The 58,492-nt window shown below is 46.0% G+C and overlaps 6 protein-coding genes, 1 long non-coding RNA gene, 1 other non-coding gene and 1 pseudogene across 12 annotated transcripts in view; 5 read left to right on the forward strand and 4 right to left on the reverse strand.

Annotated features, from left to right (window-relative positions):
• The window catches only part of LOC117840938 (glucan endo-1,3-beta-glucosidase 4), a 5,603-nt gene extending 2,223 nt beyond the window's left edge, over positions 1-3,380 (reverse strand). The window contains exons 1-2 of one of the 2 annotated variants that reach the window (XM_034721485.2): positions 2,953-3,380; positions 705-837 (exon numbers count right to left, since the gene is read on the reverse strand). In XM_034721485.2, the coding sequence (XP_034577376.1) occupies positions 705-768 (64 nt within the window). In that variant the 5' untranslated portion in view covers positions 769-837; positions 2,953-3,380. The remainder of the gene's footprint in view (positions 1-704; positions 838-2,952) is intronic. The other variant, XM_034721484.2, reaches the window with a different exon arrangement.
• A 2,754-nt stretch (positions 3,381-6,134) lies between these two features.
• Positions 6,135-9,276, forward strand: LOC117835578 (serine/arginine-rich SC35-like splicing factor SCL33). 4 transcript variants are annotated; one of them, XM_034714933.2, is made up of 6 exons: positions 6,135-6,282; positions 7,144-7,295; positions 7,847-7,924; positions 8,458-8,622; positions 8,724-8,852; positions 8,942-9,276. In XM_034714933.2, exons 2-6 carry the CDS (start codon positions 7,150-7,152, stop codon positions 9,048-9,050), a joined length of 627 nt encoding a protein of 208 aa, XP_034570824.1. In that variant the 5' UTR covers positions 6,135-6,282; positions 7,144-7,149; the 3' UTR covers positions 9,051-9,276. The 4 variants fall into 4 exon arrangements, with proteins under 4 accessions (XP_034570824.1, XP_034570825.1, XP_034570826.1 ...); XM_034714934.1 differs by having other exon boundaries at positions 6,142-6,282; positions 7,149-7,295; XM_034714935.2 differs by having other exon boundaries at positions 6,238-6,376.
• An 8,487-nt stretch (positions 9,277-17,763) lies between these two features.
• On the reverse strand, positions 17,764-18,366 carry LOC117836324 (uncharacterized). The gene is made up of 2 exons (XR_004636059.2): positions 18,152-18,366; positions 17,764-18,018 (listed from the first exon to the last, which is right to left on the reverse strand). It is a non-coding gene; the product is annotated as an uncharacterized lncRNA (long non-coding RNA).
• A 2,388-nt stretch (positions 18,367-20,754) lies between these two features.
• Positions 20,755-23,802, forward strand: LOC117836323 (IQ domain-containing protein IQM2). The gene is made up of 10 exons (XM_034715727.2): positions 20,755-20,918; positions 21,034-21,470; positions 21,572-21,686; positions 21,781-21,846; positions 21,948-22,036; positions 22,129-22,219; positions 22,305-22,451; positions 22,540-22,632; positions 22,762-22,863; positions 22,958-23,802. The coding sequence occupies exons 2-10, from the start codon at positions 21,076-21,078 to the stop codon at positions 23,534-23,536; spliced, it is 1,677 nt and encodes a 558-aa protein (XP_034571618.1). The 5' UTR covers positions 20,755-20,918; positions 21,034-21,075; the 3' UTR covers positions 23,537-23,802.
• A 1,117-nt stretch (positions 23,803-24,919) lies between these two features.
• LOC140221215 (uncharacterized) lies at positions 24,920-25,618 on the forward strand. Its single transcript, XM_072290531.1, has one exon. The coding sequence runs from the start codon at positions 24,920-24,922 to the stop codon at positions 25,616-25,618; it is 699 nt and encodes a 232-aa protein (XP_072146632.1).
• A 3,394-nt stretch (positions 25,619-29,012) lies between these two features.
• LOC117841210 (U5 spliceosomal RNA) lies at positions 29,013-29,133 on the reverse strand. The gene has a single exon (XR_004637234.1). It is a non-coding gene; the product is annotated as a U5 spliceosomal RNA (small nuclear RNA).
• Positions 29,134-30,896: 1,763 nt separating this feature from the next.
• LOC117841085 (uncharacterized) lies at positions 30,897-34,324 on the reverse strand. Its single transcript, XM_034721657.2, has 5 exons — positions 34,098-34,324; positions 32,694-32,967; positions 31,786-32,022; positions 31,446-31,663; positions 30,897-31,309 (listed from the first exon to the last, which is right to left on the reverse strand). The coding sequence occupies exons 1-5, from the start codon at positions 34,142-34,144 to the stop codon at positions 31,042-31,044; spliced, it is 1,044 nt and encodes a 347-aa protein (XP_034577548.1). The 5' UTR covers positions 34,145-34,324; the 3' UTR covers positions 30,897-31,041.
• A 12,373-nt stretch (positions 34,325-46,697) lies between these two features.
• LOC117840487 (protein COP1 SUPPRESSOR 2) lies at positions 46,698-51,473 on the forward strand. The gene is made up of 6 exons (XM_034720994.2): positions 46,698-46,958; positions 47,042-47,254; positions 47,359-47,473; positions 47,565-47,638; positions 48,257-48,414; positions 50,764-51,473. Exons 1-6 carry the CDS (start codon positions 46,882-46,884, stop codon positions 50,937-50,939), a joined length of 813 nt encoding a protein of 270 aa, XP_034576885.1. The 5' UTR covers positions 46,698-46,881; the 3' UTR covers positions 50,940-51,473.
• A 3,507-nt stretch (positions 51,474-54,980) lies between these two features.
• Positions 54,981-57,588, forward strand: LOC117841062 (UDP-glycosyltransferase 83A1-like; annotated as a pseudogene).
• The last annotated feature ends 904 nt before the right edge of the window (positions 57,589-58,492 follow it).

A 58,492-nucleotide genomic window follows, 5' to 3' on the forward strand; every position in this document is an offset into this window, starting at 1 on the left:
TTATTATCCAAACATTGACTAATTAGGCTCAAAAGATTCGTCTCTCAAAGTACAACAAAACTGTGCAATTAGTTTTTGATTTCGTCTACATTTAGTACTACATGCATGTACCGCAAGTTTGATGTGACGGGGAATCTTCTTTTTGCATAGTACCAAAGTTGGAATTGTGGGAAACTAATCAAGGCCCAAAGAGGCTAATTGACTGTAGCTCAGAGCAGAGAGATGTTTCAGTATTGTGTCAGTGGAGCGTTTCAGAACAGGCTGCTGGTGACATACTGAAATGTGTGAAGCAGCATCATTGGTTTTCATTAGACAAAAAAGAGAGAGAGGCAAAAGAGTATTAGCATCATTCACTTTCTCAAGCATGAGGAGATAACTCTGATAAACTTTGGGTACGGCACATGTGTCGTGGACGCTTTTGTTGATTCAAGATAAGGCATGAAAATGGTGCAAAAGCACAGGGCATATCCTAGCCTTTGCAGTTGCAGCTTATGAAAAAGGTCCCATCGCAATCCTCTGCATTTGTAGGATGCAATACATGGCCATGCATTTCTGGTGAAGTAAAGAATCTTAGCGGCAGAAAAGAAAGCCCTTTTAGGGGGACGACAGAAAAAGAAAAGCGACTAAGCGAGGAAGGAACCCGGTGCCACCGGAGAATTACGGAAAAGCCGTCAAAACCTGCACGGGATGACAGCAACACGTACCTGATGCGCTGCAGAGAAGGAAGGCGAGCCAGAAGACGCATCCCTGCCATCGTTTCTGCAACATCCTCGGACGCCAAGATGTGCTGGTGTGGGGCCTTCTGCTACCAACTCCTCGTAGAACTGAAATTTTCACCTGACAATTTCTCAGAATTTCATGCAGAAATTAGAGGTAACACTACTGATATTTATGTTCTGATAGGGTTAGTTAGACATTCATGTCAATCTCAGAAAAACCTCCTTCCAAAAAAATTCTCAGCATTATGTCAAGATCACAAGACAGGTTGATTAGTTCGGGATGCTTCGGGGCACCATGCCACAGCAACCCATGGATATCAATAAACGAGAATGATCTCGACACTAGCTTTTTGAATTGAATTATTGATCCATGCCAATTTAAATTGTATAGGTGATTTTGACTACATAATTTCTAGATCCATAATTTTATTATGTACTTAGAAGATGGAATTAGCGATATTTTTTTTATAAACTCCCCAGGCGGGTGGCTAATTTCAGAAATGGCGATTTTTGATACAATGCAAACGGTGACACATCTGATATATATACAATATGCCTCGGAATAGCCGCGTCCATAGCCTTCTTCATTATGCTTGGAGAAGAACCCACCAAGCGTATAGCATTCCCTCACCCTAGAATTGTATGGTGTAGCGAAAAATATATATAAAAAATTCCAGAAACAACATATAATTTTGGATGGGGAGGTATTGGGAACCAAAACTTTCATCACAGCTTTTACAACATTTTGATCAGCAAGAGATTTGAATGTCCTTGTTGCATCTCCATTGGAATTAGAATGTGTTAAGGCAATACAAGATCCTTGTGTATTCTTCTTTGAAAGCATGCCTAATTGCTTATTGTTTCACTCCCTATATCCTCAAATATAGGATATTTAAGTTTGTTAATCAAACTATTCTAAATTCGTCCAAATTTGTAGAGAATAGTATTAACATCTAATACGCCAAATAAGTAAATTATAAAAATACATTTCATAATGGATCTAATTTATACTCATTTGACATATTATAAATACTATTACTCTTTTTCTGTGGTCCGACTTAAGAGTAATTTGAACAAACCAAAATGTCTTATATTAGAGTGACCTCAACGACCATACATGACATCTACTATGTCTTTGGTTAGTACCATACAAGAGGTTTATAACAAGAAAAACAATGCAGTAATTCCTTGCATAATCCTAAGAAGCTTCCATATTGCAGTTGTTAACACAGCTGGAAAGACAATTGGTATGGTATTGTTAACGACTAGCTAGTGACACGCACACTCAATGAAACTAGCACACGTCAAGATAATAGCCAGGTTGGTAGGAGTCTAGGAGATGCTTCCAGTCGAGGAAGAGGCCGAGACCTGAGAGGTCGAAGAACCAAGCCAACAGTGCCGTGCAGGCGTGTAGCCCCTACGGTTGCGACGTCACAAGCAAAAGAAGGAAAAATAAATTGAGCTGCGATGCACGCGTGTCAGGCGAAACCGGACTGGAAACCTCGCCTGGCCACGAACCTCGCCCCAAGTGTCAACAGGTTGTGGGCGGGAGCAACGAGTACATGCCGACACCGCCGGCCTGGAGTGTGGACCGATGCCTCCGATTATCAAGAAGATGGATGGTGAAGTAAACCACCTAATCAGTCAGTAGCAGCAGGTGACTAAACCTACGGAAGAAGACAGGGGGTAAAGCCATATATGGGAATTTGCCGGTATGTTGAAATTCAGCCGATCACTTGCACTTTCCCAAAATTGCAACTTACAAGTACCTTTTCCCTAACATTTGCAGTTTGCCGCTTTGGATACCTTTTGGTCGGGTGGGGGAAGGGAGGTGGAGGAAACGAAATGAAAGCATCGAGGTAGTAGCAGAAGGTGCAGGTGAACAGAAACAGAGGACGTATCTGTGTTCCTGAGTCCTGACCGGAGCTAACTGCATGCAGCGGTATCCAGCGAGGGGAGACTGGCATGCATGCCCAGGAAGAGCATCGCAATCGCAGAGGGGCATGGCGCAGAAAGAAACAGTACAGGCCCCGAGCCCGAATCGCATGGACAGAGTCACGGAGAAAGCCGTTACTAGCAGCGAGTATACAGATGAACCGGAAGGTGGGAAGTAACAAGCACAAGAAAGAAAAGAGAAGAGGAGCCTAGAAAGAAACAGCTGATCAGCAAAGAACGAAGCCGGCCTCCGATCGATCAGCAAAGAAGAGAAGAGGAGCAGGCAGTCCGAGCGCACCTGGAGCTGAAGCTTGACGGCCTCCGATCGATCGAGGTCGCAGGCCGAGGTTTCCTTTGCTTCTCCCGGACGAAACCCCTGCCTCGATCGGAATGCCTGGTGGAGCTGGAGCCTTCCTCTGATCTCAGCAGTTCCCAACACCAGCAGAGGAGGCCGGCCGTGCGTGTGTGCGAGGGAGGGAAGGTCAGAGGTGTAACCAAGCTGGCTGGCCGGCTGGATTTATACGCACAGCGCCAAAAGCGCACGAGCAGGGAGCGCGATTAGGACGCTAATGACGTGCGCTAAGCGACGCCACAGCGCCGAGTGACACGGCGGTTTAGGATAAGCGAAGTGGAGATGGAGAGAGAGGCGGTGAGGGAAGCGGCTGATGATCTCTCTCTCTCTGCGTACACACGGACACCCGGCGGTGGGGTGACGGTAGCTAGGAGCGAGACAAACGAATCGGGGCTTTGCTTTCTCTTCCTGCGATGTGTCCGCCCGTGCAGCGGTGCCGTGGCGCTGTGCTCGTGTGAGGTGTGTAACCACGGTCGCGACGTTTGCGGCGGCCGGATGAATTGCGACAGGCAGGAGTCGTGGCCCAAAATCCTTTTCCTTGATGAGGTGCCAAACTACTCTTTGAGGCAGTAAGATGTGCAGTAAAAATGTCCGGTTCATTTCTTTATGGACTCCAAAGGGAGAAGCAAGCAAGAGATAACTGGGTACCAACGAAAACTCAAGCCGAGGACTTGGAGGGACAAAAGGCACTATTGCTGGTGCAACTTCGAGCTGAAAGTACACCAGGGAATGAGGAAAAAAGTTGATCCCATCCCCATGCGGTCCAGTCAAACCAAGAATAGCCGACCGGCCGGCCGGCCGGCCAGCCACCGCACCGGGCGACTTCTAGGCATCCTCGGCGGCCGTTCCGAGCAGGTGACCCGACCCGACCCATCCGCGCATCGCATCGGCTCCCATTCTTCCTACCAAACGTGATCCGCTCTCGGCATCCTCATCGCCCCCATGCTCTTCTTTCCTTGCTTCTTTCGCTCTCGGCCTGATGAGGCTTATCGCCGCCTGCTCTGCTTTTCGTGCTCCAAAGCAAGACGACCATGGCCAATCCGGGCTCGCTCTTCTCGCAATCAGCTGACGCGGCGACGCTAACCACAGATGCTAATCGCAGCGCGCCGGCTTTATTTATGATCATAAGTTCGCTGCTTTCCGCTAACATCTACAGCCTAGTTGCGCGAGAAAGAATACAATTTTTTCCTACCTGCCTTTGGGACAGATAAGCCTCAACCTCAAGTCCGACGACGGGAGTGCTTTGCTGCGTCCTGCCTTTTGATTGCTGACGAGATTCTCACATGCCCAGATACACTCCATCTATCGGCCGTTCCTTTTAATCAACCTTTTTTGCGTCGTCGTAGAAAGGATAAATTGCAGGATAATTTGCATAGCGTCCCTACACATAAATAGAGTACATAGATTTTTGGAGTAAGATGCTTCCCAGTTTCCACACACATACGACGATTGTAGATGGAATGCTCGAACATGCCGACGAGCACGGGGTGGTAATCTTTCATGGTCCTCATGTTTTTTCACAATCCTGCTTAGTCCTCTCTATTTTTAGTTCAAAATTATATAATATTATGGCCCGATCCTTATTGAGCCCCATCCTTAAATTTCCTAGACTAAATTAGAGAGCCCTTTACCACCCTACGCCATATTTTTTTTATACTAAGCACGCCGCATTGGTATGATGTTATCAACATCAAAGGAGAGGAAGCACCAGAGAGGTTGATCTGAAGACTAGTGTCGATGGATCGACAGACTAGGGCGAGACAACCCGTTCTTTGATCAGGAAAAGAAAGAACATTCGTGCAGAACACCAATTACCAGTAGCTCTATTCGTCCACACATACATGATACATCCTCGGCGAAACTTGAATACGAATAGCCCCTGCGAATAGTGCCGTTCGAGGTAGAGTGAGAGGCATCATCGGCGGGCGGGGTGCCCTGCCGCTGGCACCCCATGGCACGGCGGAGCGGGCCGGAAGCTGTCGACACCAACCACAGCAGCAACGCATCACGATAGGGCAAAGGCGGAGCCTAACGGCGGTGAACAGATTATTCATGGGTGAGTGTTCGTGTGTGTATATTAGCGTTTACATCTCTGCGGCGTGTTTTGTAAAAAAAAAAATTAGACTCAGCTTGTGGGAAAAATAAAAGTGTGCACCATGAAGCAGAACATAGCATAATCTATCAACCTTACCTTTTAATGTTGAGCGGATACTCCTACTAGTACTGCTACGTGGAACCCATCGAGTCGCACTCAGGAGTCATGGACACGAACACACGTAAGAACATTATCGTGCCAAACCAAAAGTCATCGAGGCCTTCGTCGCGCTGCATTGCATCACGCATGTTCGGTTCGGGGAGCCTTTGGGGATGATCGAGATGCTTGCGATCAAAGGAAACTTTTGCGCCGCCGAGATCAGGATCTGAGGAGGAAATAAACTTTGTTGGCAGCTCCCATGCTCACGCACATGTCCTGTACTACTCCTAGTTAACACTCTATCCGTGCCTGACACTTTGCCGCTGCCGATTGTTGCTCGACCTTGGCCGGTGACAAATGGCAGTCTGGTATCCGGCAACAGGGTTTCTCTGGAGCCTGCCTGCGCTGCTGTGCCTCTCTTTTGGCAAACTTTATGGACAAGTGTAACGAGTTTTTGTCTTCTCGCTTGGATACCAGACACTTTTTCTTTGCTCCTTTTTTTTTTATGCGGGAATCCACGATACCAAACTTAAAGGGAAAACAATGATATGAAAGGGGAGAAAGTATATGAAATATACCACGCTTCTTTCGCGAGGAAATGCGCAGATTTTTTTTTTTGGCAAGGAAAATATATGGAACTTAGCGTCAGGAAAAAGAAGAAACAAACAAGATACTTCTTTGTTAGTAAACAGGTTAAATTTGAGATGGAACTTGACACCTGAGTGAGAGGAAAAAAATAGAGAGTTCTTTCAGTGGGGTCTGAAATCTGATGGCAAAAGGAAAAGGGTTAAAGGGGGATCCGAAAAAATAGAGGAAGAAATCAAATTCAGAAACCTGGATCCTTTTGGGCCTAGACGTCATTCATGATCGATCTACAAGTCGAGCCCAACCAACAAGTAAGGGCTTCAAAAGCCCAACAACCCCGCCTCTCCCGGCCCGAATCCAACTCCATCTCGCCTTTCCCTTAAAAACCACACGGCCTCGCCCACCCCCGCGCCCCCCTCCTCTCTCGTTCCCCACGGTCGCGTTCGGACTTCGGAAGCTTCTCGAGACCGCCTCCGCCCCTCGAGCCCTAGAAAAAGGTACTGCTCCAATCCGAGAGGCGATATCGCGGCTCTTGATTTCTGATAGAACCCTAGTTTCCTCGAGGTGTCTCATCCGATTTGCTCCGCCGAGGTGAGCGTTATGGGAATCTGACGCAATGATTTGGCGTCGTTTTACCCATCGATTTGCTCGTATTTTTTTTTCTTTCGAGGAACCCTAGTTCGTTGTCGCTTTGCCGTACGCATCGATCTGTCGCCTTGATTAAGGTCGTGTCTAGGCCACGATTTTACAAGTGGCGAACGGATTTAGAGCAGGTTTTGTTGTTTGGGATGCGCCAGTCTTGGGGCTGGGGGAGGGCCAATTTGGATTTGGTTGCTAGGGGGGATGAGGGTGTGATGAAGAATGGGATGCACGCGCGTATAATTGCTGGGTAGAAGTGGGAGAAAGAAATACAGCACAACCTTGTTTTCTTGGACCGTCTGATAAACTGCTTCCACCCACAAAACATCCAGGACACTGTTTGCTGTTTTCTCGTTATGTTTATGAATTGTGATACTGGATAAATTCATGGTAGATGATGTGTGGACGTGCAGTGCATAAAAAACAAAGCTTTCTAGCAAAGGATATGGCCACACTATTATATACACCAGTAGTTAGGCTTTTACCTTGTATGCTGAAAGATCGCTACTTGTCCAATCCAATTTGTTGTTTTGTCTTGCCTATTCTCCAATTCAAGTGATGAATTAACTTTCGTGCCCGTTTGGGTATATTTCTTTTCAGCGCAACTTCCATATTCTTTAAGTTTGATGGGGTTTGACATGTAAATGCATGACAGTTATGAAACATGGTTGGTATTGTGTTGCTTGCAATGGGCTCATACTTTTGTCTTCTGTTGTTAGATCAGCATGGGAAGAGGCTACGATTACAGTCCCTCACCTCCAAGAGGTTACAGGAGAAGAGCTCGCAGTCCAAGTCCTCGTGGTCGTTATGGGGGCCGTGCTAGGGACCTCCCAACTAGTCTTCTAGTAAGGAATCTTCGCCGGGATTGCAGGTAAGATCCTCCCTGCTCGACCAACAATGGCATAATTTTTTTCTGTTGTATTATAACTTCGTGTGCCAATACGATGTTAATGTCAGTCTTGAAATGACACAAGTAGTTTACTCTAAAATCAGAATTTGTTTGAGAGAATAGAATTGACACATGTGGCACTGAAGTATTCATGTTGGGCTCTGCTTAGGCATTGTAGTATCTTCATTTTTGCAACTGAAAAAATCGTGTAGATCATTGTCTTTGTCATACTAGTCTGAAGGAATGCATTGAACAGAACTGATAAAAGAAAACATCAATATATGGGGGTCTATCTACTGTGCTCCCAACCTGTCTAGTGAACATCTGAACTGTTGTAGAGAAATTTCAAATGCATTTTGCTCTGCAATTTGTCTTAAATATGTCCCTTCCATGTCCATAATTTTTACAAATATTTTGGTTGTGGACTCCCTTCTCAAAAATGTTTATGAGTCAATTCATTATTAATATACCAACAGGAATGTCATATTCTTCTATGGTACACCTATTTAACGTGGTGTCTATTACAAATGCAGGCCTGATGACCTCCGTAGACCATTTGGAAAATTTGGTCGTGTTAAAGATGTATATCTTCCAAGGGATTACTACACTGGGTAAGGCACCTTATCTCAATTAATGTGAATGTGCATCTCCTGGTGGATGCCCATGTGCAATTCGGAAGTCTCTCCCTGTGCTGTATAGTACAATAAGTATATTTGCACCACAGAAGGCTTTTGATGGATGCCATCTGTTTTTATAGATTAAACCTGTTCTTATCAAATGGTTTTGTTTATGCTCTGTTTTTCATTGGTTTATATTCAATTGCTTTGCCACCCCCTGAGATTAACAGTGAAAGTAACTTTTTGGAAGACGCAAGTCTTAAGAGTACTATTGAAGAAAAAGGAAGAAATAGAGGTTTAAGAGATATGCAAGTTATGAAGAGTTTCAAGTCTGTCTCTAAACTCAGAGTGCAAGGTCAGCAGCCTAGTGCCTGCTTTACCGTTGAAATTGATTTGTGCATCCATTGAAATTGATTTATGCGTATCAACGTCGTTGGGAGGAAGAGTAAAACAATTCCTTGGTTTGGTGAACTTTCTGAAGCATTCCCTTTTCTTCAGAAAATACTAATGTTTGTTTTGTGTTTCAGGGATCCTCGAGGATTTGGATTCATCCAATATTTTGATCCTGATGATGCTGCTGATGCAAAATACCATATGGATGGGCAGATGTTTCTTGGAAGGGAAATTACTGTTGTTTTCGCAGAGGAGAACAGAAAGAAGCCCACTGAGATGAGAGCAAGGGAAAGAGTCAGGTAGCATACGTCCCTTTTCATCTGTTCTTTGACTGTAAGCACTATCTATCTCCCTTGTTGTTTATAGGAGGCAAAAACTAAATAATTCATAACCTGTGCAGTGGCAGAGGCCGTTCTTATGATCGGAGGTTGCGCTCAAGGTCACCTGGCTACTCTGGCTCTCCAAGAGGTAGATCACGGTCCCGGAGCAGAAGCTACTCACCAGCACCTAAGCCAAAGCACCATTCAAGGTACGAATTGCAGTCACCTTCTTATGCTGCCAATTTCGTGCTTTTGACGTTCTATAATTGATCAATTAATGTATTTACCATGTTAGCAGATCCCCGTCTCGATCTTTGTCGCGCTCACCAGTGGGCAGCAGATCAAGGAGCGCGAGCCCTGCTGTTAGGTCTCCTCGCAGGGAGAGGTCTCTTTCTGTGAGCCAATGAAATTGGCTCAGTAGTACTACTTGCATGGTGCAGTTGCTGTTACACTGAACGGAACCGTATATGATCCTGGTGCTTTTGGTCACCCTACTCTAGGAGTGTTTAAGAAAGACATGTATGGTTTATTCGAAGACCTCTGTTTTGAGAACGAATGTACCTGTTTACCGGGTGCAGATTTGGAGTGATTTATGACCCTAATATGGCTCAATGCATTGTTTTTCGATTGCTAGTGTCACTGGATCAGGTGAGCTTCTCTCTGATGAGAGTGTTTATCCGCAGTTCTTTACTGCTTTTGTCAAGGCAAAAGTGGCATTTTCTTCTGAATTATAACTAACAAGTGTTCCAAAAAAATGTCAGCTGCTATGTGGCTATTGGCTGGATGAATGAAGTTTACAAATCCATGTTGCTTGTTAGCACGCTAGCTGATATGTGTGATTGTAACCCTCTGCTGTAGCTGCCTTGTCCTTTTCCCCTGGGTCAGCTCCTGCTCCGTATATTTTGCGTCCGTATGACGCGTTGTACTAGTCTTCACTTGGATGGAGCTGCTACTTGGGTACAGTAGTTGGGTCCATGTAAAAGGCCCATTATACGGTTTTTATGCTCTTCTAGTTCTCTCTTTACATGTAAAAAGGAAAAAGAAAAGCTAAGCAACGATTGGCCGCACCAATGCGTAAGCGAGCGACCTCCGCGGCCTGCAGCCTGGCAGCAGGCCCATGGGCATCTTTTTAATTTTTACTTTTTAAAAATACGATAACTTTACCATTTTCAATTCCGTTTGCACCACCATGTGTGTTATGATTAGATCTATAAAACAAGATCTGCTGCATATATTTTGAATTTTTTAGAAACTAGCAACTTATATTGAGTGTACAATAGCTACTTATATATTATATATTATATGTATGGCAACTTATGTGTAAATCTCTCACAAAATATATAGATAAATTGCTAAAAATATTTTTACCCTCCTTTATGTTGTTTACTGCAATGGGTGCTCTGCGTGGCTCCCCTAAACGAGGATGTGACATTTATCTCTACGAAGTATCTGCGTAGTAAACACATTATGTCTACATAAGTTGTCGCTAGACATACTATATAATATTGTTTGTTATAGAGTTGTTACACGATCTTTATATAAATTGATATATTTGTCTCTGTATAATAAATTCGCTACTAGACCAATAGATATATAACATAAGTTGCTACATAGTCATTGTATAAACTTGCTATATTACCTCTACTTAAACCATCACAATGTATCTATAGTTGTATATTAATCTGTACATAAGTTACTACACAATCAATATAACTTGACAGCCATGTAAAATATTTTTAAAATATATCAATATGGATCTTATTTTGTAGATTTTATTGCAAGGAACATAATAGTGCAAACAGATTTAGAAATGGATCCTTGAAGGAGTAATGACCATTTAAAAGGAACATAAACATTTTTTATTGCTGATGTCACCATGAAAGTGACGTGCACTGACCTCTTTCCATAAATAAGGGCAAGCAAATGACAGGCTCCCGAGTAAATTAGAAAAAAAAGAAAAAAAATAATGAGTCACTGGAGGCTACTACGTGGAATAGAGGTCGCGCGCTGGCCCCGTCGCGCGTTAACCTCGTCCATGTGAAAAACTCAAACCTTTCGCATTGCATGCAGCAGCATCGTTGGTGGTGCACGCGGCGAGGCCGAGTAGGAGACGAGGATTGGACGCGCTCCACCGCGCGGAGAGCAGCAGCGCTCACAGCTTGTGCGCTTCAGTGAAACGCGCATCAGCATCAGGAAGAGGTAAACTAAACCGTAAGGTGACCTCCATCCAGCTGGGTCAGGGTGAGGTCGCAAGGTCAATCAACAAGTGCTCCGGTGACTAGACGAGGATCAGCACTAGACTAGCAATTAGCAAATGACGCTGCGCTGGACTGGAATTTGGCCGTCCCGTTCAGACTCCCAAACTAAACTTTGCATTTGACCTGCTCCGGCCGTGTACTACTAAGCACGAAGCCTAGGCTTGCCTCGTTCGGTCGGTCTCGTGAGGTCAACAGGCAAACGGTTCTTTTCTCCCTATATGACCGTAGCTACGTTTCGTTGGTTGGTTTCTGGAGTAGAATGCAAGGCGCTGTGCGGTCGTTGCACTTTATTGCGTGGAAGGAGCGTGTTGACTGATGTGAATTGGCTCGCAGGAGGGCCATGCATGTTCCCTCCGCTCCGATCCTTGTTGTTACCTCCGGTTAATCAGGTAACTGGGGCATTAGCGTCATAGCGTGCGTCGCCTTCCGATCGTAGGTCTGATGGGTACTTCGATCAGCAGACGCATGCGGCCCAAAGCCCAAATAAAGCGTTCCTCGGCAGAGGTTCGGTCAGGTAAACGCCAAGACTGCGAGAGGCTGCGAGCATCGGCAGCTGCAGGTAAATCCGCAACCACTGACTCCAGCGACTCTGCAACAAATTGGCACTAGTTTTAATTGACTAATTCCTGCTACATGTATACTTATGGGTCTCGGCTTGCTCCAACGTCACGCGCAAGTTACCGGCCCAAGGACCTGGTACGTACGTTCCTCTCAACTTCACCGCTGGCCCTATCAGCTTTGGGGTCAATCCGATCAGTGGTGTTATGAAATCGCTACATGTACAGTACAGTTCATTATGCAAAAACCGCAGACACTCAGACCACACGGCCACACGCAGCGCACACGTACGGCGTCTGTCCACCGAAGCAGAGGTTGTCCTCACACCGACCGAGCCTGCTCATCTGAATTACGGTGCTCGTCCTCATCGAAACGACGACGACGACTCTTGCTGCTACAGGGGAAGCAAAATGGCGGTGTATTGAGGACAATTAGCAAGCGTGCGTAATCCCTGACGGTGCAATCATGTCGCTAGCTATGCATCCTGTAGACCTGTACTGATCAAATCAGATGGAAACCAAACGACATGCGGTTGACGCAGACTGGATAACGAGACTGCCAGCGAGCAGAGTACGCAGGGCATTTGGATCAAACCCCATTAACAAATCCAGTCCGCGCCTCGGCTTCACCAACTCTCTTCGCGTTCATTCCACTTTGTTTTCCTACGCGCGTGGTGTGGGCCTGGGGGGGTGGTCTCAAAATGCCGAGATGAGGTAGTGGAGAGGGAAGACGACGACGAGCTCCACGTACGCCGTCGCCTCACCGATCGATCGATCGCTTCCTCTTGCTCGATCTGCCTGTCTCCGTCTCGCTTGTCGATCCATGGCCGCCGGCCTCGGCAGGTGGGGGCGCCGGCCCACCGGCAGCTTCCGCGAACCCATCCGGCCGGCGTACACGTAGGACTACGTGCGTGCGAGCGCACCGTACCCCGTACGTACGTACGGCCTGTTGGATCGGATCAGACCACGCCGCGTCTCTCATTCTGTCAACGTGATTGGAAATCTCGTGCACCAGGTGATCTCGGCTGTCAGACCGTCAGGGTGAGAAGAGCAGCAGCAATGCATGGCAGGACAGCAGAGTGCACGGTCACGGATGGGAGTGGGTGGCGTGGTGTACGGGTGGAGGCACAGGGTCCTCATTTGCGGCCGCCGCCGCTCCGGCGTCACCTGCCCGCGACCGGTGACGGCCGGGCCAGAGCTCGAGAGTCGAGACCCCCCACTAGCTAGCTACTAGGTACGTACTAGTAGGCACCGCTCCGCTGTACCTGTATGTTGGGCCACTACACAGTGAACAGAAACAGATTGGGTTGCGTTCAACGTGACGCGCAAGTGATGCCGGTTGGACACGCGAGGGTGACTATGCATGGGTGTAAGGCGTGTGATGGACCGTGTACCGGTTCGTGCATCGTTTGAGAATTCTGCTGCAGAAACAAACACTACTCCACAACCTTCATCACCGCGGACTCCAAACTTATCATCACCGTCGGTTTCAGATCCGTCATCTAGAAGGCGGCGGTGATGGAAATAGGCATCACCGCCGGATCAAGAACCGGCGTATTACAAAAAATAAAAAAAATCCCAGCCCGGCCCCGCATCCCGCCGGCCGCGCCACTGTCGTGCCTCGTCCGCGCCGGGCGCCCCTCCCCCGCGACCTGCCAGCCACCCCTTCTTCCCGATCGGACGGCGCTCCTTCTCGCCGGATCTCTGAGGCGCCGGCGGGATGCGGTCGGGAGAGGGACAATGGAGGGGCGTCCCGAGTGAGAGGAAGGGAGGGAGAGGGAGAGGGATCTGGATCTAGATCTACGCCTGCCGTCGTGACCTCGCCGCATCGCGACCACCATGCCTCGCCCCGTGCTGCCCGTGCTGACCGTCGGCCGCTACCCCACTCGCCATCACGCTGTGGCCGCGCACAGCCCACAACTGTGACCTCGCTCACCATCGCACCGCAGCCTCCCGCTACAAGGGCTGCCTCCACACCTCATCCCACCGCCGCTCCTCTGTCGCTGTGAGCATCTCTCAGAGGGGCTAGCGAAGGGGGGAGGTAAGGCACAGCAAGGGGGAGCGGAGGGATCCAGCTGGATCTGGCCGGCGCCGGTGCAGGGAGCGGAGGGACCTGGCCGGATCTGGACGACGCCAGCGCAGGGGAGAGATCGAAGGAGAGAGAAGAAATCGAGGGAGTGGGAGGGGGAGAGGGAAGGACGAAGGGGAGAGGAAGGAGGCTAGGAGTGTGGAGGAGAGATAGGGCCAGCGGAGGGGGAAGGGTTATCCGGACGCGAGCTCGTGGTTAACTTCGGCTCATAATTTTTTCAGATCCGGATGCAGCCCCTTCACCGTCGGGTTGTGATTGAGACCGTCGGTGAAAGGTTTCACCGCCGGTTCCTAGTTGAAACCGACGGTGATATAAACTTTTACCGCCAGTTTTAATATTCTTTGCTCCGCTCATCCAATAACCGGTGGTGATAGGTCGATGGTGAAGGCTATTTCTGTGTGGTGAAAATCCTGTTGTGGATGCTGAGTTTAATCGGCCATCGAGGCGATCCATCGATCGGCGACTCCCGTTGATTCAGGAGCTAGGACGCGGGAAAAATTTTAACGGACTGCATGACGACAAGGAGCTAGCTGGATCAGCCGTTGGCCAAGCTGACGGCCACGGCACCCATTTCCTTTTAATCAATCATGTACTAACCAGTAGCACATGCATGCAAACATGCATCTGCACTAATAATCAAATGAAGTCAAATCAAACCAAACGCCATGCATGCAGTTGGTGCGCAGGGGATAACGATGAGCCTGTAGCTAGCTGTGGAGCGAGGTAGCTAGAGATCATCTGAACCGAATCCATGTCGCCGTCGCCAACCTTTTCCCTCTTTCTTCTGTGCCGCGTTCGTTCCACTTTAATTTGATCATCCGATCCGCGGGTCAAAATCAAAAGGTTGGTCGATAGGTAGAGCCGTAGAGGGGATACGAGGGACGGCGACGACGACGACACCGATCCATCCATCGCTTTCCCGGGTCCGGCCTGTGTCCCCACATCGTCTTCCTTGTCCGCGGCCACCGGCCTCGCCGCGATGCTAGGTACGCGTGGGGCGCCCCGCTGCTGCCACGACATGACGGATTGGATCACAGGGGCATGCGTACGGCGAGCTCGCATACGTGTGTCCGCGTACGGCCGCTCCATCAGACCGGGTCAGCTTTAGATTTGCCGTACTATTTTACTAGGATTCTCTACCTCTCTGCAGGTTAAGTTATTACATGATCAGATTTAGATCGGCTAGGACCAGCAGTCCAGCCAGGTGAGTGGATCGAGAGTCGCTGATGGATCATCGGACGACGCGCACGCGTTTGCACAGAGCTAGCGGCTCCATGTCGCGAGTGGCCACGTACCACCAACCGATCCGGCTCCATGTCCGCCGGTCGGCCGGTCTCTAGCTAGCACACGCACCTCTCTTCGCCGTCACCAATCCCCTCCCTGCTGGCTGACCGCGTCGTCGCCGTGGCCCCTGGGAACTCCTGGCACTGCGCTGGCCAAAAACTCAAGCCACTTTCTTGCTTCTTTTTTCTTCTCTTAAGAAAAAAATAATTATAAGTCCATTTTACAACCTGAACGTACAGTAGACTCTGGGTGCTTGACCCCCACACAAAGTATCGAGCGATCTACTCTCCACCCGCCCAACTTCTCACGATGGACCAAATCAATTCTTCTAACAACATTTGCCTTTCTTTTTTTCTTTCCTTTTGCTCCTTCTAACACGGACCTTATGTTACAACATTATTTCACAATTTAGTGCATTTTACATTACTTTAATCCTCGTGCCATATATAAGAAATTAATAAGGTATTTTCTAGTATATATAGGTCATTATGACATGTACCATTCCACGAAAATTGAACGCAGCATACAACTCGTACAAGGGCAAACGAAAAAAGAAGATATTTTTTTTGTTATGGGGCGATTCAATATCATTTGAATGGTTTATGATAGTAAATTGAGTCAATGCTTTGTGTAAAGGTCAAATGAACAAAACCTGTTTTCTGAGTACTAAAATACTCTTTTTACCTTTTTTTTCTTTTGAAATTAAAGTGCACACTTTTGGCCAAAATTTAGTTGACCAATATGAAATTAATAACAGTGTCATCATATCAGCCATCAAATATACCTAAAATGTACTCTCTCTTTCTCTCTGTCCCAATTTATAAGTTGTTTTTGGCTTTTTCTAAGTGCACCTACATATATATTATGTCTAGATACGTATGATATACTATAAATCTTGAAAAGTTACAATGACCTATAATTTGAAACGGCGAGAGTGCGTGCCTATCTATAACTATCTGCTCATACATTTGTGAAAAGAGCCACCGCGACAGCATAACTTTGAACAGGGAATTCGATCAAAATCAGTTGCATCAGAAACATTTATTTTCTTATACATCCAGAAATTAATCTAATCTAGGCTATCATGTTGCTATCCTCCCGATCTTTACCATCATTATTTGTGATTAAAGTGCAGCTTTTTAGCAGATACTCCTCTTCTCTAGCAGGCAACGAAAGAGGCGCACCATTTCCGGTCTAAAGTTCATTCATACATATGCTATTGCATATACAAGCAGTACCCTCACCGGCACCGTTAGCAACGACGAACGTCTACAAAACGAATACGTGCACTTTGTGGACTCAATCATGGTCCATTTAGTTTGTGCTCCTTTTTTCTTTTTTAAAAAAGAAGAAGATGTGAGCATATCACAGATTTAAGCTCCTTAATCTTCAATTACTCGGCGATTAGTCCAACTTTATGCAGATTTTGTGAGATATAAAAATCAGTACTTTGGGTTCGTATTCTAAAGTGTTTGAATGGTAAGAGAGACTTTAGAGACATTCTTTACTTTTAGAAACCTGACTATGGCCTGTATATATGTTGCCAAAACTGCTGAACAACGCGCTGATGAAATTACAGTAAGTTTCTGAAGTACCGAGTGGTCTCTGAATGCCAGCGCTGCTTTCATCCACTTCAAGTCTTCCGTATCATGACAACCACTGCATTTTTGCGTAATATAAAGCAACTTATCCAGCGGAATCGGTCGGATAGGGGATCTTCCCTGTGTGGTTCCCCGTCCTGAATTCGGAGCCTGAGCTAGTGGCCGCCGCCGCCAGCCACCGGAAAGCTGCATCCAAAAGCGTGCACCGCCGTACGGCCCCGGGTATATAAGCTGACAAAATTCCATGTCGGAGCCCACAAATGCGGCTGTTCTCGCCGTGATCCGGACAGCTTAGATTTGCCACCCTCGATCATGTGCGTTCGCACCGACGTGTACTGCTGCATCTAGGCCCATTCGAGATCATTAACAATAATCCTACCAACTTTTTGTACCAACTCGATCTTACCGGAGAAAAGATTAGTGAAGCTTCCATGGAAGGTTCTCACAATCTCACGCAACCAGGTTCTTCTTCCTTGGACTCGACCGATCGTCTCGTCCTGCTCTGCATCTAGCTGTGCGATCGAGTGCACGTACGCAGCGGTTTCTCGCCAAGCACCAGCCACACCGTGACGACCCATCGTTTAGACCGACTAATGATATGTGATGCTCGTATAGGAGTAGCTACCAAACTGATGGCACAGATGCACGGTTAGCGTCAGAAACACCCTGGCGTCCCCCGATTTGATAATTGCGTCCATCGATTAGCTAGGGTACCATGATGCGTGCTCCTAATGAGAGCGCTTAGTGGATCATGTCATTATGCTATGGGGGGCAAGATTTCGGTTCTCTTCTTTTCTTTGGGTTCCTTGCATGGCATCTTGTTGTGGCATTATGCATTCATGTGTGCATAACTCTGTGTGTATGTCTGTGGTTTTGGTGATGGGTTTCGGCGCTTTGCTGTTGTGTGGCTACGCGCTCTGCCCACCAGCATTTCGCGTGGAGGGTTCAACGTGTAAGCGGTTTTTTGTTTATGTGTGTGTCTACATATTCCAATTCCTTCTGTCTTGTGCTTGTTTTGGTTCAAGGAACATCAATATAATTGAGATACGGAGCCCTTTCTTCTGCGAATTAAACAAAAACCCGTTGGGACTGATGCCTTATATTATTTTTATCCTGACGTTTAATACTCTTTCGGTCCAATGTAGGTTGTTTTGATTTTTTAATAAGATTTTTGTGTTTGTACCTCACTTTGAAATGCAATTGTAATTTTACCCTTCTTTTTCAACTTTGTGATTTTGCCTCACTATTTGAAATCGAAGCTCAAGTTTACACCTGGTAGTGGTACTTCACGGTGTCAAATAAGTAAGAAAAAGACAAAACATGCCCTAACAAATTTATTCTTATTTTTATTAGAGCTTTGTACTTAAGCTTGTGACATGTTTTTTCGAATAAAGAATTATAACAAATTTTGATACAAATTTGAAATTTCTTGTAATTTGAACAAAAGTATACATTAAAAAAATTCTGGGCACAAAAATCTAAAGGAAAAGGAAAGCAGTCATTCTATGGATCCTGTGGGTTGTAGGGAGCAAAGGCAACAAGCAGTTCTTGTCCTGATCCAAAATATCGATGAGAACAAATTAATCCTGCAATATCCAAAGAACAAATCAATTTCCAATGCAAAGAACACACCACAGCAACATGGAGAGAAAGGAAAACGCGAGCGGGAGGAGACCCTGCTCCTGCTATGAAGCACCCGGCGGATTCAGCGGCAAGTACCTCGGCGCATCATCACCTGCATGGCCCCGCGCTTGCCTCGATCGTCGCCTCCCCACTCCCTGAGCCGGCAAGTCGCTGCTCCTGCTCGCGTGCCGCTCCGCCGATGCTCCTCGCTCCCTGTCCGCACAGAGGCGCGAGAAGGAGGCCGCTGCGCCTGACCCCTACGCCGGTCTCTCCCTGCTGCCGCCCTCGATTTCCACTACTGAGGGTTCGCATCATGCGGATGGGGATTGGGGAGTGATTGGATAAGTGGAGGGGTAGTTTGGTATTTTGCCTATTTTTTAAATATTTTCTCTTTTGATTTATTCATTTAATCTGGTTCCATCTAACGGACATCCAAAGTAGAGGTAAATGGCAGCTTCGATTCGAAAAGGTAAAAGCAAAATCATAAAGTTAGAAAAGGAGGGGCAAAATCACCATTGAACTTCAGAAAGTGGGCAAAAACACATTTGTCCCTTTCTAGATATATAGATATTGCTATGCACCTAAATATAGGATTATATCTAGATACATATTATCTAGAAAATCAAAACGACCTACATTTCAAAATGAAAACTTATTGGTCCCATCTTCAAATAATTGAGCACAAATTCATAGCTGACAAAACCCTGCCCTACAAATCGAACTCGACTGGAGCCCTGAAATTGCTACAACACACGCTCAACTCAAGTATTACACACTAACCATGCTATAAGACGTGATTGACGACCTGATTATGAAGATCAACCTCTATACAAGCAAAAACTGAATACATAGGAATGATGATAAACACTAACAATATGAAATTAGATAAAAAGAAATAACTCAGAAAAATTATAAAGAGGTTCTCAAATTTCAAATGGTCCTGTTCGCATCCTCACTTCAGTGTGCGTTTCTCACTGTGGTGCGTGCAGTGGACTACCCGTTCAAGGAACCACGTGTAGGTCCACGAAGAGAGACAGTTGTTGCACACCCGGTGCGCGCGGGTGCACGTGTAAGAAAGTGGTCGCTCAATTGGGGGGCGTCGCTAGCTCCTGCCTCGCCAGATTCAGGTAGGCAAGGTGGTTTCTTTTTGGGTTGTACTTGTACATTCATGGAAAGCTGCACGCGTATCTACCAGCTCAATTTCTTGCGAATGAAAATCGAAGGACAGGAGACCGTCCATTTACTTTCTCCGTTTTTTTTCCTCACGAAACTACAGAGTCTTAGCTCATGAAATATTCCACGCAAGCTCACCTCACCGTCCAAATTTCCCGACAGATTCGTGGACCAAATCCCGTCTCGACACGACAAATGGACACAACGGACCGACCGGTCGAGGTCAGAATTCCAGCAAAAAACAAAGAGCGGCTGTAACTATCAGGCCAAGTCTTTCGAAAAAGAAATGACGTACGAGACGGAATGCCGTCGACGGACGAATCGCTGACGTGCTTTTTTCACCTTATATTTTTTCGAGTCAAATACGGTGACGTGTCTAATAAAGTGTAGTTTCAACGGTGACGTGGCAAGAGGAGCATACGAAGACAGTAACGAAAACATCGTAGACATGGTGTGTCGTGTAGACAGATCATATACTGACATACATCCAGGGTTTTTTTTGCAAAGTAAGTTACGTGTACAACAACCGAAGAGAGCGCCGTAGTATAATTCTGTTATTTACCTGGGACAGTAGTCAATTGCTCGTTGGCACGATTATTTAGCGGATTTCACCGCGTCGTAGGTAAACGTACAGTTCATGCTGGGGACAATGCACAAAGTACGAACAAAGCGGACAGGAAATTGCTGTACCGTCAAACCGACCATCAGTTTTCAAAATTAGAATAAACCTGGCTGTTCCCTCTCTCGTACGTCGGCATCTCCTCCCTCGACCCCTTTTCGTCATCGTAAATTCGTAACGGACTTTCAGTAACGTCCCCAGTGAATAACCATTTAACCAAAGCCTAACTGGCTAGCTAGTTCATGGAAACTGCAATGCTCGTTTTGGCGTCAGGTAACCCTCAACTTGCATCATCGGGCTCTGGTAAATTGGTGAGGAATCGACCAGGGGCGATCCAAAATATTGGAAAGGGATTGTTCCTAGGAAACCTGCCAAATTCTGATCTATTCACGGTTTTACGGACGCTTTGGTTATGGTAACCTTGTTGAGATAACAAAGTCAGATTCCTCACAAGCATCACGACATTTACCATACGCATGAACCCGAGTTAGAACCATCGTCGTCCACGGCCAGCAAATTCCAGTGCTTAAAAATGCCAGCGCCCGTGCCCCGAGGCCGAGGGAGAAGAGAGAGCACGCGGGGGAGAAGACAGCGCCGCGCCACCAGCAACTGCGGCGTGCCGTCGCTGGTTTTGATACACGGTTGCCGGCCAGCCTAGCGCCTCTCCCCACACCGCCCCTGCGCGATTCCGAGTGAGACGAGACATCTGACTCACTCGCATCCCCCGGAACACGTGGAACCGCCACAAAACTAATCGATCGCCCCTGTCTGTACTTGCCTCGGGTTCTTCCTGCCTGCCCCCGCCCGACCCCGCCCGGCCGGAAAGTCCACACCGCCAGCCAGCCGCCCTCCCTCCCCCCAGCTCAGCTGGTCAGCAGCTGCTCCCCGCCCTCTATATAACGGCGCCCTTGTCTCACACTAACCTCCCCGGATAATCAGCCACCATCAGTGCCCAGCGGCCTTCTGTTCGCCAAGGGAGACGAAGGCAGAACCAGAGGAAACCAACAAGCACAACAAACCCAACAGAGGAATCGGTTGAGAGGAGGACAAGGAGACAGGCAGCTACCTTAGGTTTGCCTCTTGCATTTTTCCTTTCTTCTTCCTGCGCTCGCACATGTTCTTGCTTCGCGGTTGCTCTTTTTTCGGCGTCTGAATCGGATTGCTGGGCGTGGTCTCTTTGCATTAGGTAGTACAAGGGGAAGGAAAGATCCAGGAGGAAGCCGTCGCGATGGGCGTCCTCTTCTCGTGCCCCGCCGACGACTACGACCCGCTCGACATGGAGGAAGCGCCGCCGGCGGGCACCTCCGGCGGTGGCGCCGTCCTCAAGGCGCTGGGCTCCGGCAAGCTGCACATCGAGGGCTCGCTCAGCTTCAAGCGGGCGCAGGCCGCCTCGGGCGCCCTGCACGTGGAGACCGAGATCTCCATCAGGGCCGGCGACGCCGCCGCGCCCGCGCCGGAGCCCGCCGGGCCGCTGCCGAGGGAGGTCGCCAGGGCGAGGTTCACCGAGCCGGCCGTCGAGAGCCCCAAGCACGAGGCCGCGGCGCTCAGGCTTCAGAAGGTGTACAAGAGCTTCCGCACGCGCCGGCAGCTCGCCGACTGCGCCGTCCTCGTCGAGCAGAGCTGGTGCGTGTGGCTCCGGCCGTTGTTCTTGGGACGCCTCGGTTCGCAGCAGCATTTGCGCGTCGGTGGTGCTGATTTGGTTTTATTTTTCTGTGATTGGACAGGTGGAAGCTGCTGGATTTCGCGCTGCTCAAGCGCAGCTCCGTGTCCTTCTTCGACATCGAGAAGCAGGAGACCGCCATGTCCAAGTGGTCAAGAGCAAGAACCCGAGCTGCCAAGGTACAAATTTGGCTGTTTCCCTTTTCTGGATGGTTTTGTCAGCTCATTGTTCTGAGATGGGTGGACTGGACTAAAACTGTTGTGCCTGTTTCAGGTTGGAAAGGGATTGCTCAAGGATGACAAGGCTCAGAAGCTCGCTTTGCAGCACTGGCTCGAAGCGGTGAGTGTCGACTGAACATTCTTCTGATTCTTCAGGCCTTACTGATGTTCCGACAAACGATAAGCTAATGTTCATCTCATACTGAAACTGTTAATGCACAGATTGACCCACGGCACCGCTACGGTCATAACCTTCACTACTACTACGATTGCTGGCTCCAATGCGAAAGCAAGCAGCCTTTCTTCTACTGGTTAGTAATCAGTTTGCTTATGACTCAGATTTCATAAATTATAACAACTGAAAAATGAAATCTGAGCTGATGAACCTGGTCTGCTTATCCAGGCTTGATATCGGAGAAGGCAGAGAGATCAACCTTGAAGGCAAGTGCCCAAGATCAAAGCTTCTGAGCCAGTGCATCAAGTACCTTGGTCCAGTAAGTATTCAACAGAACACAGACCAAGTGACAAATTATGAGTAGAACATACGGTGGCTAATATACCATTCATACATTTGTGCAGAAAGAAAGAGAGGACTATGAAGTCGTAATCGAGGACGGCAAGTTCTTATACAAGAAGAGCGGCCGAATCCTTGACACATCTTGCGGACCACGGGATGCAAAGTGGATCTTTGTTCTAAGCACATCTAAGATCTTGTATGTTGGCCAGGTGAATATTCATATACCCACATATTGGAAAAACGTCTTAGAATTTTCAGTTCCCCGTGTAACATTATCCTGCAATGTCATATGTGCAGAAGAGAAAGGGTGTATTTCAACATTCTAGCTTTCTTGCCGGAGGGGCTACTTCCGCTGCTGGGCGATTGGTTGTTGAGAATGGAACCTTGAAGGTACTGCACCTATCAATCTGCTTCCTTTATATTCACTACAAGTAGTAGTACTGTTTCCAAAAAAAAATCATGTAAATGTTCAGTTCATTAGATGGCACGCTGATGCAATCTGCTATGTTTGTGTGGCAGGCTATTTGGCCTCACAGTGGGCACTACCGCCCGACCGAGGAGAACTTCCAGGAGTTCCAGAGCTTCCTCAAGGACAACATGGTCGATCTAACTGAGGTTAAGGTACGCACATCATGTTCATTCAGAAGCACAGAACGAAAAATCTCAATGTCTCCACAGAATTGCAGTCTTAAATTCCTTTGCAAACTCTCTGCAGATGAGCCCAGCAGAGGAGGATGAGGAGTTCTGGGGCAGTCTCAGAAGAGTCACTTCAGAGAGCGAAAAAACTCGAGACCAAACGGCTGCACCTGAAGAGACCGGCCCTTGCCAGACGCTACCTGAAGCTGTCAACAACGGCAGCACGGAGATCGAGAAATGCGAAGAAGAAACTGCGATGGCACGGCCCGATTCATCAGAAGATGATCAGGAGGCGGCCGAAGAGCAGGCGCCCGTGCCGCGGGAGAAGATCCTGGAGCGGATCAACTCCAAGAAGGAGATGAAATCCTACCAGCTGGGCAAGCAGCTGTCCTTCAAGTGGACGACGGGTGCCGGGCCCCGGATCGGGTGCGTGCGCGACTACCCGTCGGAGCTCCAGGTGCAGGCGCTGGAGCAGGTGAACCTCTCGCCGAGGTGCGGCAGCACCGCCGCCGCGTCCCGGTTCGCCTCTCCGCTGAGGCGAAGCTTCAACCAGCCAGCGGCGGCGGCGCCGAGGGGGTGCGACGCGTCCACGCCGAGGGGGGCGTCCCGGTCGCCTCTGCAGCACGGAACACCTGCAGTGGAAGCTGCAGCTGACTGATGCAAGCAGCTCTGCACTTTTGCAGGTGCAAGCTGAAATTTCTTGAAGACTAGATGGATGAAGATGTGTATAGTAGGGGTTAGAAGAAATGAAAGAACAGGCATACTGCTTGTGCAGATGCCTTAGGGCAAGTAGTAGTATACATACATATACACATTGTTCATCAAAGGATGTGATACTGGTAGTTAACCACAAACAGTTCATACAAATTCTTTCATTCTTTACATGAATAAAAAACCATTAGTGAAACAAGCATGGTTTGACAATTAGAAAACTTTGTCTTTCAGAAACAATCAGAAAACTATGAAAACAAATGTCTGAAAGCAGCTGAAATCAGACGAACCTAATCAAACTACTGGAGCCTGCAGTTGCACCTGAAAGTTATCTTGAACATTGTTGAGGTTGTCAAACTACTGGAGCCTGCAGTTGCAGCTGAAAGTTATCTTGAACATTGTTGAGGTTGTAGATGTGTACAGTAGGGGTTAGGGAAACAAAGGAATATGTTGAAATATGCAATGCATACTTGGAACATTCTAAAAGATTGTGAAAATCTTAAGAGACTAACTGGATAAGATTATGGTAAGGTAAGAAAGTTCTAAAAAATTGGAGAGAATACATGAGCTATAGTTGCCATGCTTCATGGTGAAGTGTAGAATACTTTAAAACTAGATATTTTAGTATGGTAGAAATATAAGAAATTGGATAAGGATGAGGAGAATTCTAGAGTTAGGATATTTTGTATGGAAGAGTGTGGAAGTTGTTACATGGCAACACCATAATGATCATGAGCACCTATAAATAGATGTGCTCCCTTCCCTCCTAGCATACTATGGCATAGAGTGGCATGTGAGCCATAGGTGAAGAGATAGCAAGGTTGCCATGTAGTGTAGTGGTGTCATGGTAGTGTAGCCACATAAAGAGTGTAAGAGTGAGTGTTGTATAAAGTTGTGAGTAGGTGAATAAAAAATTTGAGTTCGCTTGTAGAGATTTGATCTCCCGTGTTGGTGTCGGTGTGAAGGTCTCCTCAGAGTAGTCTGGGTATAAGATCCACAGAAGAAGTGGTCTCAGACCACCTTGGTACCACTTCTAGGGAGTCGGTGTCAAGGTTTGGACGCCGATTTCTCAATAATTGGTATCAAAGCCAAGTTGGTCAGGGACCGTTATTGGAAGGAGTTTTGTGGTGAGTGCGGAGCACTCATAGTGGTCGGTGCAGTTGTTGGTAGGTGCAGGGTGCTTACATTGCTCGGTGTGGCACTGGGAGGCGCTAAGGGGAGACTCTGCCGGAGATCACAATTCGAGACTGTGAAGAAATGCTGATCCGGGACCAAGCGTAGGTGATGCTGGGTGTCAGTTGAGATGGCAGATCTCTTGAGCGCAGGAGGCATGAGGAGGCTCAATAGCCACAACTATGGCTATTGGCAGACCTACATAAAGTCCTACTTGATGGGTCAGGACCTATGGGAGGTCGTAGCAGGCACCGAAAAAACTCCTCCACCGAAGGAGAATGCGGAAGCCTTGCGAAAGTGGCGAATCAAGGCAGGCAAGGCTATGTTCATATTGAAGACGACGATCGAGGAAGATCTGGTAGAGCACATTAGAGACGCGGAGACACCAAATGAGGCTTGGGAGACATTGGCGAAGCTATTCTCGAAGAAGAATGTGGCACGATTCCAGCTCCTAGAGAAAGAGCTTGCAGGTATCTCACAAGAAACTCCGAGCATTAACAAGTACTTTACTAAGGTGAAGAATATCTGCCGGGAGTTATCTCAGCTTGACCCGGAGGAGAAGGTCAACGAAGCTCGAATGAGAAGGATCATCATCAATGGCCTAAGCCCTGAGTACAGTGGGTTTATAGCTGCAGTGAGTGGATGGCCAGTGCAACTGTTCTTGGTGGAGTTGGAGAACTTATTGGCTAATCAGGAGGCATTAGCCAAGCAGATGGGAAACATCACTTTGGAAGAGAAGGATGAAGAGGAGGCGCTCTTCTCTTCATCAGAAAGAAGGGTCCACCAAGAGGTCAAGGAGAGGCGAAGGAGTGGACAAGAGGTGATAGGAGTTGCCCAAAGAAGAGCAGCTATTTAGGGGGAGCTCAACAAGAAAGCAGTGACAAAAATGACAAGAGTTGGTCAAGAATGAGAGGAGAAGAAAAGGTGAGTGCTTCAAATGTAGCAAGAAAGGATATCTTGCACGGGACTGCTGGAGTCTATGGAGGTACTAAGAAGGAAACGTGGCTACAACAAAAGAAGTTGTCCTGAGTGGGTGGTAAGCAAAGAAGAGTGGGATGCTGAGGCAGTAGCCACAATTGAAGATGGTTGGAGCTCACTTCATGGAAGACTTGACAGAAGGTGAAACTCCATCAAATAGCATTGAAGAAGAAGAAGAGTGGGATGTAAAAGGTGGCTTCACCATGGAGGTGAGAGATCCAGATACTTCAGAAGGATTCATAGTATTTGGATATGATAATGATGAAGATTGGGAGGTTCTAAGCGACGAAGAGGAAGATATTAAAGATGAAAAGATAGAGTCTAGTCTTCATGATGATGAGGAGCCACAAGAGCATGGTGAAGATAGACATGGAGCATTGGTGATCCATGAATATTTTGAGGAGCATGATAAGATGAAATTTTTTTCGGAAGGACGTAGTTGTGAAGATCTCAGGTATGACAATATTTCACCGGCTAAAGTTATTTTGCCTTCGTACAAGGAAACATCTAGAGGATAGACAACTAGAAGGGTGAAGAAGAAAGAAGAGATGCATGGATGCATCAAGTCTGTGGGGAACCTCCAACTGAAGACAGATGCATATAAGTTGAAGGAAGAGAAGATCATGTCACGAGGGCAAGTGAAGAAGAAGATTCGTAATGGTAGAGCGTAGAAGATCCAAGGGCAGCGACACGTAATGGTTCGACCGTCCAAGATAAGATGACATTGAGGGGGAGTGTTGAAATATGCAATGCATATTTGGAACATTCTAGAAGATTGTGGAGATCTTAAGAGACTAACTTTGCCATGTATAAGGATAAGATCATGACAAGGTAGGAAGGTTCTAAAAAATTGGAGAGAATGCATGAGCCATAGTTGCCATGCTTCATGGTGAAGTGTAGAATACTCTAAAATTAGATATTTTGCATGGTAGAAATATAAGAAACTGGATAACGATGAGGAGGGTTCTAGAGTTAGGATATTTTATATGGAAGAGTATGGAAGTTGCTACATGACAACACCACAATGATCATAAGCACCTATAAATAGATGTGCTCCCCTCCCTCCTAGCCATACCATAGCATATAGTGGCATGTGAGCCATAGGTGAAGAGATGACAAGGTTGTCATGTAGTATAGTGGTGTTATGGTAGAGTAGCCACATAAAGAGTGTAAGAGTGAGTGCTGTATCAAGTTGTGAGTAGGTGAATAAAAGATTTGAGTCCCGTATAGAGAGTTGGTTTCCTGTGTTGGTGTTGGTGTGAAGGTCTCCTTAGAGTAGTGGTGTGAAGGTCTCCTCAGAGTAGTGTAGGTATAAGGTTTATAGAAGAAGTGATGTCACACCACTTTGGTGCCACTTCTGGAGAGTTGGTGTCAAGGTTTGGGCGCTGATTTCTCGACAGAACATACTTCTGCAGATTTCGCATGTAAGTATACACATTGTTCATCAGAGGATGTGATGATGTTAACACGATAATAGTAAAAGCAGCTCATACGAATCTTTTAATTTGCTCCATGCATCTAAAAATAGTACTAGCATTTAGTTTCACTTGTCTTCCGGTGACACTGAAGTTCTCAAAAAATTAGAAAAACGTATCAAATTGAATCGGACATACCTACAAGAAGATTTCTTGTGAATAGTTGGAGGCCTTCTCTGAGGAACACTGAAGGTTTGTTTGGAACGGAGGAATGCAAAACAAAGGAATGGTGGCAAACATAGGAAATGATTGTGGCCAAAGTGAGAAAACAGAGAAATGGAAAACACAGGAAAAGAAAAAACACAGGAAGTGGTGTTTGGAACAAAAGAACGAAAGTATAGGATTAGAAAATACATTAACTAAACAAAACAAAATGTACCAGCATAATACAATCGAAAAAAGAAGAATGACAGGTTGGCCAAAAGAAAATGACCAGCTCTTTTTTCTCTCTCCATCTCTCGATCTCTTCAAACTCTAATCCACAGCACAATAGTTGAGCATGCGGCTAAATGGTTGAACAGGCAAAAGCTAAAGAAGTGCCGGCCGCTACTAGTCACTTGGGTGGGCCCAAAGAGATGAAAGGCCTATTAATTAATTAAGATCAAGTACAGCATTAGTGTTTCCAAGCAATGGTAAGAACGTTTGTTAAGCGTGAGCACCAACGATTCCCTTTGCTCGGACCTTTTTTTTTTCCTACGAAAGTACAGGCAAACCTACTGTTCCTTTGGAATCTTGCTCGGCGTTTCCTGCGTTCCAAACGCCATCTGATGTCAGCGAAACCAAGGAAAGCCATTCCTCCAAAATTCCTTTGCAAAAACTGCATTCGGGGCCTGAAAGTGCAGGCTGCAAAGCGCTTGCAGACTTGAACCAGGTTTTGCAGCAGTTCGAAATTCGAGAGCTAAACACTGAACTGGAGAGAAACGATTTATTTACAAATAATTATATATAGTAAATTATTTATATATTTATAAATAATAACTGCGAAAAATTCAATTAAATTGTTGGGACCCTTCTCACAAAGAGAGGTAGCCCTCCAATAATTGGAGTATGCTGCTTATTGCAGCAGGCACACGGTATTCTTTAGCTCGATCGCTGGGACAGCAAGCTACCAGCTGCATACTGTAGTGATCACACGACTATCTGATTGATTGATATATACAGCAACATGGCTGCCTCATTCTGTCTTTCTGAAAGCAGCAGATCTTCCCCTGCCAGTTGACACCCGTCTTGCATCTTTGGATTCAGGTACCGCTCGCGTTTTGCAGCTCTGGAGCACTCAATGCCTGCAGGCTTGTGCACGGCTGGGAAAATGGTGACTGTCCAGTGCAGGACACTAACCTGAAAATATTGAGCTCTCCTGTGTTCGGAACATAGAGCATATATTTGTGTTCATATTTAGTCAATCAATTTGTACGGAGCAGAAGAGAGTCAGGTCTAACCAATTTAAGAGTCACCTACGTTCAAATTTGCAGAGATCCCAGTCTTGTACAGCAACAAAACAATGCTGTGCTGGAAGCACCAAATCTCAGCTGCTTGTGCAAGGGAAGTGGTCTTTTCAGCATAGCTTATTGTCCCTGACATTGCTGGATTGGACTAAAGATTCCTCAAATTCTAGACGAACTGAAGTTGAGCCATTGCGGATCTTCCAACCGTGCAATGCACTAATATCCATACTGATATTGTTTGATCAACAGGTTTGTATTTTTGTCTTGATTTCAAAGCACCTTCCTTGTACAACATCTAAACCTTTCCTTGTACCACAACATCTTTTCTTGAAATTTATCTTGATTTGCTGGGATCCTTCTCACAAGAAGATGGATCCCTCCAAAAATAGGCGTATGCTGCTTATTGCAGCGGGCACACGGTATTCTTTAGTAAAAGGCGAAAGAATAGTTCGCTCTGTGCCCACTGCGCAGCTGCGTGCTCTACCACGGGCGCTCCTGGCCCTCGTAAATAGCAGCGCTCCGTGCCGCCGTTTGCTCCAACAAGCAGTTCGGGACGGAAACCAACCACCCGCTCTGTGCGCTATCTCTGCTACAAATAACAAATCTGACGCTGTGGGTTTCCTGCGGCCCAGACACATTTGACGTCCAGTGGACCGCGGCCAGGCGGCCCGCTTGTTTCCCCAGCCCTCTGCAGGCATGCCGCGGCCGGCCGGCTGCAGCGTATCATTTTCCAGCGAAAGTTCAAGCGACTGCGGCCTTGCGGGAAGTTCTATGGTGCGTCTGCGGACACGGATTCAAGTCCCCAAATACCAAGCATCGTTGAATGGACCCAATAAGTTTTCTGTTGAAACGTACGAGTAAATTCCTTCTATACCATCAGAAGCTATACTTATCCCGTTCGTGCCATTGTGTATACCATTGAAAATTACACAATGCCATCAATTTTAACTTTACAACCCGTATGCCATTGCCGTCACTTTTACCGTCACGGCGTTAAAACTTTAACGCCCTTGCCATCGCCCCCAACATAAATCGATTGAGGGAAGCTAAGCTCTCTGCACCGGGCCCTCCCCGCTCATGCCGACCGCGCCGCCCCTCTCCTCGGCGCCGCCACTTCTTGCCTTTAGAGGACGTCGTGGGCAGGCTCGAGCTCCACGAAGGACCAGTCGACCGGCGGAGTTTCGCGGCGAGGGCGCCGAGCTGAGCCACAGCCAGCCGTGATCCGCGCCATGGCACTGAGCTGGAGCGCTGCGAGGGTGTTCGCGCACGCGCACGTGCACGCGTCGCCGCCAGCATTGCAGCTTTATTGTGGGAGACGGGTTGCGGGGGGGCGTGCTGGATCCGGCTTCCTGCAGCGGCGGCTACGGCGCCGCCGCGCGCCGGCTGCCACACTTCTGCGATGGGATGGATTTGGACCCTGCGTCCACGGGTTATTAGAACAAGAAACGGCAAGAACAGGAAAACAGAGCACGCCGCAGCTAGTAGAAAGGATCTACTGCTACCAACACGGACAAGATCGACGCAGACGAAAATTCAAGCCGAGCTCCTATCAGAAACCAACAGGGGCAATGAAACTACACGGAAACTACTATCCTACCCCTAAAGAACAAGAAACCGAAGCGATGCTAAAAATTCGACAGAGACTCGAAAAGGGAGAGGAGAGGAGCCTGGGATCTCAGATAGCTTTGGTTGTGAGACGGCGTCGTCCCCCTGATCGCTCGTTGGATTCGCTGGCGGCGACGGAGGACGATGAGATCGGGAGCTGAGAGCCCGAAAGGAGAGAGAACGGCACAGTCGGAGCCTCGGAGGGATTTCTTTAACGACGTAACGATAAAAGTGACGGTCGTGGCACTCACGGGATGGAACCAATGGCACTGGAGGTGTGCTCTGATTTTGGATGGCACACCAGGGATGCGTATAGCCTTCAATGGCATAAAAAGGAATTTTCTCAAAACGGATCAAAACGGATCATATGGCATGTGCAAACTGTATCAGAAGTTACAAAGTGCACAATGTTTCAGATGCCCGCAGACCGCAGTGGTAGACTAGTTGCAAGGCCGTGCTTATGGAGGCCTCTGGACTCTACAGAAATCTCCACGTGGAGTCTACACGCCAGCAACAGCATTCTGGTTACACCATCGCTGAGAGCGGCAGCGCTCAGTCACAATTCAGTATTCAGTACTATTGCACCCCCGGATTCAGTTCAAGTATGGCCGCGCAGACAAAGCACACGAAATGAATCGAGTAAACCACGTCAGCTGGGTGTATTATACTATTATTTAACCTGCTGTTGTAGCCTATCTACCCGGCGCAACCCTACACCTAACAGCCTCCCCTCAGGCAATCTTTGTATCTACTCTCCCGGTGAATGAAATACACCGTCATACAACATCTAGTTCTACAGAGCATGAACCAGAGAGCTCCTGATGGTGTTTCAGACGTGCACCCGAGCCGGCAGGGCTCGGAACTTCTTCTTTACAGATACCTTCTGAACTTTTTATGTTGTTCAGAGCTCTCTTGGCGTAGACCGTGAAGGCGACTGTGAGGACGATGGCGATGATGAAGGAGATGACGTTGTATGTTATCTCCACCGGCGTCATTTTGTAGTTGCCATACTTCATGTCAGCCAATGTACGGATTAACCGTCCGCTGCACCAAAATGTAGCTAAGATAAGCAAATAAAAAAGTACTTCCTACTCTTAATAATAAACCCTGCATCTAGGAGGAAAAATCATGCTAAGGTAATTGGAATAGTAATCTGCAATGTAGATTGATCAAGCCTAACCTGTATATGTAGATGAATGCCTCTGGTACCATTCCAGCAATTGAACCACATAGATAAGGGTTGAACTTAATTTCTGTCACAGTGACAGCATAATTAAAAATTGTATATGGGAATGGTGAGATCCTGAATAGCGCAACAACTCGAAACTGCTGGAACCAATTCCCTTCACCAGCAAGTTTTATTAGTGCTATCTGCTGAGGCCATTTCGTTAACCATACCTGCATTTTTGTAGAAAGGAAAAAATAGAAGCAGAAAAAAAAACCGAATTAGGGAACAGTCCTATAAAAAGAAAAGATCTAACTCTTAAATTAAAAATCAGAACATATGGCTGAGAAATTACATGTAGACGTTCGCGGAACAATGAGCCAATCCAATACGGTACCACCATGCCAATAGTAGTCCCGACCATTATAATCAAGAAACCCCAACCATAACCAAAGATCATTCCTGCTAACCACATAGAAGGACCAGAAGGAACTAAAATAACTGGAAAGAGAGCCAAAGATGCAACAAGAACAACAGCCAATACTGGACGCCCAAAAGCACTTGCTTCCCACTGCATGATTGGCAAAAGAACCTACAACAAACAAATAAAAACCACAAATTATATTTCACTTAAATTACATCATATCTGTGTGTCAAGTGCATAGCTTACAAAATGCTAAGAGTGTACTAGGATGTTTTTCACTTGTAGTACATGTCAGCAACTTGTTAGGACATAAATTTTGCATGATACTGTGACCAATGGGCCATGAGAGCATGTGTTTATCAATGAGTGACAGTTTCTGAATTACAAGGTTTAGGGCATATACTGATGTTACATCTCTTTGTTTTTATTCAAAACAGTATGGAAGATATTTCAGACATTTTGCATCTTGTTCATTATGATAGAATCATGATCATCTGGGGTGTCTAGGAAGCATAAGAGACATATATCCATGTAGATTTGAACTCTAGGGACCAAATTGATCGAGCATGCCAGCGTGGATCATACCAAATTTGTAATTATTCTTTAAGAGCTTGCCAAGTTGCCAGCAAGCAGATTTCAATTTATCTCTGAAACCTAATTGTTATTGTCTTAGCATTTAAGAAAGAGAAACCATAGTAACATCTGAAGGATCTGATTCATCTATCCGCTATATAGATGACAGGACCTTTCAGGTTATCTGCTATATAGATGACAGGACTTTTCAGGTTAGAGAAAAAAGAGTGCCTGCAATAGTTGTGAGAAAGAGTATCAGTGTTCACCTTCTCAAAGGCAAAGGGGACTCCCCATTTCACAAAGACGTAACCCACTATTATAAGAAGGAAGCAGCCAAGCAGAACTTTCATCCACCAAATGAAGGATCTTGACCTTGGTTGCTCAGGTAAAATTGTCGCACTGACATCAGATGTTGCATGTTGAGCTCGTGTAACCAGCCTCGCATATTCATCGTCCTTTGTGTTTTGCTCAGAATGGTCAACTGCTGCGCACGACGCCCCAGCTGAAGAACTTGGCATGTCTGTCACCATATCTTCGCCTCTGTTCATGAACCAAAGGCAACATTATGAAAATTAGTAACATGTCAAATAAGGCGTTGGAATACTTGTGCTACCAGACTAGTAGCATGTAGCATCTATCCAAGAAGCAAAACTAAGAAACCTGATATGGTACACATGATATGTAATGCACCTTGAAATCTACACCAGTATCACAATATTCACAGGTTCACAATTTTCTTAGACAATGCCAAAAGGAGGGAATGTGCTCTTTGGAAGTCAAAGGTGTATACTCTAAGAAAAACAAATACCCAGTACACTATCTGCATTCAGGTCCTCTTTATTTCAACTCACATTTAAGTATTTAACGCACATGGTGAAAAAAAGTTGAATTAACCATGTGGAAATTTCCAACTATGTGTTCTCTACATCCCAACTACATCACTGCGAACATTTGCATCTAGCAAATAGTGAACGCATCCAGCTGTTCTTGTTCATCAGTTCATCCACAGCAGTCTGAAACTAACCACCAGCTGGTGCAGTGCAACAGCCAGTGGTTCAATCGAGATATTCCGGGCGAGACCTTAAAAGAAAAAAATCAGATATGGTTGGAACATCGCTCTGTAGTTATCATAATTATGTTCCCCCAATTCGACCAAGTTTTGACTTCAACATTTTAAATTAGATCCACGCGTGGCACGTGCGCGGGTGACACCCGTGCTGACCACACGGCGCCGCGTGCCACAAACGCTCGGCGGCTCGGATGGCTGGTCGGCGGCGGCCGCCGTTGCTCCCAAGGCACCACCCACCACCATTCTTGGAAACGGAAACGACCCAGGGCGCGCAGACCAAGCGAAAGGGACATTGCCGACCAAGCGGAAGCAACAAGCTACAATATCGTCTTCCTTCCGCTTCCGCAGCGCAATCTGTAGCTGGTGATGCTAACCACTGTACGAAGCATGGCGTAAACACCGAGTTTGGGACGGATTAAACCTCCCAAGTGAGTTCTAAGAAAATCCCAAGCGAAATTTCGAGCTACACCTAAACCCCCAACTCTAAAACAACAGGAAATACCAAGCCTACCGCCCAAGCAAAATCTCCAGGGGAGAAAAAGAAAAAAGGAAAGGGTAATTTGAAGCTGACGAAGAAACGGCCTCAGCCCCGCGCGCGTACCTGGCCATCTCCCCCGCGTCGATGCTGAGCGGGAGGACGCGCGCCATGGAGGAGCAGAGATCGATCGGGAGGAGAGCCCACGGACGGAGATCAAAGCATTTGGAGCGGCGTCTCGGCTCCTTCCCCCCTTTCTTCCCTTGCTTCTGGAAGCTTTTTGCAGGCTGCAGCGGAGGGAGGGAGGGAGAGAGAGGAAGAACAAAAGCAAAAGCACACGGAAAACCAAAAGGGGGAGCAAAGGACGCTGCGGCGCGTAGAGAATGCGGAAATGACCGGAATGCCCCAATCCTTAATGGCATCTCGCCGTCTCGGAGCTTCCCGTGAAGAATTGGACGGAACTGCCCCTGCCCGCGGCCGCGGCGGACGGGAATATTCGCCGGCGCGCGGGCGTCTCTGACGCGCAGGGCCCACTCGGGGCGGAGGTCTCGGTGCCGCCGCTTTCGCTCTGCTCGGCCGGGTTCGTGGTCGTCGGATGTCGCGTGCAACGGCAGAGGAGCCGACGCGTGGATCTCAAAGCTCGTTGTCAGCCGCCCGGACGCTGTCGCGTGGGCCCGCGCCTTGTTGGGTCCAGGGTCCAGCGAGCCAGGCGGCCAGCAGCATCGAGTAGTTGATCTGACGAAGTTTGTTACCACTTGGTAGTTGTGTGTTCGTTGGTGGGTAGCTACCTCTGCTTTGCTTGCTTCAGAGGGAAGCAAGTAATCTGCGGACGTGTCTTGTGGTCGGTCAAACACTCGAGATGGATGCGGTTTCGACGAATTGCAACGATTCTTATCCGTGTTTGAAACTGAGAATTGGAAGTTCCAGAAGAGTAGAAAGTTCAGCCGAGCATTCTTTTCCAGGCAGGGTGCGGGCTGTATTTGACTCCATCTCCGTGTTGTCAAGCTGGTTATTTTCTTCCGAGAACGTCGTCACGCCTGACTGTGGCGTAGTACAGGCCTACTGGTGTCGATTGACAATTGGCATTTTGACTTTGGCAAGGATGGAGGGGTTTGAGTGTAACAGCATCTCCAAGAGAATAGCTATCCCACTCTTTAAGTTAAAATTTAGCAAGTTTGTTGGAAAAGTATGCTCTAATAGAGTTGCTATCCAGATGGCTATTCCATCCGGTTTGTCAAATACTCACCCACACTCTCAAAACTTGGCAAGTGGGTTTGGTTTGCCAAATGTAGGTCCCACACCCAAAATGGAGAGTGCAAAATGGAGTCTGTTGTAGTGTGAAATAGAGATACTGTTGGAGTGGACGGAGAGTGTAGATTTTGGAGATGAATCTAGCTATTGGAATTTGGAGGGGGGGGGCAATGGCTAGCTATTGGAATGAGCAACTCAATTTGATTAGAGAGTCAAATGGAGAGCCAAAAATGAAGAGTAACACGGGAGCATTTGTGGATACGCGCCGCTAGGTAGAAGGAGATAACATGTGGGCAAAAAGGGGAGAGAGAGGATGCGGAAGGAAGACACAGTGGAAGATAGTAGAGGTGCTAACATGTGAGCTCCATCATTACGTGGCGTCCACGTCAGTAAAATCACCACCAAAATAGCTCGATAGTCCAATATTAACGGTTTTGATAAATGGTCCAAAATTTTTGTTTTCGGAGTTTCATGCTTGAAACCAAAATGATCGATAATTGGATGGTAAAAAATGTACTTCACTCAAAACCTAAGAGTGAATTTCATTGTGGGTTTTTTAACTATTCTGAAGTCCATCAAGATCCATCAACTTTTAAAACAGTCATTTATGTCACGATCTAATTAAAGTCAGGCGGTGGATGTCCCAACGCTTTCACAATCATCAAAGGTGTCTCCACGAACCTACGGTGCCAAGTAAATTTGTTTGTTCTTCCACATCTGATATATTCAAAGATGTAAATTGTGAACAATATGTATGTGTAACATCTCAATTTTTCTTTGCATTTAAAAATATGGACCCAAATTTTTTTTTCTAAAAGTGTATACATAGAGACTCAAACCCTAGAGCCCTGCATTTGAATTATTGCATTAATAAATAATTTTCATAATCAATGTGCATCTGTTTGAGCTAACTATTCCTCCTACTCCAAGTTTATTCTAAACCATAGCCTGTACTTCAAATCCTACTCAAATTTGAAACCTAGTTAAAATTTGAACTTAAACTTCAATCTCAAATAAATAAAAAGGGACAAACACCTCTACTAGGCTGACAACCCCAAATTAGCCCACCTCCTCACCTAGCCTAGCTCGCCATCTCTCCCTCACACCCGCAACTGCCCAGCCCAACCAGGCCGGTTTGCTCGCTCGCTCAACCCAGCCCACCTGTGCAATGACATCACCCTGACGTCATCGTCTTCCACCTCCGCCTCCCATCCATCCCCCTTAGCCGTGCACGCCGCCGCCGCACTTGCTCCGCTAGCCCGACCTTCCAGCCATTCCCCCTGCCGCCTCTGGAGCGTGCCACCTCCACCCACGCCTCTGCCATCCCTTGTGCATGTCGAAGCATTCCCTCCTGCACGGGAACCCACTCCCCACTGGCACCCGCACGTGCCCCGGTGCACGCCACCATGGCACCCTCCTGCTTGATCTCCTTCTTCCCGACTGGGTACACCTCCCGGACAAGCACGCCACACGTGCCAGCATGAGGCGCATTTATTGCGCCCCTTATCTTCACCAGAGCAACTCCTCTCACCTCTCCTCGTCCTCATCCACTCCCGCCACGCGTCGCCAAGCCGCTGCCGCACCATGCCACCTGTCCCTAGCCGGATAAGCTCGGAGAGTTCCCTAAGCCTCGTCGGCAGCCCCCGCCGGGCTATAAATAGCCCACCCCATGCTCCCTTTTCTCCTCGCCCCTCCCCTCTCCACCTCTCTTGACTTTGTCAGAATAGGACCACGCCGCGCCTCTTCCACCCGCCACTACGCTCTATCCCCTAGAGCCGGGCCGGGTCGAAGACGAGGAGCTCTGCACGGTGTTAGCCTCACTCTCCGCATTGTAGCGTCGCTCCCTGTCGGTCGCTCTTCGCTAACCCGCCGCCGCCGCTGACCCCACTGCTTCTCGCCGCCAGCCAACTCTAGGCACCTTGCTACCCACTGAACCAACCCAGGTAGGACCGTTATGCTGTCCCCGCCACTACCTACCCTCCTCACCCCCTCTAATCCTCTTGCTATCCGACCGCTGCGCCGCAGGGACTTCGGCAAGCCGCTGGCACTACTTTCAGCCGGCTGCAACCCTATCTAACTACCCCACCCTGTACGGCTTGCACCCCCAAGCACCCCCGCACTCTTGCCTTGACCCCAAACCTTGCATAGGTCCCGCCCCCAATTTGCTCCGCCGCCGCTCAAGCTCCGACGAGCGCTAGGCTCGCCGCCGGTCACTACCCCCACCCACATCACCTCCTCGTAGGTCCGCCGAGTCCACCTGCACCTCTAGTGCTAGTTCTTGGCCTGGCATGAAGGTCACCTTGCCCAGAGCAGCACGCTACAGTGAGCTCCCCTGCTCTCACGGCACTCCGGCGACCCAAACCCAACAGCGCCGCCCCTTTCTCCCCATCCCTGCACCTAGTCCACATACACCGCACGCACCCCCCCCTCCGTTCCACACGCATGAGCCCATGACTCACCCCATAGCAGCCCACGCTGGGCCTGCTCCTTTCCCTTTCTCCCCATGGACATGGTGCATGTAGACCATAGACACCTGGCTCCTCGGTCCATGTCGCCGCACCAACAGTGCACAACACAGTTCATCTACGTGGACCCTGCCCTCGAGCCCACCTGTCTGTCCCTCTCTCCTCCCCCCCTCCCGTTTCTCCTACGACCACCCGTGTTCATGCACTCCAAATTTTACCTCACTATGATAAAAATTCCCAAAAATCACTCAAAAGTTCCTCAAAAATACTAGAGTCCATTTCAAACCTAACCATATCTTATTTGTCCAAATCTCACATCCATAACCTCTATAATTAAATCCTCCTCCTTTCATTAATGAAAACCCCTATATTTTATGTGGCCAAAATAGGAAAACCATCCCAAATTAATTCTAGAAAGTTCTAGGAAATTCTCTAAGCCTTCCAAACCCCAATTCTACTCTGTTAACCCATGTTTGATGTATTGCTATAATTTTTTTATTGATTGCTTATGTATAACTACAATGATGTAGAAAATGACGAGACTAGGAATGAGTTCGACGACCCGGATTATGAAGAAGAAGCTTTGAACGACCCGGACTTCGAGGAAGGCAAGTTCCACAAATCATCATCATCTTTTGATCCCAAGTTTATTAATAAAATAAACCAATATAATAACTGGTTTACTTTATAAGCTTTGCACATTTCCTCTACTTATTGCCAAGCTTAATAATTTTGAGCCCTCCTTGATATCATGAACCCAATATACAATAGGTCATATCATGATTCGCAAAATCCTAAGGAAGAGAGTGAGTACTTTTAAAATGGCATAAAAACAACTAAAGTGAGTCTAGCAACCAATTAGGGTTGGACCCGTGAGTAAGAGAATAGCCTCAACAGAGGGCCCTATCCTAAAAGCTTACTCTGGTCATATGAGGACCGGCTCATGGGAAAGTCTTTCTAGTGGACAGTACAACTGCACGTGCCAAAAAGGTACATCCTTCGGGAGTACCTAAACATGTGAGGTCTTGATTCACACCCCACCAACTGAACCTAATAAACCATCCCAAGGGGCCATGGTGGGCAACAGATAGACTGGAGTAGGACCTTCGCATAGTCCCAGGTCTGGTCGGCACGGGTCACGAGTTGAGATCCATAGGACCTGTTGACATTGTATGTCAAATCATGATGCATCTTTTCCCAGGATAGAGTCCACGAGTGGACATAGTGTGACCCCTGTTAGACTCCAGCCGTATCTATGCACGGAGTTAGGGAATGTTGTCTAGGAATAGACACAAGTGGGTACGGGTCTCGTAGGTCAGTACCACCTCCGTACAAGGTATGGGCTGATCGAACATGCGGGTAAAGTGTACACCTGTGCGCAGAGTTATAAAACTATTTGATTAGCCGAGGCTCTCGATCAAGAGCTCACATAGTTAAAGCTCCCATTGATTAGTCATAACCTGCTTTATAAAAAGAAAGAGAGACTCAGGCTTTGTCCTGAAATGTGTCTAGAAATAAGGCAAAAGCCGGCTTAGGTAATCCCTAATGGATCTTGATGCTCTTAAAATTTGGGGACTGGTAGGGAGGTAGATTTCCCTCCAGGATCAACAACTTATAAATATCTGCATTGCATTCTTTTCAAATGTTACAACCATGTACACTATGCATAAAACTAGCTTACAGGCAAACTAGCAGCTATTCCTAGAATCCTGCATGAAATAATACAACAAATGTGGGATTTGCTGAGTACCCATTGTATGGTGCTCACCCTTGCTTCCCCTTCCTTTCTTTCTTCAAAGAAAGAAGTTGCTAGTGAAGAAGGTGAGAATCTTTAGGATCTGCCATAGGAGCCAAGCCGCCTGTAGGCTTGGGACTGCTACGTAGGACTCCGCTGTATAATTAAGGTTGAGGCTACAGACACTCTTGTATCATTTAGTAGTGTGCTTTCTCTTTTACAACCTTATGTAAATTATCAATAAAAGATGTACGAAGTATGGATGTGATACTTCTTGTGTGAAATGTTCGTATCATCTACTGATCCAGGGAATGATACGAATGACATTCGGGGTCCATTTTTAGGGGTAGCCCCCACATATGTTTGTGAAAAAATGTCAATCCAAGTAGTATTTTTTGTGGGCATGATGTTATGATTTCATCAATGTAATATACTATGTACTAAATAATATATTGTTATCTATTTGATCATGATGTAAGCCCGTATCAACATACGTGAATAGACCTGGTTCTACATATATGTTCTTTTTACCCCCATCAATGAGTAGGAGACGATGAGCATTACATAGTAGTAGATATGATAATAGATAGTAATTTTAAATTCTTGATTCCTTATATGACCTAATAACGTATCAGACTTGAATACATAGCATAATACGTGAATCTATTCTTTTTACTAAAACCATTTCCGTCTGCATTTCATTTACTACTACTTTATTAGTGCTCATGCATATTATATTAATTTTTTATTTTGTAGAAACATGAAATTGCATTTGCACTAACAAATAATATTCTAATTGAAAAATGATACATAAAAGAAAATAAGTATATACAAATAACTGAGTTTGTTAGTTTAAATATTGATAATTTTCTTGCATGAACATTATTGTCGCCTCATTTTTTATTCAATATGCATATGATTATGTAGCCATTTATTATTAAATACATGAAACTTTGGAATGGTTCATAAATTCAAATAAAATTTACAAATATTGGTCATCTAAATTATTTTTGACTTGGTATTTACCATTATATTCTAACTACCATGTCAATTGCATGAGGGTATACACAATTCAAGTAGTAGTTGGTTGCTGAACTTATATTTTTGGAGCAAACAATCTCAAAATGTCAAAGAAGCAACTAAATAATCATGAAGGATGAGTTGAAAAACAAACGATAATAACAATTTTTTGTTTTAGTGCCGCCTTCAGTTATTTTGGATGTTTGTATGTAGATCTTGCTTGAGCTAGGTCATTGATTCCAAAAGTTTGCAAGTTGCTTTATAATTGTTTGAGTCATTGGTTGGTTTCAAATTACTAGTTTTTTTTTACATTTATGTGTGTGCATTTGCATTCCTGTGTCTCTTCTGCAATGTTTTCATTAGTTACTTTGTTTAAGGGCCTTTTTAGCAGAGAAGAGCCAAATCGAACTAAAATATCTCTTTAGTAGAGAATGATTGGATTACTCTAAATATCTTTTATGTATGACCATTCTCTACTTAAAAGATATTTGAATCAATTTTCCTCGTCATATAGCAATCTCTGATCAAAGAGAACAATACCTATTTTAGAATATTTCTAAATGTTTTCTTGCTTTGGACTAACGAAATAATCATATTTCTACCTAAGTATAATCTTTTTGTCAGTAAGGATTGCACCGGAGTACCTTATACTTCTAATGTGCTATAAGACCATTGAGCTTTTTTCTTATTTGGTAAATTCAATGCGTTCTATTTTATGATTTTTTAAATAATACTTTTTATTTAAAAATATAGAAATAGTTGGTAAATCTTAAAAAAAATGTAGAGTTTAGATGTCAATTATCCAACTGATACTCGAGTTGATATAGTCACCTTTTGGATAATGGATACCATCGCGGCATCGCCGATCTCAATCCACTTGCCAAGGCATGTGTTCGATGGACATATGTAAAAAAAGTCACCTCATTTCATATGACATCGGGTGAAGATGTTTTCTGTATGACAACTGTAGCTCTCAACGTGATATACAGATTAGGTATAAAAAGTTTTAAATATCTAGAATATTAAATCTCATTTTTTATCATCTAACGGGTTTTTAGATAAAAAATTTCATATTAATGTTGTACACTCCTTAAATATTTATAGAATAAATCATCTTTGTTATCATATGAAAAAGGTGTAGTTTCATTACAACCACATTAAAGTCGGCTTCTAATGGACCGACGTGCTTCTTCTAATCTTGCAATTTAACAAACCTGAGTGTTGTTTTGGTGACTTTGTACTAAAATAATACACGTGCCACTGTCCGTAATAGGACTACACCTAGGGATGCAAATTACAAATATTTGGGTCATTAGGTCGACCTAAAATTAAAATAATACACGTGCCACTATCCAGAATAGGACTACACCTAGGGATGCAAGTTACAAATATTTTGGGTCATTAGGTCAACCTAAAATGTTATCTGTTGGACTTGCATTTTGGGTCATTAGGATATTGCACATGACAAAAATATGGAGTTTCAGCTAGTCCATAGCTGAGACCACAATTCAAACGTATCCTTCTCTTGAGCTGAATGACCTCCAGCAAGTCTTCGTCACGGCATCGAGTTCCATGGAATTCTCAGCTGCACACAGCCGCGTAGAGTTCACTCTACAGTTTCTGATCCATGGGTTGAGGCCCTCTACGGACCTGCACTATCGTGCCACACCACCCCAACAAGCCACCCAATTCCCGGTTATGTTGCAGCAGACAATTTGGGCGCACCCCAAGAGCACGGATGAGTCAACATGGCTGTTCAGGCTCTTGACACAGCACTGCCAGTCGCCGAAGACACCAACTAGCATCCTCAATTTACACCGCATATGCCTTTATATATCTATGGAAATGGGAGTGCACAAAAGTCCACCGGTAATGGTAAATCCGTGACTGCTGCAATAAGGAAGAGTATGGCGCGGTAGCTGGCGTGTTTTATGTAGTAGTCATCATGCGATATTTCTTCGGATGTCCAAACTCATCCGAAGGTGACCAGTTTCTTGCTATTTTAATCGGTAGCAAGCTGCATGTACGCTACACACAAGATACGATTGACATGTCCAAGCTGCATGTACGCTACACACAGTTTTCGTGGAAACTAAAGACTACACTCCAAACAACAGTTTTATTTGCTAATGTTCCGACGATAGGCTTGTGACTAACGGCAGGTGAGGATCATCGGGCTCCTTTGAACGGACATCCCTAACAAGAGTTTTATCTCCTAATGTTCCAACAATAGGCCTGTGACTAATGTCGATGCTTAGGCCGGAACTAGTTTGTGTGCCATATCTAGAAATCTGCTGACACCAAAAGGAATGACACCCGAACGAATGCCCATATAATGTATCACTTTATGTGGTAGTTGCGTTTGGTTGTGGTATGAATTGAAATATTGTTATTGAAAAATGAGCCACGCCAATAACTGGAACACTTACTATCTCGTATTTGATAATTGTGAAGGTTAAAATAAACATCTTTTGACAAAAAAATTTCTAGAGTCAGCATGACACCGAACTAGATGATTTCGGGGGTGTTTGGATAGCAGGTGCTAAATTTTAGCACCTGTCACATCGGATGTTTGGACACTAATTAGGAGTATTAAACATAGTCTATTTACAAAACTAATTGCACAACCCCTAGGCTAAATCGCGAGACGAATCTATTAAGCCTAATTAATCCATCATTAGCGAATGGTTACTGTAGCACCACATTATCAAATCATGGACTAATTAGGCTTAATAGATTCATCTCGCGATTTAGCCTAGGGGTTGTGCAATTAGTTTTGTAATTAGGCTATGTTTAATACTCCTAATTAGTGTCCAAACATCCGATGTGACATGTGCTAAAATTTAGCACATGCCTCCCAAACACCCCCTTCCTTGTTGTTGCGTTGATGTAGCCAACAGCGTTATCACGCGGGACAACAAATTAATTTAGTCATGTCGTGTGATATGAGCCTTGCCTATGAACCAGTTGCTTTAGTCGGCCATGATCCTTATCTTTGTACTCCAAAGAAACAAATCTCCTAACTACCTGGCTAATGTTGAACAGTTAAACCACACATCTCTGTTTCAAGATATCAGGTGGTTATTACAGGGCACCATACCAGAACTGGCCCAAGTACTTGTGCAATCCTGCCAGCAGGAAAACACGCGTAGCCCCAACAAGGCACCCAATTCTTCGTGACTCCACATATGACAGTTTCAGGTGGTGGATCCTCTAACGAATTAGACGATATGTGGAACAAGACTACCGGTCACGGCCGACATCGACTAGCATCCTGTTGCATCCCACACCCATATGATCCAAGCATGGTGCCGAGCATGATCATCTAATAATAACTTGATGGATTGATTTCCTTCGCAACCAAAGTCCTCAATTTAAATGGCTCCATGATTAGGTCTATTGTGTAAAATAGAGAAGTGAGCCACATTGACTATGTATCATATCGTGCGATGCATTTGAAAGCTAGTGGATGCCTTTATATAAGCACAATAGTTGACAATGCGAAGGAACAACGGTAGTAAATGGATCACTTCATGTCATTAATTTCTTTGTGGTGCTGTCAAAGTCCTCTAAAGGTGACCTTTTCTAGCTATTTTAGTTAAAATTTGAGTGCAAATGTTCTCATTTTTTTTTCCAGAACAGCTTGTTTTTAGCTTCCGAGCAAGATGGGGGGTCTAGGAAAGGGAATTTCTAGGTCCCGCACATAATCTTTCAACATTGGGTACGCTTTTTTCTTAATAAGTTATGAACCTCAGCTTTGTACTCCAAATAAATATTTCTTGAGACTACTGGACAAATCCATCATTTTAATGCGACATTTATTTGTTTGGACAAATATGATAGTTACTTTGTACTGCACGACAACCAAGCTGATCATGTTTATCACCAAAATGCTCTACTGATGTCCCCAAGGCCCATGATACAACCCACCGAAATCATAGCTACATGGATTTTCGAGTGGGTGTCTTTCATTGTAGGGCTACTGCTACTGAGGTAGTAAGGATTCAGGATTACAGAATATGTAAGACGTGTATAGGGTAGGATTTGCACAACAGTGAGTAACGTGGATAGCTTCTGTTTGGTGTCTAACTAATGTAAGCATGATGGCATATGAACACGTAAATTTGATTTTTCCAATTAAGATCAGTATTATGTTTCATTATCTTCCAAAGGGAATTAAACATATGCAAGGAACACCCAGGCACTTCTAAAGAGTGCAAAAATCGAGAAAAAGTCATCTGCTAGTGCAATCTCCGTATCTGTTGACGCTCGCTATTGACACACTTTTACCCCTACTTATCTTCAATAATGATATGAATTTAATACCTAAACTATTGATTACACCTAATAAATTGGTCGTTTTCACATGTGCAACATATTTTGGAGGATGTTCTGTTTTTGTAGGGAATTGGACCTAAAAGTATATTTTTGGATAAAGCATTGAACAAGTATCGAACTAGACAAAGACGGAGGCCAACGGGCTCAGGAAGGGCCTAGGCCGATCGGCCTAGAGGAGCCCAGGCCGATCGGTCTAGGGTCTTCTGGAGCCTTCCGACGCTCACCTTTGGCAAGCAATCCTCCGAGATGACTTAAAGCCTAAGTTTGTGAAGATATAACAAGGATCAATTCGGGATCAAAGATGAATAAAAAAAGATCAAGCGGAGATTTGGAAAGTCATTGAAGATCAATCTCATCCCGAAGCAACCAACGTGCCAGGCCCACGTGCAAGTGAAAATAAGACTTTAAAGCACCCGAGAAGACTTGGGGACGAAGCAGGATATGAGAGGGCAAAAGTAAGGCCCAAGTCGATCGGCCTGGGGGTTTCCTCGCCCCTTCGCCTTCCAATTTTTGCCACGCGCTCTCTGGACTATAAATACAACGAAAATCCACCGAGCCCCATATCCAAGACGACATACTCGACGTGAAGCAACAGAAAAGCGGAAAGAGCTCGAGGGACACCTCTCCGGAGAGCCGAGGGCCGTGCAATTGTTGGAGGCTAGCGTATGCGAACCTTTGCCTGCGTGATTACCCTGCGAGGAAAATCACGCTGGAGTTCTGGAGCTAGGAGTCATCAAGATCAAGGTAGGATCCCGGTGGTGATCTTGTGATGTATAATCATTAATGGTGAAGTAATAGATGTGTTCATGTTCTTAGCGATCTAAGTATCTCCTTTGATGGTTTTATGCTTTTATCAGGTTTGTTTGCTTTTCAATCTATGAATCGATGATATATTGCTTAGGGTGTTCTTGTGATCGTGGTGACCAGATTTGCATGCCTGATTTACCGATGAGTATGACATGTTCTCATGACCATGTGCTTAACCTGCTTACGCTGATAGAGGTGATCGTGATGGGATTTTTCTTGTGTGTGGGGGGGAGGGGCGGTTTTGGAATCCGAACCAGAGGTGTAAATTTAAATATGCTTATTACTAAGATCATATCTGCGTTGATTTCCTATCCATGCTCAGAATTACAATATATACATAGTCTAGGTTGTTCTAGATTGGTTATTTTTGCTCTATCTGTTATCTGTTTGTATATATTTAGTAGATTGGATTTGAATCTCTCATAAACATCAAGTTAATATTAACAATGCTAGTTGAAATACCTGGATTGATAAACCTTAGAGGAATACTTTGAGGGAAGAGCTACAGCTGATCCCTACGCTTGCGGTTTATAACTTGGCATGCTAACAGCCGTCAACAGTATCATCCAAACTTGGTGCCGAGCATTGATGCATAATGGGATAATAATTTGATGGATTGTTTTCTTTCATAAGCAAAGACCTTAATCGGCTTCTATTGTGTAAAATGCAGCAGTGAAATTGTATCGTGTCGTGGCATGTGAAAGCTTTTATATTAGCTGGATGCGCATTCTGCAGCTGCCTTTATATATGCAGATAAGTATGGCATGACAGTCCACCGGTAGCTTACCACAATTAACCCATGGATAAGTGACCACATTAAGCCGTATTTTTTTATCCAAATATTTTGGGTCATTAGGATATTTCAAGCTGGCGAACTGTACAACAGATAATATGTTCGGCTACATATTTGTGGTCTCAGCTATAATGTGTTGGCTAATAATGTGGTCATACACCTATGGACTTGCTGGAACTCCATATTATCTGTTGTACTTCGCCAACTTGAAATTGAAATGAAACATGCTTTCAAATCACGTGGTAGGAACGGCGGGCCCCATATGTCAGCAGCCGAACGGGCCCGCATCGCAGTTAACTGAAGCCGGCTCACGCTCACGGCCTCACCTGGCCGTCGGAGTGCAGACCTTTGCCTGAACCTGAAAATCTCGTTTCAAACCGTCCAATCCCCAAATCTGCCCTCCCAACCCACAGAACTCGCCGCCGGCGACACCTCCGGCGATCTCCCCCCTCTTCCCTTCTTTCCGCCTCAAACCCCTCCCGAGCCCAACACCGCCCGACCATGCAGCGAAAGAACTTCCGCAAGCGGAGCTTCGAGCCGGACGCCGACGACCGCTCCGACGACGAGGACACCCGCCGGTACCACCTCCCCCTATCCCCCTCCTCTCTCTTGCTTCGCCAGGCCTTCTCCCTGATGCCTCCCTCCCTTCCTCCCCTCGCAGCGTCGTCCTGGAGGAGATCAAGTACATGCAGAAGCTCCGGGAGAGGAAGCTGGGCATCCCCGCCGACCCCGCCGCCGCCTCCACCAACGGGTCCTCCGCCCGCGGACTGGTGGGTGGAGGGGGAGCGGCTATCGGCGAGGCCGAGAAGGAGGACCTCGTCCTCCAGGACACCTTCGCGCAGGAGACCGCCGTCACCATCGAGGACCCCAACATGTACTTTGCTGTGCCTATATATCTGATTCCTCATGTTGTTAGTGTGATGCTCCATGTAGGCGCAGCAATTGACACGGACATGTGTTTGTTGGTTCAAATTGAAGGCTGAGGTATGTGGAGACCGAGCTGGCGAAGAAGAGGGGTAAGACAGTTGATGTGGGACACAAGGAAGAGATGGACCATGTGGACGAGCTCTACACCGTGCCAGACCACCTCAAGGTATGCTTGTGGCTCAACCGCAGTCCTCAACCTGTGATTGCTCATGGTCCTCTGGACTGCAATGATGGTACCGTCATATTGTTGCTTGCAGGTGAAGAAGAAGAACTCGGAGGAGAGCTCGACACAGTGGACTACGGGCATTGCTGAAGTTCAGCTGCCTATTGAGTGCGTTCTTGCATCATTCTGTCTTTTCTTGTTTAGAGTAAAGCCTTGCTATAATTGAGCTTAATACTCTTTTATAATTAGGAAGTCAGAATAGATGAGTATACATGAAAATTGATGCTATCTATCTGTATAAATTGGGTATAGATCACCCAAAGATCCCAACATCATTGTCCATTGCACTATTTGTTTTTGATTGACAAAAAATCTGGTTCACACTTTAACTTCATGTTCCCGAGTTGCAGAGAACAATCCTAACTTACGCTGCCTTTGATTATTTGGCTGGAAATCCTTCCACATTATCACACAACAGTTTCAAGTTTGTGTGTGGAAGGAAATTATCTAATGACCCAGTTTATGATTATCAGCCATAACTTGATTGATAGATACAAAAACTTGATTTCAGTATGGTTACAGATTCATTCACCATGAATTGACTGATATTTAAACTGCGCTACAATAATGTATTAAAAGATTAGGACCAATAATGCAATCTAGAGAGAGCTTCTTCCCTGTCTTCTCTCAATATTTTGGTCTATGGTTTAGTCTAGTCTTTCTTTTTAAAGGTAGATGCACAGTCACATCACTTCCATGTTATCATTGTTCTTTTTATCTTCGCAGGTACAAATTAAGAAACATTGAAGAAACTGAGGCAGCTAAAAAGATGCTGCAAGAGAAAAGACTTGCGGCTAAACCAAAATCAGATTCAAATATTCCATCAAGTTACAGTGCTGATTATTTCCATCGTGGCAAAGAATATGATGAGAAATTGCGGAGAGGTTTGTTACATGTCCCTTTTCAAGCATATATGAGAAGTTGCATAGTACCTGTATAACATAGTTTATGTAACTTAATTTGATTTATGAAGGAAACTATGCAATTTTTCACAATTGTTTTAATACGAGCTATGACAGCTTTAAAAAAAAGCATATTATAACAAAGCAAACACAAACAGTCCCTAAGTCAGCAAATAAAAGTCTCTTCCATCTGTATTTTTGGGAGGAATCGTTTTGAGATCCAATTGTTCTTTTGAAGTCACATGTTCCATCAAGGGAGTGCAATTAGTGCCCTGTTGATTTTTTGTGAGCCGTCCTAAGGTTTCACAACTGCATAAACATTTGAAGAGATACATTACATTTACCATTCTAACACTCACTGAAATAAATCCACTGTACTGGCAGGAAAAATATCTGATGATTCAAACTCTTATTTATTATATTTCATTATTATATGTCTAGCGTGCCTCTAGTCCTTATTTTTTCCTTGTAGAAGAATCCGATAGAATACTCCACGCTCCTGTATCTATTTATTCCTGCAAACCCACTAAAAAAGAGGTGATACATGAAAAAAAAAAGAAAAGACATCTTGTGCTAGTCACAAAATTTGAGGAAAAAAATAGAGAACTTTTCAGAAAGAAAGATCCACACTAAAGACGGATAAGCTTTGTGTCAAACTAGAGCCTAGAACTTTGCAATCAACATGTGCCCATGACCCCTTTCAAAATATCATTAACCATGATTCATCTAAGACCTGTCTTCTCATTCAAGGTTGTTCCCTTTCGTTTTGGTAAAAACTCCAGTTCACTCTCCTGAAGTTTTTTGGCAGTCCAGATAACTTCCCCCCTGTCTTGAGCACCCAAACTATAAAAATCACTTCACACATTCCGTATTGACATTTTGTTTGTATCAGTCATCTTTATACAAGCTGTGGTTTAGGTTGAAATTTTGCGGGATGATATATGGCATTGTACACTAAGAAAATATTTATGAAGTTATTATATATCTATTTTAAACGTTTGGAGCACCTAAAACAGATATGCAAATAGTCATAAGAAATAGCGAAATATTTGGGTACGCTTTCATCTAATTTCAACCTGATGCACAAAAGTGTACAAACAAAAAAGACAAATTCCATTAGGGAGTTAAGTGAGATTAAAATACTTGAGGGGATTATCCGAAAACCAAATAAATCTTGTTACATTGTTCTTGCATTTTTATGTATGTAGCAACATCTAAGATTATTGCATTTTAATCTATCATGTGGTATTGTTATAGATATTACTTATGTAGCTACAAGATCTTTTTATCCACTAAATAGAAACCCTTTTCAAGCTAGTGAACATGATGTTGCAATGTTATCTGGCATACTTAAAAGTTAAGATTGATATACACAAGAAATGTTTGTACACTGTGCTGCCAGCCTGGTCGGTGGGCATCTGGGGAGAAGGGAAGAGTTATGGGAGGCAGGGTAGCAGATTTCTTGCTGCTGTTTGAATTCTAACAGTAACTTGTGCTAATATATACAGGGCCGACGGAGCTGAACTTACTAATTCGATCCCAATAAGATATCAATCTTTTTTTTTTGCGGGAATAAGATATCAACCTGATTAAATAAATAACAATATGTCCTCTCATTCAACTTGAAGTCTCTTTACTTATATCCCAGGTTGTCTAAGCCCTTGCGACTGATCTGTTTGTCTCAGTGTGGTCTTGTGTTGCCCATGGACACAGAAGTCGGCTTTGCAATCCAGTTAAACATGTTCAGTACACCAAACTATATATATATATCAGTATATGATTCTTGTCTGGAGAATCTGAAGATTGCAGCTTCCTCTTGCTGCCCTCTGACTGCACCAAAATATGTCTGCCATTTTACGTCTCTGGTTGGTTTGATGTCATCTGTTCTATCAAGTGCCAGAATAACTTTGCCATCGATTTCTGCTACTGCTAGTGCCAAGTTCAGAGCAACCCTTTGTGCCCTATTGCTAGCTTTCTGTAAAATGATAGTGCCTGTGTATGTTTTGTATTTTTCAAAAAAAGAGTCACTAGATGGATGAACTAGGCAATCTTTTCTTTTAATGAGAACTTGGTGCGTTATGATGCTTAATCAACCAATAGGAGTATTCAGGTCAATATAAGGTTAGGGATATGGATGTTGACTGTTGAGTGTTAGATATATGAAGAAATGATAATAACGAGTGGACCATTCTGCTGCAGCAAATTCATGCAATAAGCAACAATAGTGACACCATTTCTGACTCTGGCATTTAAGGGTCTCTAAGTATGTCATATCATGTGCATCTTCGTTGTTCTCATTTAAGTGTGCTAAATTTATTATTGATCATGCAGAGAATCCTGGGCTGTACAAAGATAAAGATTCTCGGCCTAATGAAAGTGCAGGAGGTAAAGCAACAGATACTAAAAATACAGCTGGTGCCGGTGCAGGACGGAGAGAGGCTGCTAGTGATGATATCATGCTTGAGCGATTCCGCAGGCGAGAAAAAATTCGTGTCATGCGAAGGTAGCCAGAGCTGTCAGATTGCTACCGTTGCCTTTGAAGATCAAATATGTGATCACATGAAGACCTCAGTATTCCTGTCCTTTTTAGCGAGAATTTTACTGTAAAGCTGCATCCTTGGTTCTTGGCTACTTTTGCAGCTACTAAGGGCAAGGAGCAGATTAAATCCTTATCGCAGAGGTGATTTGGGGCAATAGATTTGGGGGAGAGTTATCACAAACTCATGTCGGCTCGGAGGCTCAGATGTCTCAGGGGCCTTGCAGTGGTTGAAGACATAGGAGCTGTAACTTGCTGGGATCGTGGCAAGCTCCATATTCATCTGCTCAGGAAGAAACAAGGTGTGCCCTCTGTGACAAATATAAATGAGCTGCTGCGACATATTGTGCAAAGGCCAAAGGTAGCAGGATTTCATTTGGTATGGAGTCCATGCCAAAGCCAACAATTTGTTCTTTCTAGCTTGGAATACCCTGTTTCTGTGAGTTGCTCAAAGTCTCTGCTGCAGTTGATGTGTGCACAGAGTAATTAAGCATTTGACGATCTACTCGTAATCCTAAAGCTAGCTAGAGCCTACTAGCAAGGCCACTACACATCCCCGTTTCTAAGAGAAGATGTGAAACTAATTAAAAAGAATTTAACCCTTTTTCTACAGTTTCCAGTCGCTTTCAATCACTACTTAGTTGACCTGAAACATAAAAGGAACATACTCCGTACAGTGCAACTTCTTAACATACTCCTGGCCGCAAACAGAAGAAGAGAGGCAACCCCATGAAAGAAATAGCTATTGACCGAGGAGTTCACAAAAAATGAGACGTGGACATAAACAAGCAAATGGTACTAGAGGCTTATTAGACTCGCTTTATAGACCACTGCAATGGGATGTTAGCAGAAGTAGAACGAGCCCCAAACTCCCAGATATCCCAAGAACTGCGGGATCCTGTAGCAGTAGCTCTACCGCAGCGGAAGCCGCGCAAAGCCTTCCCAAAGCTGATCTCTGGCCGCATCACGCTCTCCCTGTACATCAGCAGAGCGGCGCAGCACCAGTTGACGCTCACCTTGCGCCACATCTTGCTCCGGATGCTGTACGCCATGATCCCATCTTCCAGCTGCACGAATATCTCCTCGTCCTCGTGGACGCCCTCCACGACCTCCACGGCGGCGGCCGCCGCGAACATCCTCGGCGACACTCGAATGCCATCCACCCGGACCGTCTCCCTGAGCCTCCAGCTTCCGGTGTCCGAGTAGTCATCCAGTACCCACACACCTCCAGGGCCACGGGCGGCTGCTTGGTGAGGGCCAGGACGCAGAGCTTGCCGCCGGGCACGACGCGCGACCGTGCCGTCGTCGGGTCCAGCCCCGGGCGCTCCGGTGCCGCCATGATCCGGAACTTCTCCCGCGCCGTGTCGAACACCAGCAGCGCCGCCTTTCCGGAACCCAGCTGCACCGGCCAGTGCAAGTTGCCACGCAATCTGACAGAACGATCCCCCTCACTCTTCATGGAGGAGATGTTCTTTGACATGGGAAGGGGAACCTCCCGCCAGCCGGTGCCGTCACCAACGGCCAGGATCCGGGCCGTGGTCGGGGACACCAGGTCGGGATCACCGGGCACGGCCATGTCGGAGGAGTGGAGGAGGTGGAAGCGCCCGGTCACCGGATGCGCGTAGCCGCCGATGATCCGGCCTTCATCAGCGGGGGCGGAGACGACGGCCAGGCGCCCGTGAGCGGGTTCCAGAGCATGTAGTCGGCACCGGCGCCGAGCTGCGGCGGCTTCCGCGGAAAGACGCGCGTGCAGAGGACACCGTCCCAGGAGCGGAAGACCTCGGCGGAGATGGTCATGTCGTCGAGGGAGAGGGCCCGGGGGGACGGCTCCGTCTTGTGGACTTCGGGGTGCCAGCGGCCGCGGAAGCGGTCGAACCGGATGACGTCGACGGGGCTATGGCCATCGACGACCTCGAGCCACCTGCTGCCGCTGCTCTTCATGATCGCGGTGACGGCGGCCGGGCGGTTGGCGAGGACGCGGTCGACGCTCGGGTGGGAGGCGATGGCGTTCCAGGCCCTGCACACCGCGCGGGAACGGCCGATGGAGCGGGGTGGCAGGCGGGCGAGGATCTCGGCGACCACGTCGTCCGGCGGCAGGGACGGCCCGTGCGCTTCCATGATGGCAAAACCACGTCTTCGTTTCGATCTTTTTCGTCTTTGAGGGTAAACGTTGAGACGAGTTGTACTCCGTACTTGATAACGTACGAGCTCTAGCTTTCGTGAATCGTGATGATAAGAAGTTAGGAAGATGCAAGTCCTTGCAGTTGCCGAGATGAGAGATGAACCAACACGACAGTGAAAATAAGAGTCCAAATACAACAACACGGCTGTGGATCAATCAGTAGCTTGGATTCATGCACATTAATTATGTGCTTCATAGGATTTTGTTTTTCAGTCAAATTCGCGCACCAGAGAAGTTCATTCCCAAAGCCATCCTGTTCAGAAAATCTAGAATTTTAGAATTGAAACAAGATAATATTAACATTGGCTGAAAAGAAACTTTACCAAAAAGATAAGATTTCAACTTATTGAAACTCTACTTGCACACTCAGAAATAAAAAAAAGATCAATTTTATTATACGGTGGATTGGACCAACTAAAATAGTTTTGAGGAATAAATCAAATCCATATTTTGTTTAGAAGTTAAGTAGATAAAGTGGATTGCCGAGGATAGTAAAATAGACATCTTTCTTTTATTTATAATGGCAAATGTGGGTGGTATAGAAGCAAATTAGATCGTGGCTATTGTTGTCAACATGGTTGAATCTGAAAAATCTATGACCAAGTGCCTTTGCTTTATTTTTTAAAAAATTCTAGGAGTTCTTCCTTTTTTAGCATGTCTTATGAGGATTAACATTGCGGCTCTCAGAGTTTCCGATTAGTAATAGTAAGATAAAAGATCTCAAATACTAGCAAAATGAACTTTGTTAACGACTTCTAGCGTAAAGTGAATGCAAGTTTGTAGTGAGAGTTTTGAGTAAGAATTTTGAACATCTCCAACAATTGAATAAATGCGGACTTTAACATTTGTGTTGGATATTAGCCAACTTGTTTTAAGGTTTGAAATATAGTTTGACTCAACATCACTATTACTAATTGGAGGTTATATTGAAGCCTCCATAGACATACTCTTGGAAAAAAAGATAAATTTTAGAAACTTTCAAAGAAATCAGAAACATTTTGTCATTAATCCTATTTACTCTAATAATCACAACCATTAGATCTACTATATTTTCTAAAGAAACACCGACCTATGCTATTATGAAGATACCGTAAAGTAACCCATAAATCGTTACCTAAATTACCCACCTCTGCCATTATAAAAAATAGCATAAAGTAACACCTAATGTTCATCTAAATTACCACCTATGCAACTACAAAAGATAATTCAAAGTAACTCCTAAACTTGCGTCCAAATTACCCATATTTGTTATTATTAAAACACCCAAAACTGAATCTAAATTATTTACATATGTCATTATTGTAAAAGATCCCAATATTGTTATTATTGAAAATACTAATTTAAGACAAACATGCACATGCATAGAGGACTCGATGAAAATATTATTCCATGTTAAACATGCAACTTATACTAAGGGTTCAACTACTAAATATGAATGTAGATGAAAACTTGTATACAATAATTAATAAATTACTAACTAAAGTTGATCACAAATGAATAAAGAGAAATATATGAGTGTTAACAAATAAATAAGAGGAAGCGCTAATTTGGTTATGAGTTTCTAATACTTATGCCTCTCTAGCTTTAAATTGTTTTTAAGCGCCTCAATTCCAAAAATAAAAAACGATCAAGCTAAGCAGTGGGATATGATCCCTGAATTATTGCTTAGGCCCACGAAGCTGGCGCCATCTAAATTCACGTGCTGCTGCACAGCTAACCAGTGAGGTAGTCAGGCACTAGCATACGGGCATATAGGGCTTGTTTGGTTTGAAGTCTGACAAGAAATTGCCTGGCCGGGGTGCTGCCTGTGACTTGCCTTGCCTGCATCATGTTTGGTTGGGGTCCTGAGTACCAATGCTGCTGCCTGTGCCTGGATGGAGATTAGCGCCAGTTGCCTGGCTCCGGCACTCGAGTTTGAACGCCTGGCGCAGGCAAGCAGATTAGCCTGGTACTGATAAGGTCATTGACGCATGCTACCATGTCATGTGCCCTTTTTATTCTTTTCTTTTTAAAAAATTACCACGTCACGATTCGTTTGTTCTCATGCAAAGCCGATTAGCTACTGTTGCTTTTCCTTCTCTTTCTCTATAAATTGATGAGCACAGGAAGAACGTTTAGCAAATATATTTTTTTTAAAAAATCAATATCACTTCAAAAGTGAACAACGAATATAGAAATACTAAAAATAAAGATTAATTATTAAAGTACATGGAGGAATTGATTGATATATATATGCATACTCTCTAACTAAGATGCAATATATTGTTGTTAGTGTTCTTAGGCACAGGACTCCAACCAAACACATCTTTTTCAAACTTACCTCGCCAGGCAAAATACATCAACTTTATAGGCAACTCTCAGGCAACATTTTTCACCGGGCAAATCCTCCAGGCCTCCAACCAAACAAGCCCATAGTGATTGCTCAGTCGCAGCTGCTCTTGCCACTTGTGCAACCGAGAGGGAAAGGAGAGAGCGCCATGGCCAAGGCTCACATCCTCGTGCTGCCGCTGCCGGGCCAGGGCCACGTCACCCCGCTCATGGAGCTCTCCCACCTCCTGGTGGACCACGGCTTCGAGGTCACGTTCGTCAACACCGAAGCGTAGACATCAGCAAGCTCATCGGCGCCTACACCCGGCACATGCCGGGGCACCTGGAGCGGCTCATCGCCGAGATGGAGGCGGACGGGAGGCCCAAGGTAAAGTGGCTCGTCTCCGACGTGTACGCGTGATGGTCCTTGGACATCGCCAAAAGGTTAGGCATCCGGGTGGCCACATTCTGGCCGGCGTCGGTGGCGTGCTTAGCTATTAATCTCAAGGTCCCCAAGTTGACAGAGGAAGGGCTCCTCAACAACAAGGGTTGGCCGGAGCGGGATGAGACGTTCCAGCTTGCCCCCGGGATCCCGCCGCTCCACACGTTGCAGCTGCCGTGGAACAACATCGGCACGGCCGAGGTGCAGCCCATCAGCTTCGAGCTGTTCAGCCGGACCGATAGGCTCAGCGCCGTCGCCGAGATGGTGGTGTGCAACTCCTTCCACGAGGCCAAGACCGGCGCGTTCATGCTCCTGCCGCCGAGCGTCCTGCCCATCGGCCCGCTGTCCTCCAACCGGAAGTCCGTTGGGCAGTTCCTGCCTGAGGACACCCGGTGCCTTCGGTGGCTCGACGCCCAGCCCGACGGCTCCATCGTGTACGTGGCGTTCGGCAGCACCACCGTGTTGGAGCCGTGCCAGTTCCAGGAGCTCGCGCTGGGGCTGGAGCTCGCCGGCCGGCCGTTCCTCTGGGTGGTGCGGCCGGACTTGACGACGACCGGCGAGCTGAGCAAGGCATGGTACGACGAGTTCCAAGCCCGCGGCGGGCAAGGGCATGGTGGCCAGCTGGTGGCCCCAGTAGCAGGTGTTGGCGCACCATGTGGTGGCGTGCTTCGTGTCGCACTGCGGATGGAACTCGACGATGGAGGGGGTGTGGAACGGCCTGTCGTTCCTGTGCTGGCCCTACTTCTTCGACCAGTACATTGACCCGAACTACGTCACCGACGTGTGGAGGACCGGCCTGGCGGTGTCGCCCGACACGGGTGGGGTCGTAATGAAGGAGGAGTTGAGGAGCTGGAGCAGGTCATCGGCGACGCCGAGATCAGGGAGAATGTATGCGGCCCGCCGGTGCATCAGCCAAGGGAGATCCTCGTGCGACAACTTGAACAAGTTTGTGAACCTGCTAAGTGAATGAGGACACGGCTACCTCGATCTACGCTTGCATGCTCAGTGTGTGGAATCCTTAATTTGCAGCTGTGTTATTTGTACCCTACCTTTGATACTTTGCATGGAATCGGTGCTCTCGAAGCCTAAGAGGAGGAGGGTGAATTAGGCAACTTAAAATCTTAACCTATTGCTTTCACTACTTTTACATCAAACTTAAACTAGATCATGCTACCAAGATGTGCAATTATAGTTCATCTAGTGTGAAACCCTCATCCCAAAACAAGTTTTGCAACCTAGAGCCAATCCTAGCAATATACTACACTAAGAAAGTAAAGTCACACAAGTTGCAAGTATGAAATGCGGAAACGTAAAGGAGGGGATGAGTGGAAGCAAATTCTTGACACGATGATTTATCCCGTAGTATCGGTAGGTACTAAGCCACCACTAGTCCACGTTGTTGAAGCACTCACACAAGAGTATTGCTTCCCGGTCACAAGTCTCTCCCGGGACACCCCTTGACTTGCCACAAAGGCTTGGCCACTAAGGCTCACGCCAAGTTCCCCAGTCACTTTGATGCCATCTCCACTAAGGAAGGGGGTCTCCACGTCCCCTGCACACGGTCGTCGACGCCGCTTCACACCAAGTCGGAGGGTCGGAGGCTTGCCAACGAGCCACCAAGGCTCTAAGGTGCCGGCATACCTTGTACAACTGTGGTTCACTCCTAAAACCGATCACAAGGTAGGCACACCTTGCACTCTCCCTTTCTCCAAGCCTATCCTAGCACTAATCACTCTCCTAAACTTGTGCTAAGCCTTAGAATAATCACTTAAGCACTTTTTGTGGCTTGGATATCTTCTTGATGAGTCTTGATCTCCAATGGATTCCTGCACCTTCCAGCAACTCCAAATGGGTGAGTGGAGGGGGTATAAATAGCCAAAGGACTCAAAGAGCCCTTGCTCCAACGGCTAGTTAAAGTGTACCATCGGATGTTCCGATAGTATGTTTTTAGGTAGCATCGGAGCATCCGGTGCTACTAGCCGTTGCCTCCTCACGCCCAGATCCCACACTGATCCAGTCACCTACTCAATCCATCAAGTGATCTGATGGTCCCTCTGGCACCCATCGGATCATCCGGTGCTGATGCTTCCCACACCAAAATCTCTCTGGAAGTTTCTGAAATAAATATGCCTCATCCGATGCCCCACCGACCCATAGCATCGGATCATCCGGTGCTTCAAGTCTTCATGCCCCTCCTCCAGAGATTCATCTGATGCTTCTAGAATACAGGCCATCGGATCATCCGATGGTCAGCTTTGACTTAGCTTCGATGCAGCGTACCAAATGCTCCGGTGCTTCCTCCGACGCCCTTGACTTGAGGCATCGGAACATCCGATGCTTCCTTCTAAGCTGTGGACTGATTCGGTGGCAAGGCCTTGGACTCACCGAATGATTCGATGCGTCTTTGATTGTGGTTGCTTCCTTAGGACCTAGAATGCCTTGAATACATGTTCTCAACACTTTGTTAGTTCTGATGATTGTGTTGTCGCATTAATCACTAAAATCACAAACTAATGGCCTATTTGGGGCCATGTTCGCTACATACTTACTACATATGTTTGCAGTGGTGTTCTATTTGTCTATGGTTGATCAG

This window comes from Setaria viridis, chromosome 9 (genome assembly GCF_005286985.2).
Source record: "Setaria viridis chromosome 9, Setaria_viridis_v4.0, whole genome shotgun sequence".
Classification (NCBI taxonomy): Eukaryota; Viridiplantae; Streptophyta; class Magnoliopsida; order Poales; family Poaceae; genus Setaria; species Setaria viridis.

Bases quoted from the DNA above. Each gene is read 5' to 3' on its own strand.
- LOC117835578 (XM_034714933.2), top strand. From the start codon at position 7,150: ATGGGAAGAGGCTACGATTACAGTCCCTCACCTCCAAGAGGTTACAGG. The intron at 7,925-8,457 runs GTAAGGCACCTT...TTTGTGTTTCAG, and splicing joins CCAAGGGATTACTACACTGG to GGATCCTCGAGGATTTGGAT. The intron at 8,623-8,723 runs GTAGCATACGTC...TAACCTGTGCAG, and splicing joins AGAGCAAGGGAAAGAGTCAG to TGGCAGAGGCCGTTCTTATG.
- LOC117836323 (XM_034715727.2), top strand. From the start codon at position 21,076: ATGGGCGTCCTCTTCTCGTGCCCCGCCGACGACTACGACCCGCTCGAC. The intron at 22,452-22,539 runs GTGAATATTCAT...TCATATGTGCAG, and splicing joins AGATCTTGTATGTTGGCCAG to AAGAGAAAGGGTGTATTTCA. The intron at 22,864-22,957 runs GTACGCACATCA...AACTCTCTGCAG, and splicing joins TCGATCTAACTGAGGTTAAG to ATGAGCCCAGCAGAGGAGGA.
- LOC140221215 (XM_072290531.1), top strand. From the start codon at position 24,920: ATGAGGAGGCTCAATAGCCACAACTATGGCTATTGGCAGACCTACATA.
- LOC117841085 (XM_034721657.2), bottom strand. From the start codon at position 34,144: ATGGCGCGCGTCCTCCCGCTCAGCATCGACGCGGGGGAGATGGCCAG. The intron at 32,968-34,097 runs GTACGCGCGCGG...GTTCATGAACAG, and splicing joins GACGCGGGGGAGATGGCCAG to AGGCGAAGATATGGTGACAG. The intron at 31,310-31,445 runs GTTAGGCTTGAT...ATTTTGGTGCAG, and splicing joins GCATTCATCTACATATACAG to CGGACGGTTAATCCGTACAT.
- LOC117840487 (XM_034720994.2), top strand. From the start codon at position 46,882: ATGCAGCGAAAGAACTTCCGCAAGCGGAGCTTCGAGCCGGACGCCGAC. The intron at 47,639-48,256 runs GTGCGTTCTTGC...TTATCTTCGCAG, and splicing joins GAAGTTCAGCTGCCTATTGA to GTACAAATTAAGAAACATTG. The intron at 48,415-50,763 runs GTTTGTTACATG...TTGATCATGCAG, and splicing joins TGATGAGAAATTGCGGAGAG to AGAATCCTGGGCTGTACAAA.